General features: G+C 38.3%; 7 non-coding genes across 7 annotated transcripts; all 7 read right to left on the bottom strand.

Annotated features, from left to right (window-relative positions):
- Window positions 1–28,743: 28,743 nt before the first annotated feature.
- Trnaa-ugc (transfer RNA alanine (anticodon UGC)) lies at window positions 28,744–28,816 on the bottom strand. The gene has a single exon. It is a non-coding gene; the product is annotated as a tRNA-Ala (tRNA).
- Window positions 28,817–34,382: 5,566 nt separating this feature from the next.
- Trnaa-ugc (transfer RNA alanine (anticodon UGC)) lies at window positions 34,383–34,455 on the bottom strand. The gene has a single exon. It is a non-coding gene; the product is annotated as a tRNA-Ala (tRNA).
- A 5,220-nt stretch (window positions 34,456–39,675) lies between these two features.
- On the bottom strand, window positions 39,676–39,748 carry Trnaa-agc (transfer RNA alanine (anticodon AGC)). The gene has a single exon. It is a non-coding gene; the product is annotated as a tRNA-Ala (tRNA).
- An 11,728-nt stretch (window positions 39,749–51,476) lies between these two features.
- Window positions 51,477–51,549, bottom strand: Trnaa-agc (transfer RNA alanine (anticodon AGC)). Its single transcript has one exon. It is a non-coding gene; the product is annotated as a tRNA-Ala (tRNA).
- Window positions 51,550–56,113: 4,564 nt separating this feature from the next.
- Trnaa-agc (transfer RNA alanine (anticodon AGC)) lies at window positions 56,114–56,186 on the bottom strand. The gene has a single exon. It is a non-coding gene; the product is annotated as a tRNA-Ala (tRNA).
- A 1,672-nt stretch (window positions 56,187–57,858) lies between these two features.
- Window positions 57,859–57,931, bottom strand: Trnaa-ugc (transfer RNA alanine (anticodon UGC)). The gene has a single exon. It is a non-coding gene; the product is annotated as a tRNA-Ala (tRNA).
- A 5,472-nt stretch (window positions 57,932–63,403) lies between these two features.
- Trnaa-agc (transfer RNA alanine (anticodon AGC)) lies at window positions 63,404–63,476 on the bottom strand. The gene has a single exon. It is a non-coding gene; the product is annotated as a tRNA-Ala (tRNA).
- Window positions 63,477–72,089: the final 8,613 nt, after the last annotated feature.

Below are 72,089 nucleotides of genomic sequence, written 5' to 3'. Positions count from 1 at the left end.
CTAACAAAATTAGGTAAACATCAGTTTTTGTGCCTACCGAACTCAAGTCAGGTGTTCATAAAAAAAGTACTCGTCATGGATTAGCTTCGAACTCACGCACGCAGAGCATAATGATTAACAGTTCACCGCCTTCATCTCGCGGCCAGCCTGTATGATCAGAGGTCAATCATTGGTAAATTGAAGCGAACCAATAAAAAATTAAAGCAATTCAAGTCATTGCTCGATCAAAAACGGACTTGATGTCTGTGTATATAACAGTAATGACGAAGTAAGCACACTAGTCTTAGAAAGGACTGGTGGAAATATTTTTATAGACCGAATCGTTTTTCTAAAATTTCCAATTTTTCTAAGCAACCTGTTAGAGTTTTGAAACTATCAACCGATGCGAAACAAAAAATTAAGGAAAAACTAATTTTATATTGCTTCCGTTGTGGAACGATAGTTGTATGAGGAAGAACTAGGCCAAAAAAGTAACCTCAAGTTTTTCAAAAGTTCGTGCCTTGAATGGTTTTATTGGCAAATGTATTACATTGGCCATTCAATTTTTTTCATGAACAAACTTGTAATTTTTCTATTTTTGGTTGCTTGACTATTCTGCTTAGACGAACTTCAATGTTTTGCGTGCCGATTCTTTCTCCAATTTTTTGTGACCTGACAAATTTTTTGGTGAGTTATTAACAAAACTAGATAAACATCAGTTTTTGTGCCTACCGAATTCAGTTCAGGTGTTTGTAAAAAATTACGGGACAGGGATGGGTCACAAACGCACGCACGCAGAAAAAAATGAATAGCACTTCAAAGCCTTCACCTCGCGGCCAGCTTGTAAGACCAGAGAGCAATCATAAGTATCGAATAAATGTTTAGCTTAAAACAAAAAACGTATCAAATCAAGATATTGTTCGATCAAAAATAGACTTGACGTCTGAGTATATAAAATGTAATGACGAAATAAGCTCTCTAGTCTTAGTACAGGACTAGTGCAGATTTTTTTATAGACCAAATCAATTCGCTAACCTTTCCAGTTTTTCTAAGCAACCTGTTAGAGCTTTGAAACTATCAAACGATGCGAAGCAAAAATTTAGAGAAAGCCGATTTTTTTTTGCTTCCGTGTAAAAATGAGAGTTGTACGTTTAAAAATTTAGTTAAACAGGTAAATTGAATTTTTACAAAAATCCATGCCTTGAATGGTTTCAATAGAAAAATGTATACCATTGGTCATCTGAGTTTCTTAATGAACAAACTTGAAAACTTTCAACGTTTGGTTGCTTGACTAGTCTGCTTAGACGAACTTCAATGTTTTGCGTGCCGATTGTTTCTCCATTTTTTTGTGACCTGAAAAGTTTTTTGGTGAGATATTAACAAAATTAGATAAACATCAGTTTTTGTGCCTACCGAATTCAGTTCAGGTGTTTGTAAAAAATTACCGGACAGGGATGGGTTACAAACCCACGCACGCAGAACGAAATGACTAGCACTTCAAAGCCTTCACTCGCGGCCAGCTTGTAAGACCAGAGAGCAATCATAAGTATCGAATAAATGTTTAGCTTAAAACAAAAAATGTATCAAAACAAGATATTGTTCGATCAAAAACAGACTTGAAGTCTGTGTATATAATATGTAATGACAAAATAAGCTCTCAGTACTGGTCTTAGTACAGGACTAGTGCAGATATTTTTATAGACCAAATCGTTTCGCTAACATTTTCAGTTTTTCTAAGCAACCTGTTAGAGCTTTGAAACTATCAAACGATGCGAAGCGAAAAATTGAGGAAAACCATATTTTTCATTGCTTCCGTTGAGAAATGATTGTTGTTTGTGGAAAAGCTCAGCCAAAAGCATAACCTCGATTTTTTCAAAAATCCAAGCCTTGAATGTCTTCAATAGAAAAACGTATAACATTGGCCATCCGAGTCCTTAATGAACAAACTTCAACCGATGCGAAACAAAAAATTAAGGAAAACCTAACTTTATATCGCTTCCATTGTGAAACGATAGTTGTTTGTGGAAAAACTCGGCCAAAAAAGTAACCTCAAATTTTTCAAAAATCCTTGTCTTGGATGGTTTGAATAGCAAAACGTATTACATTTGCCATCCAATTTTTTTCATGAACAAACTTGAAATTTTTCAACGTTTGTTTGCTTGACTAGTCTGCTTAGACTAACTTCAATGTTTTGCGTGCCGATTCTTACTCCAATTTTTTGTGACCTGACGAGTTTTTTGGTGAGGTTTTATCAAATTAGGTAAACATCAGTTTTTGTGCCTACCGAATTCCGTTCAGGTGTTGTAAGAAATTACTCGACAGGGATGAGTTTCGAACCCACGCACGAAGAACAAATTGAATAACCCTTCACCGACTTCACTTCGCGGCCAGCCTGAAATACCAGAAATCAATCATTGGTAAATTGAATCGAACCAATAAAAAAATAAAGAAAACAAGCCATTGCTCGATCAAAAACGGACTTCATGTCTATGTATATAAAATGTAATGACGAAGTTAGCACACTAGACTTAGAATAGGACTGGTGCAAATCTTTTTATAGACCAAATCGTTTCGCTAAAATTTCAAGTTCTCCAAGCAATCTGTTACAGCTTTCAAATTATCAAACGAAGCGAAACAAAAAAAGAGGAAACTTAAAATTGAATTGCTTCCGTTGGAAAACGATTGTTTTTTTTTGGAAAGCCATAGCCCAAAAAGTAACCTGAATTTTTTCAAAAATCCATGCCTTGAAGGGTTTCAATAGAAAAACGTACAAAATTGGCCATCCGATTTTCTTCATGAACACATTTAAAATTTTTCAACGTTTGGTTGCTTGATTAGTTTGCTTAAACGAACTTCAATGGTTTGCGAGCCGATTCCTTCTCCCAACTTTTGTGAAATGACGAACTTTTTGTTGATTTATTTATCAGTTTTTGTGCCTACCGAATTCAGTTCGGGTGTTTTTACAAAATTACTGGACAGGGATGGGTTTCCAACCCACGCACGCAGAACATATTGAATAGCACTTCAATGCCTTAAACTCTCGGGCAGCTAGTAAGATCAGAGGTCAATCAATGGTAACATGAATTGAACCAATAAAAATTAAAGCAAAGTTGCTTCGCTTCAAATAGAATAGTTATTTTCAAAACATTAATGCAAAAAAAAACGCATCAAATCAAGCCAATGATCGAGCAAAAATAGACTTGACGTCTGGGTATACAAAATATAACGACAAAATAGGCACTCTAGCCGTAGAACAGGACTAGTGCAAATCTTTTTATAGAGCAAATCGTTCCGCTAAATTATCGCTGTTAGAGCTTTGAAACTATCAAACAAATCAAAACAAAAAAGGGAAACCTATTTTTCATTTGCTTCCAATGCACGCACGCAGAACAAATTGATTAACAATTCACCGCCTTCAACTCGCTGCCAGCCTGTAAGAGCAGAGGTCAATCATTGGTAAATTGAATCGAACCAATAAAAAATTTAAAGCAATTCAAGCCATTGCTCGATCAAAATCGGACTTGATGTCTGTGTATATAAAATGTAATGACAATGTTAGTACACTAGTCTTAGAACAGGACTGGTGGAAATCTTTTTATAGACCGAATCGTTTTGCTAAAATTTCCAATTTTTCTAAGCAACCTGTTAGAGTTTTGAAACTATCAAACGGTGCGAAACAAAAAATTAATGAAAACAAAAATTTATAATGGTTCCGCTGAAAAAAGATAGTTGTTTGTGAAAAAACTGGCCCAAAAAAGTAACCTGAAGTTTTTCAAAACTCCATGCTTTGAATGGTTTTAATAGAAAAACGTAAAAAATTGGCCATCCGGTTTTCTTCATGAACAAACTCCAACTTATTTCAACGTTTGTTTGCTTGACTAGTCACCTTAGACGAGCTCCAATGGTTTGCGAGCCAATTTTTTGTCCAAATTTTTGTATTCTGACAAAATTTTTGGTGAATTATTAATAAAATTAGGTAAACATCATTTTTGTGCCTACCAAATTCAGTTCAGGTGTGTATAAGAAATTAATGGACAGGGATGGGTTTCCAACCCATGCACGGAGAACATATTGAATATCACTTCAACTCCTTCACTTCTCGGGCAACCTGTATGACCAGAAGTCAATTTTTTGTAAAATGAATCAAACCAATAAAAAATTAAAGCAAATTTGCTTCGCTTCAAATAGAATAGTTTTTTTCTCAAATTAAAAAAACGTATGAAATCAAGCCATTGATCGATCAAAAAAGTTTTGACGTCTGTGTATAGAAAACATAATGACAAAATAAGCACTCTAGTTGTAGAAAAGGACAGTTGCAAATCTTTTTAAGAGCAAATCGTTTCGCTAACATTTCAAGTTTTTCTAAGCAACCTGTCAGAGCTTTGAAACTATCAAACAAATCAAAACAAAAAATCAGAGAAACCTATTTTGAATTGCTTCCAATGAAAATCGATAGTTATTTGTGGAAAAACGCGGCCAAAAAACTAACCTGATTTGTTTTCAAAACTCCATGCCTTGAATGGTTTCAAAAGAAAAACGTATAACATTGGCCATCCAATTTTCTTCATGAACAAACTTAGTAGTAGAAGAGTGAGGGAGAATGGGGGGTGGTTGCTGAACCCCATGTATTAACATAGGCTAAAGAGTATCCGGTCAGCAACCTATGTTTTAAGATAGGAAATAGAGTTCCCTATGTATTAAGATAGGGAATATGTTTCCCAATGTATTAAGATAGCAGGTTTCAGATGGTAAAGTTTCAGATGGTACGATGGTAAGTTTCAGAAAAAATTTTGGCGCCCGATTTTTTTGAATTCGGTTTTGCCGATACTTGCGTTTCTTAGCTAGCTTCTACAGTTTAGATGTTTTGATTTTGTTTTACAGGTTTGATTCAACGAGAAAACTATCTAAAACTACACTGAAACCTAACTAAACTTCGAGTAAAAAATAACATGTTTGGGGAATAAAGTTAAACTCAAAACATGAATTATATTAATCACTGCTTCGTATAATCAAATTACCACAAGTTTACAGTTAGTTAATCAATACTGAATTGAATGCTATTTCACTATCAGTTATATACAAGTTCAAAGGTTTTGTGTAAACTCCGTCGTCCTGAACTTGTCTTTTAGGGTAAAAGTAGCTCAATCCCTTCTTTGTTTGCTCGTATGTAGCAACCATATGATTAATGGTTCTAAACCCTCTGTTTGTTGAATTCAAGTTGATTGCTTCAACGAGTACTTTTCTGTAATTTTCCATAGGATCATCAACGGATTCCTTTAGATTTCTTTTATTCAATCTTTACTGCTAATTTTTATCTTGTCTGATTTGTTGTCATAGCAACAACAAGTCTTGCTGCATGAATATAGCATCTTCGTACACCTAAATTCTTCTTTGAACAGACCAGGCTCTCGTTTATCATGCTTCTTGTGAACGCTACAAAATGTTCGTGGAAAAATTCAATTTTGAATCTGCTCTAAATTAATCTCTGCAAATTTTTTCTCTCAGTTTTTCTCAGTCACCTTCTTTCTCCGGACGCGTACAACCATACAAATTTTCCTCAGCAAATCTGGGTCCAATTTTAATTCCTCAAACTTATTTACATCACAAAACTTGCCAAAAAAATTGTAGTAAAGCTCAAGCATTCTCAGCTTTGCATGCTGCAGAATGAAAAATCCGACTATTATGGGTTCTGTGTGCTCAATTGTTGACTTTAGGAACTCAATCTCGTACAAGTCTTTCTGAATAGTGTTCAACAGTTTGAAAAAGTGTTCATTAATTGCTTTGTGTGTTTTCTCATCATTCAAATACTTTGTGATCGTATGTCTCGATCTGTCCATTATCTGGTTACCGTAGGATGAATTACCTAAAAGCTTCATAGTCTCTGCAACAGCACCGGATAAAGGGTTCTCATCTCCTTTCCTTCTAGCACCAACAACTGATTGAACAAACTTGTTGAAGGATTTTTGACGAAGATACTGTACAAAATGATAAATTTTTGTACACTGTAAGCCAAGCTCCATATGAAAAATGAAAAGAAGGGTAAGGATGGAACCATTTTCTAGTTTGAAACTAGGTATTAGCATTCGCTGGGGATGCTTAAGAAGATCATTTTCAATGGCATAATTTTGCATAGATTCTCCAACGTAATTTCTTCCAACTTCAGTGTTTTTAAAAAAAGGAGGAAATTTAGAAAATTTTGCTTTCAGTTCAACTGGAACAACTAAGTCACACGGAATATAGCGATAAAGAGATCCATATCTTATTTTTCCCAATAAAGAATCAGTAGAGAGAGGTCTTTCATAGGGAAAGTTGGATCGGATAAGATTCTTAATTTTTTCGTTCGTTTTGAAGTTTTGCCACCACTCACATCTCTTTGATTTTGTAATCTTTGTTGCTAATATACTCACATCTCAAGTCATCCATCCCTCTCATTTTTTTCCTCTCTCAATATCTTTCTCATTAATTGAGGGACGAGTCTCCAGGCAAGGAAAAATGGTAATAGCATCCCATTGCTTCAAACACAGTTTTGAAGTGATCACAAAATCCATCTACATTGAAACTGTCAATTTTCTTTTGATTTCCAGATGTGTGGAAGCTCTCAATTCTGCATTCTGGTCTTGTTTCTTGGTAGTAAGACATCACCATGGTCTCAAAGCTTCGAGATCGGTTATGTCTAGCCTTGAATTTTTGCATATCGGAATCAAGCTCCCATCTAAGGTACAATCATGTTGGCATGTCTTGACACATTGAATAGGGATAGAACTGCCTGGCATCAATTCCAACGATTGATTTGCAGATATTTGATGAATCACTGATAAAAGTTTTGTCCACAACAGCTTTTCGCGTAAACACAATTGATGGTCCACCCGTCATATCCTCTCTAATTATCTGGCACAAATCCTTACCATTTTCGCAAAATGGGTAGAATTTTTCATTAATGTTTTGTGCAGACAAATATTTGCTAGATTTGGAAAAGTAAATCCAAGTTTTAACATATCAACTTTTTTCTGATGATAAAATTGAACTATTTTTTGCATTGCTTCAAGGGTTGGAACAACATCTTTGTTGTTGTATCACTGCAAAAAATCTTTAAATGTAGTCTTTCCATGTTTCTGCCAAATCTCCTGTAAATATTTGTAATTTTCCCATCCAGTTGCAGGTACTGACCTAATTTGAAGTTTCTTTAGTACTTTCTGCTTATCAAGTCCACTTGACCTCAACTTTTGATAATCCTGAAAGTCTTTATCAAGAGGGTTGTTGTTTCTCAGTTTACTGAAAAAGGCTTCGTATGGAGGTAATTCTTCATTCTCGAGCTCGTTCGCCTTGTCAAACCACTCATAAGGGAAAAACTTTTTTAACTCACTTGCTTTGTAGGCTTTAAGAAAGGAGCCTAGAGATGTTGCTCCACCCAAAAGTTTCATGATGTCGAGAAATTGTATGTCTCCAAACTGGAAAGATATGAAATCGTTAGCCTTTTTGATAACCCTAGGTTCAGCTTCTTTATCATTGATTAAGTAGGGAATCAGATAGCTCTTGATCATGTTCAGATCATATCTTCCACTGTTAAAACCAAATATAGGTAAGGTGTTAACAAACCTCTCCAGATTTTGTTTCAAATCAATCAGCTGATTCTTCTGCATCCTCAAAAACTGAGTTGATATATCAGTTTCCTCTGTATCTTCTCTAGAATTGTCTTCATATTCGAAACTTTCTTTTGAATGATTTCGAGATCTTTTATTCAACTTTGTGCTCAACTTTGTGCTCTTTGTGCTCAATTGTTGACTTTAGTAACTCAATCTCGTACAAAACTCTCTGAACAGTGTTTAATCGTTTGAAGGGGGGTTCAATAATTGCTTTGTGTGTTTTCTCATCATTCAAGTACTTTGTGATCGTATGTCTCAATCTGTCCATTATCTGCTAATCGTAGTATGAATTACCTAAAAGCTTCATAGTCTCTGCAACAACACCGGATAAAGGGTTCTCATCTCCTTCCCTTCTAGCATCAACAACTGATTGAACAAACTTGTTGAAGCTTTCTTGAGAGAGATACTGTACAAAGCGGTAAACTTTTGTACACTGTAAGCCAAGCTCCATATGAAAATTGAAAAGAAGGGTAATGATGGAACATTTTTCTAGTTTGAAACTAGATATCAGCATTCGCTGGGGATGCTTAAGAAAATCATTTTCAATGGCATAATTTTGCATATATTCTCCAATGTAATTTCTTCCAACTTCAGTGTTTTTTTGAAAAAAAGGAGGAAAATAAGAAATCTTTGCTTTCAGTTCAGGTGAAACAACTCAGTCACACGGAAAATAGACATAAAGACATCCATCTCTTATTTTTCCCAATAAAGAATCATTAGAGAGAGGTCTTTTGTATGGAAAGTTGGATCGGATATGATTCTTAAATTTTTCGTTCATTTTGAAGTTTTGCCACTACTCACATTCCCACATCTCTTTGATTTTGTAATCTTTTTCGCAAATTTACTCACGTCTCAAGTCATCCATCTCTCTCATTTTTTTTCCTCTCTCAATATCTTTCTCGCTAAGTGAGGGACGAGTCTCCTGGCAAGGACAAAATTGTAATAGCATCCCATTGCTTCAAACACAGTTTTGCAGTGATCACAATATCCATCTACATTGAAACATACAGTTTTTTTTATTTCCAGATGTGTGGAAGCTTTCAATTCTGCATTCTGTTCTTGGTTCTTGGTAGTAAGACATCGCCGTAATCTCAAAGCTTTGAGATCGGTTATGTCTAGCCTTGCATTTTTGCATATCGGAATCAAACTCCCATCTTGTGTACAGTCATGTTGGCATGTCTTGACTCCATGAATAAGGATAGAACTAGCTGGCGTCAATTCCAACAATTGATTTGCAGATATTTGATGAATCTCTGATAAAAGCTTTGTTTACAACAGCTTTCCGCGTAAACACAATTGATGGTCCACCTGTCATATCCTCTCTAATTTTCTGGCACAAATCTCTATCATTTTCGCAAAATGGGTAGAATTTTTCATTGGTTGATTTGTGCAGACAAATATTTGCTAGATTTGGAAGAATACATCCAAGTTTTCACAAATCATTTTCTTTCTGATGATAAAATTGAACCATTTTTTGCATTGCTTCAGGGGTTGGAACAACATCTTTGTTGTTGTATCACTGCAAAAAATCTTTAAATGTAGTCATTCCATGTTTCTGCCAACTCTCGTGTAAATAATTTTAATTTTCCCATCAAGATGCGTGTACAAATTTTTGTACACTGTAAGCCAAGCTCCATATGAAAATTGAAAAGAAGGGTAATGATGGAACCATTTTATAGTTTGGAAATAGATATTAGCATTCGCTGGGGATGCTTAAGAAGATCATTTTCATTGGCATAATTTTGCATATATTCACCAATGTAATTTCTTCCAACTTCAGTGTTTTTAAAAAATGGAGGAAAATTAGAAATCTTTGCTTTCAGTTCATCTGGAACAACTAAGTCACACGAAATATAGCCATAAAGAGATCCATCTCTTTTTTTCCCAATGAAAAATCAGTAGAGAGAGGTCTTTTGTAGGGAAAGTTGGATCGGATATGATTCTTACTTTTTTCGTTCGTTTTGAAGTTTTGCCACCACTCACATTCCCACATCTCTTTGATTTTGTAATCTTTTTCGCGATTGCACTCACGTCTCAAGTCATCCATCTCTCTCATTTTTCCTCTATCAAACTCTTTCTCGCTAAGTGAGGGACGAGTCTCCTGTGAAGATAAAAATGATAATAGCATCCCAGTGCTTCAAACACAGTTTTGCAGTAATCGCAATATCAATCTACATTGAAACAGTCAATTTTTTTTTGATTTCCAGATGTGTGGAAGCTCTCAATTCTGCATTCTAACTTTGTTTCTTGGTAGTAAGACAACACCATATTCTCAAAGCTTCGAGATGGGGTATATCTAGCATTGAATTTTTGCATATCGGAATGAAACTCCCATCTTGTGTACAATCATGTTGTCATGTCTTGACACATTGAATAAGGATAGAACTGGCTTTCATAAATTCAAACGATTGATTTGCAGATTTTTGATGAATCCCTGATAAAAATTTTGTCCACAACAGCTTTTCGCGAAAACACAATTGATGGTCCATCCGTCATATCCTCTCTTATTTTCTGGCGCAAATCTCTATCAATTTTGCAAAATGGGTAGAATTTTTCATTATTTGATTTGTGCAGACAAATATTTGCTAGATTTGGAAGAGTACATCCAAGTTTTAACATATCATTTTCTTTCTGATGATAAAATTGAACCTTTTTTGCATTGCTTCAAGGGTTGGAACAACATCTTTGTTGTTGTATCACTGCAAAAAATCTTTGAATGTAGTAATTCCATGTTTCTGCCATATCTCGTGTTAATATTTGTAATTTTCCCATCCAGATGCGGGTACTGACTTGATTTGAAATTTTTTAGTACTTTCTGCTCATCAAGTCCACTTGACCTCAACTTTTGATAATCCTTAAAGTCTCTATCAAGAGGGTTGTTGTTTCTCAATTTACTGAAAAAGGCTTCGTAGGAGGTAATCCTTCATTCTCGAGCTTGTTCGCACAGTCAAACAACTCATTAGGGAAGAACTTTTTTTATCTCACTTCCAACATCTCTCCAGAGATGTTGCTCCACCCAGAAATTTCATGATGTCGAGAACTTGTATGTCTCCAAACTTGAAAGATAAGAAATTCCTAGCCTTTTTGATAACCATATGTTCAGCTTCTTTATCATTGATTAAGAAGGGAATCAGTTAGCTCTTGATCAAGTTCAGATCTTATTTTCAACTGTTGAGTCCAAATCCAGGTAACGTGTTAACAAACCTCTCCAGATTTTGTTTCAAATCAATCAGCTGATTTTTCTGCATTCTTAAAAACTGAGTTGACATATCAGTTTCCTCTGTATCTTTTATACAATCGTCTTCATATTCAAAATTTACAGTTGAATGATATCGACATCTTTCATTCAATCCTTGGAAAGTTTTGGACATCAGCTCATAACTACTCTGTCAACTTCTTGAAATTTAGTTCTCATTTCGAGTTTACTTTTCTCAGCCAAAAGTCCGATGATTACAAAATCGATAATAAGCTTTTGCGGATCCTTGTTACGATGAAAAATTGAAAAATTGGTTCATCTATCAGGTTCGAGGATATTGATACAGAATTTGGAACGTGTTTTCCAATCCAGGTTGTTGTTTGGGTAACTTTCAGTTCATCTGATGAAACACATATCGACTCAAAATTGAAAATGGGTAGGTTGTTGAACAGTGTGTTATCTTTCGAAACTGGGATTTTGAAACCTTCCAATTTTTTAAATAGCGTTTCTCGGAGTGTATATACATTGTTTGGCTAAATGTGTCGCACTATATCTTTACAAGTCATAAGATGTCTGTTGAAGTTTTCTGATCTGTTGAAGAGACAGTCACAGCGAGGACATCGGAAACACTTGAAGAAAGAATCAATATCATTCGTATGAATGATATGATTGTTGAATCTTAGCAATTCCACTGTTTTTTCGAGTTTTCCATTACTTCGCCTGGCTATTTCTCCATTATATTTTCCTTTTGAATATCAAACTCATAGATGAATAGGTTACGTTCAACTATTCCCTCTACAAGAGGTAAATCATTAATGGCAACTCCGCGAAGGGTATTCGGATTGTATCCAGATTTTGATATAAACTATGTAAATAATTGAGATGTATGAGCATCGAGGTTACTTTGGCCAAGCAAATACATTGTTAACGCACGGAAAAGACAAAGATGATCTTTGTATGGTTGTTTATCTTGGTCCGATAAAAGACAGTTTACTTGCGTATGTCGTAGTAAAGGTTCAGGCAAGACAGAGTCTGGACATATGATTGTGATGTTTTTCAGTAGTGCAGCAAAAATAGTAACTTTTGTGATCAATTTGAACCTCCAGTTTGTGTTCTGACGTTCTTGAGTGCATTTCTCCACGATATCAAATTTTTCAACTTTCCCTGGATTCAAATCAAATCCGCTTTCGTACACAGTAAATGCGGTTTTTCGAACAAAGTATGGTTTTCGTGTGCTTAATAATACCGAAATTCTCCCGTTTCGACATTACGGAGAACAAATTCAAGAGCAATTTTGATTTTTGCAGCGGAATCCAGCTTGTTGAAGACTTCTTCAAGCTTCTCCTTGATAATCTTGGTATCTAACTTTGACATTTGAAAGTTAAATACCTTATGACTCCCATTCTCCATCTCAGTGTCCACCAGGAAATGCTGACAAGCACTCAACTCATCTTTGAGTTTCTCTCCATCTTCCGCTTCCTCCTGCACAATCTTGTTCAAGTCTGCCACCGTATCACTTGGCTTTCGTTGTTTCGCCCCATGTTCTTTTCTCCGTTGTTGTTGGAGCGAGTAGTAACTCGGAAACTCTTTTTCGCAAGACGAGCTAACCGTTGATTGCTTGAAAGTTGTTGGAGCATGTTTTTTGGCCACATGATAGTTCGTTTCTTGTTCGTTTCAGACCTACACTCGGAACAAGAAATAACTCCTCGCACGCAATTTTTACTATGTCGAGCCCCATCGAACCTCCTGTACTCTTTGTCACAGTCCTCACATGTCTTTTTATCATTCCTGCTGAGTGAAGGCATTTGAAAAAAAAGTGGGAGATTTAGCTTGTAGCAGAATTGAATAAAAGTACATGGCATCTACAAAAATGGGAGATTTAAAAAGTCCCAAAAAATTCGTTTGTTTATACTTACTTTGAATTGTTGAAAAAATTTGAAAATAGTTTCAAGTAGTTATACAAAGTATAGAGCGATTGCTTTTAACCTAAAAGAAAATCAGAATGAAGTGGGTTTTATTTATTTTTTCATAGAGAAAATCAACCAATCATAATTGAGTACTCTTTTTGTAACACTGTTGGTTGGAAATCAACCAATCAGAATCCAGCATTTTCTCAAAGACAACTGTTCATTATTTTAAAAAAATCTTAATCTTTTTTTGAAAAATGTCTATCAAAAACATTTGAGCCTCCTCGAGTTACTTTACAAGAAAAAGGAAAAATTTCCAACTGTTTTTCTTATTGATGAAATAGATGTTGACTCTTACTTTGTCATAGTTTTTTGGAAGTTTTGAATGTACAAAATATAGTTATCCGACTAAGTAAAGGTCTTTTCAGAGAAACTTACTCAATCAAAGAGTTTACTTTTGATCCACATAATGCGTATCAAAGTTTTAATCTTACGGATGAATAACACCTCACAAGGAAAGAAGTTTTGTTTATTCTCGAGAATATGAAATTAATCAAAAAGTCGTACGATAATATATCAAAAACTCTTTTTTCCCCCATCCAATACCCAAATTTGTAAAAAAAAAACCCAGCAAGGTTCTTTATTCCTTCATTTCTGTAAGGGTTTTTGAAGTTCAAAATCCTGCTTGATTCGGTTTGGAAATAGATTTCCAGAGGTTTGCTTTGAAAAATTCGTCAACTTTCAGTTATCCTCCCAAATTTACATATAAATTAAAGAACTTGACTATCTACTTAAAAATCAGCAGTTTCTCATTGATTAAATGCAAAAAAATCAATTAAATTTTGATGAAAAAAATTGCAGAGATGTTACTTTTATTAATTTTCTTTCTTTTGTTACTTATATCAGCAATATTTCCTATTTTTACTGCAAACAACTTTTGGCCATTTATTTTTGCAATTGCTTTTGTGTATAATATTATTTATTTGGAAGATTTAAGTCCTGAAAATGGTCTTCTGATTAATACGACAACCAGAACAAAAATGAACATTTTTGTGATTGGAAAAGACAATACCCAAAATGGAGCTTTGTTTCTGATTGGACACGACTTTTATCGAAGAATGCCATAAAAGGAAGCTGAAATATGATTGAACACGACTACTATCCAAAAAGGAAAATCAATTCTGATTGGTCAAAGTTGAAGGTGCCCCTAACTACTAAGTAAAAATCATTTTATTTTCAACTTAACAACTGTCAACTACCTCCTCTCTCAGCTCTAAACACCTTAACTTCAACTTATTTTCCCTCAGCTAGCCCTCTCTCAGCTCTTTCTTGTTTTTACTCTTTAACTCAGTTTTTGCTCAAAATTATCTTCTCAGTGCAAAACAGCAATCTCATGTACTCTGTAGAATTTTCGCCTGATCTAGTACAAATTCAAGCGCGAGACACAGTCTCTGGATTTTTTTGGCACGAATTGACATCCCAATCCAAGTCTGGTACATGGTGGAAGTGATGGGAAGGGATTTCAACGAAAATCATATGATGCAAGTTCCCATCAAAGAGAACCAACTTTTTAACAATGCAAATGATGGAAGAAGTTTCTGATCATGTGGGAATGAACTACCCCGAGATTCCTGACTCAAGATTTGTAGCTCAACCAGTCGACGACTTCCTCTTTCCGTGGGAAGAAGCAGGATCAGCCGAAAACCACATCACAATAGATGAAGATGAGGGTTTCTCAGAAACAATGACGCCTCAAAACACTCCTCCACAACAACCACCAGCAATGGAACCTCGTCCAGCTCTGCGTTCTATAGACAGCCCTTTGATTAAAAGTTTTTTTTGAAATAATTGTTGTTTGGTTTTGACTTCGTTTTCTTTATTTAATTAATTTTCGCAATATCATTTCAATTTAAGAATAGCCGAGAGATTCAGAGTAAATCACTGAAAAACAATTAGAACTTAAGTTAGTGCTCCGAACTCGCATAAATGTTACAAAACTGGAATAATTTTTGCACACATATTCGGAAAAACACTAGCAAAATTGTACACGAAAAAAAGTTTACCTAATGGTTTTTGCATCTTGTCAAAAAACTCACACACTTTTAGCACTTTGAAGAAAAAATTGAAACAATTTTCGTATTTTGTCGAAAAAAGTGAAACAGTTTTCGCATTTGTAGGAAAAAGTGAAACACTTTTCGCATCTTGTTAAAAAAAAGTGAAATACTTATCGCATCTTAACTAAAAAAGTTGAAACCTTTTTCAAATTTTATCGAAAAAAGTAGTACACTTTTCGCATTTTGTCGAAAAAAGTGAAACACTTTTCGCATTTGTAGGAAAAAAGTGAAACACTTTTTGCATCTTGTTTAAAAAAATTTGAAACACTTTTCGATTTTGTAGGAAAAAAATGAAACACTTTTCGCATCTTGTTAAAAAAAGTGAAACACTTTTTGCTTCTTGTCAAAAAAAGTTGAAACACTTTTCGCATTTTATCGAAAAAAGCAAAAGACTTTTCGCATTTTTTCGAAAAAAGTGAAACTTTTTTTGCATTTACAGGAAAAAAGTGAAACACTTTTCGCATCTTGTTAAAAAAAGTTAAACACTTTTCGCATCTTGTCGAAAAAGTTGAAACACTTGTTGCATTTTATCAAAAAAAGCAAAACACTTTTAGGCATCTTGTTCAAAAAAATGAAACAATTTTTGCGTCTTTTCAAAAAACATTTGAAACACTTTTCGCCTTCTGTCGAAAAAATTGATACACTTTTTGCATTTTCTCAAAACAAAATTGAATACCTTTTACAACTTGTTAAAAAAATTCAAAATTTTTTTGCAACTTTTTGAAAATCAAAAGAAATATTTCATCTTTCTTTCATTTTTTTCTTCTTCGAATTTTTTGGTACTTTCGTAAACGTATGAGAGAAAATAGATGGATTATCCAAAAGTTTTTTACTGAAAAGTTGACATGATCACTATTTACAAATCCATAACCATCAAAAAAACAGTCAATTTTTTCTAACAAATCATGTTCAAATTTTGAGTTTTGTACTTTACGAACTCTTTCTAGAAAAGCTGAACCAGTAGTTTGTGTGGAAGCTAATTTCTGGTTAGAACATATTTAGTGACTTTTGATTTTTTTTCGTAACAATCTTTTCTTTGCAACACTTAATTTTTTTCTGCTCCTTTTCATTTCATATTATGATGAACAGCGCGGTCAAGTTGATTGAAAACTTCGCCAGTTGATGAAAAAAAACATTCGAATAAAATTTGTATTTGTGCAGAGTGTGAAGAAAGCCGATAATTTGGCACATGAAACAAAAATTATCCAATCGTCGTGGGAAGAAGCAGGATCAGCCGAAAACCCCATCACAATAGATGAAGATGAATTATTCTCAGAAACAATGACGCCTCAAAACCCTCCTCCACAACAACCACCAGCAATGGAACCTCGTTCAGCTCTGCGTTCTAAAGAGAACCTCGAGATCTCTCGACAGCTCTTTGATTAAAAATTTCTGTAAATAAATGTTGTTTGGTATTGACTTCGTTTTCTGTAATTAATTAATTTTCTCAATTTCATTTTAATTTAAAAATAGTTGAGAGGTTCAGAGTAAACCATTGAAAAACAATTAGAACTTAATTTAAGGCTCCGAACTTGCACTTAATTTAGTGCTCCGAAACTCAAACACTTCTCGCCTCTTGTCAGAAAAATTGATATACTTTTCGCATTTTGTCAAAAAAAATGAATAATTTTTACAACTTTTTGAAAAAAAAATAATTTTTTTTTGCAATTTCTTGAAAATCAAAAGAAATATTTTATCTTTCTTTCATGTTTGAAAAACTGTTTGCAAATTTTTTGACAACGGTGAGTTTTTTCTTCTTCGAAATTTTTGGTTCTTTCGTGAACATATGAGAGAAAAGATTGATTTTCCAAAAGTTTTTTATTGAAAAATTGACATGATCACTATTTACAAATCCATACCATCAATAAAACAGTCAATTATTTTTACAAATCTCGTTCATATTTTGAGTTTTGTAATTTACGAATTCTTTCTAGAAAAGCTGAACCAATAGTTTGTGTGGAAGCTAATTTCTGGTTAGAACATAAATAGTGACGTTTTATTTTTTTTGCGTAACAGTCTTTTCTTTGCAACACTTGACATTTTTTCTGCTCCTTTTCATTTCATATTATGATGAACAGCTTGTTCAAGTTGATTGAAAACTTCGCCAGTTGATGAAAAAACATTCGAATAAAATCTGTATTTGTGCAGAGTGTAAAGACAATCGATAATTTGGCAAGTGAAATAAAAATTACCCAATCGTTGTAAAATTTGATCGAAAGATGAACCAATCAGAAGTATGTGGAACTTACAATTTTCCAAAGAACAGTAAGAATTGTGGGTAGAGATACAAAAATTATTGGTTACTATATATTTTTCGTAAAAAGCACTGGAAACGGAAATAAATAGCAATTTTTTAACGACAAAAATCTGAATAAAAGCTGGGAAGAGCTTGACACATAGCTGCAGCCATCTGAAACGATGATTTTTGCTGAGAGTTGTCGATTTACATAGGAACACTAACACCGACAAAATTCCATAATTCGAAATTTCACTCAAAATTCCATTTATAGTTCTATCCTTTTACGGAAAAGTGAATGACTCATACTGTTTACTTCCAGTTTCATTTCATCTCAAAATCATTTCTCTCATTTCTCTTCATCTGATCAGTCTGTTCTCCTTTTGAAAAATGTACTTAAGAAAAGATACTAGTCCCATTTATTTTGAATTCTCAAAAAATAAACCAAGAATTGGGAGTTTTGCTTGATCCCAAAAATCCTACGAGGAGAAAATTTATTTTGAACACTGTTTTTAACTATTCAAGAAAAATGAAGTGGAACAACTCGAAAAAAGACAGCAATTCTATTTCGGCAAAAAAGAAGGAGAAGCACTCCCGGCAATTATAAATATTGTTATTGACGATGCTGAAAACCTTGGACTTGTTCCTATGCTGGAACTCACTTCTGACAACTATGGATCAGGAGCTTGCCAACTGCAACAAAGTGTATGACATAGCAACTTACAGTAGAAGAATTACAATGTTAACAAACCTCCCTACATTCAAATTCGACTGCTCACCGCAAAAGAGATTGAAGCAACGAAACAAGTCGCCTATATCATCTATACTTTGAACGATTTCAAAGAACTGTCCCAAATTTTGGGAGACTTTATGTTTGTTGAGAATTGTAATGCACATTAAATTGTGTTATTTGTTTTAGTTTTGTAATTTAATTATTCATCCTCAAAATCTTTTTTCGGTTTGTATTGGTGTTGAACAGTTTGACTTTTTCATATTGTTCTAGAAGAAAAGTCCCAAAAAATTTCACTAACAATTATAGAATCTCAAAGATTACCAAACTTGCAGAAATCGGACGTAGACTCGCAGATATCTCATTTTGAGTAGACTCTGCATAATGGTAGAAGAAACAATCACATAGAATACCGATCTAATACCAAAAAAATAGCTTGTAGAATATCGTAGAAATGGAAATCAATGAAAAAATAATCAATCTTTACAACTACAAAGAGAAGAATATGATAAACTACTCGATATGCTTCCTTCATTACTAGGTTATGTAGAGACCTTAAAATAATCTTGTATCATGATTGACGAATGCACTGTAGAAAATGAACGTACAGAAATTGAATGAAATTATAAGAATTTTTGAGATTATTAAGCAAAATTTCTCATGAAATACAAAAATTAAAAATTTATTTCTTTGTACCTGTTTTGTTTGTTTTGGACCCGGACTCAAATTTTAAAAAAATGGACCAAAAATTTCCTTTTGGAGGACTAACTGGATACGGAAATTCCTGTATGGATTACTTTTTGCAAACTCCAAAATTTTTACACTACATGCATTTCTACATGACTCTGCTGGATCTGTGAAATCTACTACGATAAGAGGTCCTGGGTATTGTTATGTTGCACCTAGTGTCCCCAGTTCGTGCTTTCTTGGTCACGTGACTGTATTGTTTTTCTGTTTGTAAGTTAAAATATTCGCTTCATCAGTATTTGCATTGTTTGATAATCATTTTAACCTAAAAACTCCAGAGAAAACAGTTAACAGAATGAGTCTAGTTTGTTTTGGATATTAAATGTATTGAAAACAATATAGTGAAAGAGTTAGGAGTTTATAAGGATGGAAAAACTGTAGGATATTCCTTTCTTCCTCCCAAAAAATTCAAATCAACATACCAATCTTCTTGGTTTACAAAGCACCTTCATGGAATCAACTGGAGCAGTAGTTACGAAAAATACACTGAACTTGAAAAAAAATATTGAAAAATCTAGAAGCCACAGAAACGGAATTTTTTGCAAAAGCTTATAAAAAAGGCAATATTCTGTCAGATTTTTTGGAAACATAGATTATTAATTTGCATTACTAGGCTTGCCTTAAAGTTCAGTTTTTGATATCCAAAGATGAAGAATATGATTGGAGGTGTAGCCACTACCCATGTCGTCATGCCGAAACTCTTCACTGTGCAGAAAGAGAAGCATTTGCCCACGTAACATGGACTCGATGTTTTTTTAACAAGTTATAAATTATAATAATCTAAATGTACGACCCTTTTCAAACTTTAATTAATTTTTATTGTCAACTTTTTCTTTTTTGAGTTAAGATGGTCGATCGATGTGACAAGCTCGTAAGTTTGGGAAATTCTGTTTTTGATGAAGAAAATCATGAACGAAAATCATGGAAATTGTTTGGACGTACATGTAATAGATTTTTTTTAGTTTTTTTGTGCCAATTTTTTGTTATAGTTTTGATGCTAGTATGTGCACTCGTTCGAATTATGTTATCCACAATATGTGAAGAAACAACATTTTGTGCAGCTATCTTATCAAGTACAGTCGGTTATATTCTACCTTCTCCAAAGCTATCAATAAAATTTTATCTCTCAAAGAACGAATTTTTCCCCTAGTTGGACCAAGTGGATCTGGAAAATTTTATCTCATTTTTGATTGGTTGAAAATTGGTACTTTCCAACCAGCTTTCGAAATTTTTTAAAATTTTTATCAACATTCATAACATCTTTATAGTCAAGTGCAAAGAAAAAACCTTAAATTTACCCAAGGAGTAGATTTTGACTTGATTGAAAAACTTCCCAAAAACGGAACTAACTATTTGCTTATATTTGATGATTCTTGTGAAGAAATTTCAAACTCCAAACAATTTGTCAAAATTGCCACTGCTGGAGAGAATGAACTGAATACAATATACATCAAACACAATTTGTTTCATCGAAGCAAATTAGGAAGAGATGTAGAGTTACAAAATACACACACAGTCTTGTTCAAGTCGCTGAGGGAAGTTTCACAAATCAATACATTAAGTCAACAACTAATTCTAGGATCTGAATTGAAAGAGTGGTATCATGATGCAACATCCGTTCTTTATAGTCATTTACTTATTGATTTAACCCCAAAAACAGTTGATTCACTTATGTATTGGTCTAATAGTGGCTCAGTTGCAACAAAAATTTACTTACCAGCTGGAATAGAGACAAAAATTTAGGACGACGAGTACACAATACGTCTCTATTCTCCCAATATTTCAAAAGTTTTCCCTAAGGCTTCGAAAACATTTCATTCTCAATATTCCAAAAGATTTCATTCAGTTTCTGAGCGAGTGTTTAGTAAACCTATTAAGAGGAGAGCTCCGAGATCTTCGGAAAGAAGACGTAGGAAAATATCGAAAAGAAATTTCAGAACTAATACAAAAAAAAGAACTCCTCTACACAATAGAAGAATTGATTCAAGTTCAACTAAAGGGTTACAATTGATATCTATTATCACCACTTTTGTCATTAAATGATTGACATAGTATGGAACAGTTTGTTTTCATTCCGTACTCAGTTTATCAACCATAAAGTACACTTCCAAGAAAACAAAAACTGGAACAAAAGCAAGAAAAAGAGGAGGTTGTACCAAAAAATTTTAAATCTGTTCACAGTGCTGTAAATGCGATGTTGGAAACGAGCAACAATAAGCACATTATTGATTTAATTTTGAATTCTCTCAGAAATGATCTCAGCCAGTCAGACAATATTATAATAGATAATCGAGATACAAAAAAATCTATTGTAGACTTTGTGTTTGCACTAAAGCGAAAAAAGACCGATTTTCCAGGTATTTACTTTACTATTCTGGAATCAACTCAACTTCCTCCTAAACTTGTTATCAACAAGAATGCCAAAGCAAAAGAAAGAGGAACTTGGATCCCTCTCAAAATCTGAAAAGATAAGACTAAACAGATTGTCTTATAGGGGAAGTGCTGCATACGGTTCTTTTCAAAACTTGAGTAAAGCGAGTGGTTTATCAAAAAAAAGTAGAAAAGTTTTTAAATAGAGTCAAGTATCTCTTAGTTGCTGTAGATATTTTTTCGAAATTTGTCAGAGTTCAAACAACAAAAACAAAGTATGCCAAAGACACTTTAAATGCTTCAGAAAAATGATTTCTCGAAAAAACACTCCTGAAATATTTGGGTTGATAAAAGAACAGAGTATAGTGGAACTTTTAAAAAATTTTGCAAGGAGAAAGACATTGAAGTTTACTCAACAATGAGTGAAACAAAGGCTGCATTTGCAGAGAGAGCAATTCAGTCTTTGAAACATATAATATATCGTTACCTTGAAAATCATCGTGAAAAAATTGCCCTCAAAGTGCAGCAGTTTGCTTCTACATTGAACTGTCGCAAAAATCGATCAAGTGGAAAATCTCCCAGAGATGTGAAAAACAGTTCCTGATTTTTTGTTTCGCATCGGTTGATAGTTTCAAAGCTCTAACAGGTTGCTTAGAAAAATTGGAAGTTTTAGCAAAACGATTCGGTCTATAAAAAGATTTCCACCAATCTTGTTCTAAGTTTAGCGTGCTAACTTCGTCATTACATTTTATATACACAGACATCAAGTCACTTTTTGATCGAGCAATGGCTTGAATTGCTTTAATTTTTTATTGGTTCGATTCAATTTACCAATGATTGACCTCTCGTCTTACAGGCTGGCAGCGAGGTGAAGGCGGTGAAGTGGTAACCAATATGTTCTGCGTGCGTGGGTTCGAAACTCATCCCTTACGAGTAATTTTTTACGAACACGTGAACTGAATTCGGAAGGCACAAAAACTGATGTTTACCTAACTTTGTTAATAACTCACCAAAAAACTTGTCAGGTCACAAAAAATTGGAGAAAGAATCGACACGCCAAACATTGAAGTTCGCCTAAGCAGAATAGTCAAGCAACCAAACGTTGAAAAATTTCAAATTTGTTCATGAAAAAATTGGATAGCCAATTTAATACGTTTTGCTATTAAAACCATTCCAGGCACGAATTTTTGAAAAACTTGAGGTTAATTTTTTGGCCAAGTTTTTCCACAACCAACTATCGTTTAACAACGGAAGCAATATAAAGTTAGTTTTTCCTTAATTTTTTTATTTCGCATCGGTTGATAGTTTCAAAGCTCTTACAGGTTGCTTGTAAAAAGTGGAAATTTTAGCAAAATGATTCGGTCTATAAAAAGATTTCCACCAGTCCTGTTCTAAGACTAGTGTACTAAGTTCGTCATTACAATTTATATACACAGACATCAAGTCCGTTTTTTATCGAGCAATGGCTTGAATTGCTTTAATTTCTTATTGGTTCGATTCAATTTACAAATGATTGACCTCTGATCTTACAGGCTGGCCGCGAGGTGAAGGCGGTGGAGTGTTAATCAATTTGTTCTACGTGCATGGGTTTGAAATTCATCACTGTCGATTAGTTTTTAAAAAACACCTGAGCTGAGTTCGGTAAGCACAAAACTAATATTTAACTAATTTTCATAATAAATCACCAAAAAATTTTTCAGATCACAAAAATTTGGTGAAAGAATCGGCGCGCAACACATTGAAGTTCGTATAAGCAGAATAGTCAAACAACCAAACGTTAAAAAATTTCATTTTTGTTCATGAAAAAAATTGGATGGCAAATGTAATACGTTTTGCTATTAAAACCATTCAAGGCACGGATTTTTGAAAAAGTTGAGGTAACTTTTTTGGCCGAGTTTTTCCACAAACAACTACCGTTTCACAACAGAAGCAATATAAAGTTAGCTTTTCCTGAATTTTTGTTTCGCATCGTTTGATAGTTTCAAAGCTCTAACAGGTTGCTTAGAAAAATTGGAAGTTTTAGCAAAACGATTCGGTCTATAAAAAGATTTCCACCAGTCCTGTTCTAAGACTAGTGTACTGACTTCGTCATTACATTTTTTATACACAGACATCAAGTCCGTTTTTAATCGAGCAATGGCTTGAATTGCTTTAATTTTTTATTGGTTACAATCAATTTACCAATCATTGACCTCTGATTTTACAGGCTGGCCTCGAGGTGAAGGCGGTGAAGTGTTAATCAATATGTTCTGCGTGCATGGGTTTGAGACTCATCCCTAACGAGTAATTTTTTACGAACACCTGAACTGAATTCGGTAGATCAAAAAAAATGATGTTTACCTAACTTTGTTTTTAAATCACCAAAAAACTTGTCAGGTCACAAAAAATTGGAGAAAGAATCGTCACACAAAACATTGAATTTCGTCTAAGCAGAATAGTCAAGCAACTAAACGTTGAAAAATTTCAAGTTTGCTCATGAAAAAAATTGGATGGCCAATATAATACGTTTTGCTATTAAAACCATTCAAGGCACGGATTTTTGAAAAACTTGAGGTTACTTTTTTGCCCGAGTTTTTCCACATACAACAATCGTTTCACAACGGAAGCAATATAAAGTTAGTTTTTCCTTAATTTTTTGTTTCGCATCGGTGGATAGTTTCAAAGCTCTAACAGGTTGCTTAGAAAAATTGGAAATTCTAGCAAAACGATTCGGTCTATAAAAAAGATTTCCACCAGTCTTGTTCTAAGTTTAGCGTGCTAACTTCGTCATTAAATTTTATATACACAGACATCAAGTCCGTTTTTGATCGAGCAATGGCTTGGATTGCTTTAATTTTTTGTTGTTTCGATTCAATTTACCAATGATTGACCTCTGATCTTATAGGATGGCCGCGAGGTGAAGGCGGTGGAGTGTTAATCAATTTATTCTGCGTGCATGGGTTTGAAATTCATCACTGTCGATTAGTTTTTAAAAACACCTGAACTGAGTTCGGTAAGCACAAAATTAATATTTACCTAATTTTCATAATAAATCACCAAAAAATTTCTCAGATCACAAAAATTTGGTGAAAGAATCGGCACGCAAAACATTGAAGTTCGTATAAGCAGAAAAGTCAAGCAACCAAACGTTGAAAATTTCAAGTTTGTTCATGAAAAAAATTGGATGGCAAATGTAATACGTTTTGCTATTAAAACCATACAAGGCACGGATTTTTGAAAAACTTGAGGTAACTTTTTTTGCCGAGTTTTTCCACAAACAACTACCGTTTCACAACGGAAGCAATATAAAGTTAGGTTTTCCTTAATTTTTGTTTCGCATCGGTTGATAGTTTCAAAGCTCTAACAGGTTGCTTAGAAAAATTGGAAGTTTTAGCAAAACGATTCGGTATATAAAAAGATTTCCACCAGTCCTGTTCTAAGACTAGTGTACTAACTTCGTCATTACATTTTTTATACACAGACATCAAGTCCATTTTTATTCGAGCAATGGCTTGAATTGCTTTAATTTTTTATTGGTTAGATTCAATTAACCAATGATTGACCTCTGATCTTACAGGCTGGCCGTGAGGTGAAGGCGGTGAAGTGTTAATCAATATGTTCTGCGTGCGTGGATTCGAGACTCATCCCTAACGAGTAATTTTTTACGAACACCTGAACTGAATTCGGTAGATAAAAAAATGATGTTTACCTAACTTTGTAAATAAATCCCCAAAAAACTTGTCAGGTCACAAAAAATTGAAGAAATAATCGGCACGCAAAACATTGAATTTCGTCTAAGCAGAATAGTCAAGCAACCAAACGTTGAAAAATTTCAAGTTTGGTCATGAAAAAAATTGGATGGCCAATATAATACGTTTTGCTATTGAAACCATTCAAGGCACGGATTTTTGAAAAACTTGAGGTTACTTTTTTGCCCGAGTTTTTCCACATACAACAATCGTTTCACAACGGAAGCAATATAAAGTTAGGTTTTCCTTAATTTTTTGTTTCGCATCGGTGGATAGTTTCAAAGCTCTAACAGGTTGCTAAGAAAAATTGGAAATTCTAGCAAAACGTTTCGGTCTATAAAAAAGATTTCCACCAGTCTTGTTCTAAGTTTAGCGTACTAACTTCGTCATTACATTTTTTATACACAGACATCAAGTCCGTTTTTAATCGAGCAATGGCTTGAATTGCTTTAATTTTTTATTGGTTAGATTCAATTAACCAATGATTGACCTCTGATCTTACAGGCTGGCCGCGAGGTGAAGGCGGTGAAGTGTTAATCAATATGTTCTGCGTGCGTGGGTTCGAGACTCATCCCTAACGAGTAGTTTTTACGAACACCTGAACTGAATTCGGTAGATAAAAAAAATGATGTTTACCTAACTTTGTTAATAAATCACCAAAAAACTTGTCAGGTCACAAAAAATTGGAGAAAGAATCGGCACGCAAAACATTGAATTTCGTCTAAGCAGAATAGTCAAGCAACCAAACGTTGAAAAATTTCAAGTTTTCTCATGAAAAAAATTGGATGGTCAATATAATACGTTTTGCTATTAAAACCATTCAAGACACGGATTTTTGAAAAACTTGAGGTTACTTTTTTGCCCGAGTTTTTCCACATACAACAATCGTTTCACAACGGAAGCAATATAAAGTTAGGTTTTCCTTAATTTTTTGTTTCGCATCGGTGGATAGTTTCAAAGCTCTAACAGGTTGCTAAGAAAAATTGGAAATTCTAGCAAAACGTTTCGGTCTATAAAAAAGATTTCCACCAGTCTTGTTCTAAGTTTAGCGTACTAACTTCGTCATTACATTTTTTATACACAGACATCAAGTCCGTTTTTAATCGAGCAATGGCTTGAATTGCTTTAATTTTTTATTGGTTAGATTCAATTAACCAATGATTGACCTCTGATCTTACAGGCTGGCCGCGAGGTGAAGGCGGTGAAGTGTTAATCAATATGTTCTGCGTGCGTGGGTTCGAGACTCATCCCTAACGAGTAGTTTTTACGAACACCTGAACTGAATTCGGTAGATAAAAAAAATGATGTTTACCTAACTTTGTTAATAAATCACCAAAAAACTTGTCAGGTCACAAAAAATTGGAGAAAGAATCGGCACGCAAAACATTGAATTTCGTCTAAGCAGAATAGTCAAGCAACCAAACGTTGAAAAATTTCAAGTTTTCTCATGAAAAAAATTGGATGGTCAATATACGTTTTGCTATTAAAACCATTCAAGACACGGATTTTTGAAAAACTTGAGGTTACTTTTTTGCCCGAGTTTTTCCACATACAACAATCGTTTCACAACGGAAGCAATATAAAGTTAGGTTTTCCTTAATTTTTTGTTTCGCATCGGTGGATAGTTTCAAAGCTCTAACAGGTTGCTAAGAAAAATTGGAAATTCTAGCAAAACGTTTCGGTCTATAAAAAAGATTTCCACCAGTCTTGTTCTAAGTTTAGCGTACTAACTTCGTCATTACATTTTTTATACACAGACATCAAGTCCGTTTTTAATCGAGCAATGGCTTGAATTGCTTTAATTTTTTATTGGTTAGATTCAATTAACCAATGATTGACCTCTGATCTTACAGGCTGGCCGCGAGGTGAAGGCGGTGAAGTGTTAATCAATATGTTCTGCGTGCGTGGGTTCGAGACTCATCCCTAACGAGTAGTTTTTACGAACACCTGAACTGAATTCGGTAGATAAAAAAAATGATGTTTACCTAACTTTGTTAATAAATCACCAAAAAACTTGTCAGGTCACAAAAAATTGGAGAAAGAATCGGCACGCAAAACATTGAATTTCGTCTAAGCAGAATAGTCAAGCAACCAAACGTTGAAAAATTTCAAGTTTTCTCATGAAAAAAATTGGATGGTCAATATAATACGTTTTGCTATTAAAACCATTCAAGACACGGATTTTTGAAAAACTTGAGGTTACTTTTTTGCCCGAGTTTTTCCACATACAACAATCGTTTCACAACGGAAGCAATATAAAGTTAGGTTTTCCTTAATTTTTTGTTTCGCATCGGTGGATAGTTTCAAAGCTCTAACAGGTTGCTAAGAAAAATTGGAAATTCTAGCAGAACGATTCGGTCTATAAAAAAGATTTCCCCAGTCTTGTTCTAAGTTTAGCGTGCTAACTTCGTCATTACATTTTATATACACAGACATCAAGTCCGTTTTTGATCGAGCAATGGCTTGAATTGCTTTAATTTTTTATTGGTTCGATTCAATTTACCAATGATTGACCTCTGATCTTATAGGCTGGCAGCGAGGTGAAGGCGGTGAAGTGTTAATCAATTTGTTCTGCGTGCATGGGTTTGAAATTCATCCCTGTCGATTAGTTTTTAAAAACAGCTTAACTGAGTTCGGTAAGCACAAAACTAATAGTTACCTAATTTTCATAAAAACTCACCAAAAAATTTGTCAGATCACAAAAATTTGGTGAAAGAATTGGCTCGCAAACCCTTGAAGTTTGTCTAAGCAGACTAGTTAAGCAACCAAACATTGAAAAACTTTAAGTTTGTTCATGAAGAAAATCGGATGGCCAATTTTATACGTTTTCCTATTGAAACCATTCAAGGCACGGTTTTTTGAAAAACTTGAGGTTACCTTTTCGGCCGAGTTTTTCCACAAACAACTATCGTTTCTCAACGGAAGCAATATAAAATTAGATTTTTCTTAATTTTATGTTTCGCATCGTTTGATAGTTTCAAAGCTCTAACAGGTTGCTTAGAAAAACTGGAAATTTTAGCGAAATGATTTGGTCTATAAAAAGATTTGCACCAGTCCTGTTCTATGACTAGTGTGCTAACTTCGTCATTACATTTTATATACACAGACATCCAGTTCGTTTTTGATCGAGCAATGGCTTGATTTCCTAAAATTTTTTATTGGTTCGATTCAATTTACCAATGATTGACCTCTGGTCGTACAAGCTGGCCGCGAGGTGAAGGCGGTGATATGTTAATCAAATTGTTCTGCGTGCGTGGGTTCAAAATGCATCCCTGTCGATTAGTTTTTAAAAACACTGAACTGAGTTCGGTAAGCACAAAAACTGATTTTTACCCAATTTTCTTAATAACTCACCAAAAAAATTCAGATCACGAAAAATTGGTGAAAAAATTGGCTCGCAAACTATTAGAAATCATCTAAACAGATTATTCAAGCAATTAAACGTTGAAAAATTTCAGTTTGTTCAAAAAGAAAATCGGATGGCCAATGTTATACGTTTTTCTATTGAGAGCATTCAAGGCATGGAAATTTGAAAATTTTCAGGTTAATTTTTTGACCGTTTTTCCACAAAAAACTATCGTTTTTCATTGGAAGCAATTCAAAATCAGGCTTCTTTTATTTTTTTGTTCTGCTTTGTTTGATAGTTTCAAAGCAGCTCTGTTAGGTTGCTCAGAAAAACTTGAAATTTTAGCGAAACGACTTGGGCTATAAAAAGATTTGCACTAGTCCTGTTCTAAGACTAGAGTGCTTATTTTGTCATTATGTTTTCTATACACAGACGTCAAGTTTTTTTTTCGATAGAACAATGGCTTGATTTGATTCGTTTTTTTTTGTTTTGAGGATAGTTCAGAGCCTCGATGTCCTTAACTTTGGAGGTGCGGGGTATTGCTCCCGGTACTTCTGGCTCGCTAAGTGGGCGCTCTACCATTTGACCTTCATACCTATTACTATCAAATCTCGCGGAATTTTTTTTCGCTTAGTCAGCAACTATGAACTTTTTCTTTTCGTTCGCAAAAATCCACTTGTTAGGAATTTAAATATGCAATAGATTATCTGGAGATAGTGATTACCATTTGATGAGTGGCTCTAGCTTTGGAGATGCGGGGCATCGATCCCCGTACCTCTCGCATGCAAAGCGAGCGCTCTACCATTTGAGCTACATCCCCATAGTTTAGAACTGTCGAGGAAGCTTTTATTTCAGTCGGCAAACAAGAGGTTATAAATTTTCTGGGAAGGTATTTCTTGTATAAGATTTCAATATTCAGTAGTTTTCTGAAGAAAATTAATTAAAAACTTGATGTCCTTAACTTTGGAGATGCGGGGTATTGCTCCCCGTACTTCTGGCTTGATAAGTGGGCGCTCTACCATTTGACCTACATACCATGTATATCATATCTCGCTGAATTTTTTTCGCTTAGTCAGCAACTATGAAGTTTTTCTTTTCGTTCGCAGAAAATCTACTTGTTAGCAATTTCAATATGCAATAGATTATCTGGAGATAATGATTACCATTTGATGAGTGACTCTAAATTTGGAGATGCGGGGCATTGATCCCCGTACCTCTCGCATGCTAAGCGAGCGCTCTACCATTTGAGCTACATCCACATGATTTATAACTATCGAGGAAGCTTTTGTTTCAGTCGGCAAACAAGAGTTTAAAATTTTTCTTGGATGGTATTTCTTGTATAAGACTTCAATATTCAGTAGTTTTCTGAAGAAAGTTAATTAATTGCTCGATGTCCTTAACTTCGGAGATGCGGGGTATTGCTCCCCGTACTTCTGGCTTGCTAAGTAGGCGCTCTAACATTTGACCTACATCCCATGTTTATCAAATCTCGCGGAAATTTTTTTCGCTTAGTCAGCAACTATGAAGTTTTTTTTCCTTCGCAGAAAATTGGGACTATCTGCAGATAGTATCACCATTTGATGAGTGGCTCCAGTTTTGGAGATGCCGGGCATCGATCCTCGTACCTCTCGAATGCAAAGCGCGCGCTCTACAATTTGAGCTACATCACCATAGTTCAGATCTGTCGAGGAAGCTTTTGTTTCAGTCGCCAAACAGGAGTTTAAAAATTTTCTGGGAAGGTATTTTTTGTATAAGATTTCAATGTTCAGTAGTTTTCTGAAGAAAATTAATTAAAAACTCGATGTCCTTAACTTTGGAGATGCGGGGTATTGCTCCCCGTACTTCTGGCTTGATAAGTGGGCGCTCTACCATATGACCTACATCCCATGTTTATCAAATCTCGCGGAATTTTTTTTCGCTTAGTCAGCAACTATGTAGTTTTTCTCTTCGTTCGCAGAAAATCTACTTGTTAGGAATTTCAATATGCAATAGATTATCAGGAGATAGTGATTACCACTTAATGAGTCACTCTAGATTTGGAGATGCGGGGCATTGATCCCCGTACCTCTCGCATGCTAAGCGAGCGCTCTACCATTTGGGCTACATCCCCATGATTTATAACTGTCGAGGAAGCTTTTGTTTCAGTCGGCAAACAAGAGGTTAAAATTTTTCTTGGAAGGTATTTTTTGTATAAGACTTCAATATTCAATTGTTTTCTGAAGAAAGTTAAATAATTGCTCGATGTCCTTAACTTCGGAGATGCGGGGTATTGCTCCCCATACTTCTGGCTCGCTAAGTAGGCGCTCTACCATTTGACCTACATCCCATGTTTATCAAATCTCGCGGAATTTTTTTCTCTTAGTCAGCAACTATGAAGTTTTTTTTTCGTTCGCAGAAAATCTAATTGTTAGGAATTTCAATATGCAATAGATTATCTGCAGATGGTGATTACCATTTGATGAGTGGCTCTAGTTTTGGAGATGCGGGGCATCGATCCCCATACCTCTCGCATGCAAAGCGAGGTTTCTATCATTTGAGCTACATCCCCATAGTTTAGAACTGTCGAGGAAGGTTTTGTTTCAGTCAACAAACAAGAGGTTATAAATTTTCTGGGAAGGTATTTCTTGAATAATATTTCAATATTCAGTAGTTTTCTGAAGAAAATTAATTAAAAACTCGATGTCATTAACTTTGTAGATGCGGGGTATTGCTCCCCGTACTTCTGGCTTGATAAGTGGGCGCTCTACCATTTGACCTACATCCCATGTTTATCAAATCTCGCGGAATTTTTTTTCGCTTAGTCAGCAACTATGAATTTTTTCTTTTCGTTCGCAGAAAATCTACTTGTTAGGAACTTCAATATGCAATAGTTTATCTGGAGATAGAAATTACCATTTGATGAGTGACTCTAGTTTTGGAGATGCGGGGTATTGATCCCCGTACCTCTCGCATGCTAAGCGCGCGATCTACCATTTGAGCTACATCTCCATGATTTAAGGTTGTCGAGGAAGCTTTTGATTCAGTCGGCAAACAAGAGGTTATAAATTTTCTGGGAAGGTATTTCTTGTATAAGATTTCAATATTCATTAGTTATCTGAAGAAAATTAATTAAAAACTCGATGTCCTTAACTTCGGAGATGCGGGGTATTGCTCCCCGTACTTCTGGCTTGGTAAGTAGGCGCTCTACCATTTGACCTACATCCCATGTTCATCAAATCTCGCGGAATTTTTTTCACTTAGTCAGCAACTATGAAATTTTTTTTCGTTCGTAGAAAATCTACTTGTTAGGAATTTCAATATGCAATAGATTATCTGCAGATAGTGATTACCATTTGATGAGTGGCTCTAGTTTTGGAGATGCGGGGCATCGATCCCCGTACCTCTCGCATGCAAAGCGATCGCTCTACCATTTGAGCTACATCCCCATAGTTTAGAACTGTCGAGGAAGGTTTTGTTTCAGTCAACAAACAAGAGGATATAAATTTTCTGGGAAGGTATTTCTTGTATAAGATTTCAATATTCAGTAGTTTTCTGAAAAAAATTAATTAAAAACTCGATGTCCTTAACTTTGGAGATGCGGGGTATTGCTCCCCGTACTTCTGGCTTGATAAGTGGGCGCTCTACCATGTGACCTACATCGCAAGTTTATCAAACCTCGCGGAATTTTTTTTCGCTTAGTCAGCAACTATGAATTTTTTCTTTTCGTTCGCAGAAAATCTACTTGTTAAGAATTTCAATATGCAATAGTTTATCTGGAGATAGAAATTACCATTTGATGAGTGACTCTAGTTTTAGAGATGCGGGGTATTGATCCCCGTACCTCTCGCATGCTAAGCGCGCGCTCTACCATTTGAGCTACATCCCCATGATTTAAGGTTGTCGAGGAAGCTTTTGATTCAGTCGGTAAACAAGAGGTTATAAATTTTCTGGGAAGGTATTTCTTGTATGAGATTTCAATATTCATTAGTTATCTGAAGAAAATTAATTAAAAACGCGATGTCCTTAACTTCGGAGATGCGGGGTATTGCTCCCCGTACTTCTGGCTTGGTAAGTAGGCGCTCTACCATCTGACCTACATGCAATGTTTATCAAATCTCGCGGAACTTTTTTCGCTTAGTCAGCAAATATGAAGTTTTTTTTTCGTTCGTAGAAAATCTACTTGTTAGGAATTTCAATATGCAATAGATTATCTGCAGATAGTGATTACCATTTGATGAGTGACTCTAGAGTTGTAGATGCGGGGCATTGATCCCCGTACCTCTCGCATGCTAAGCGAGCGCTCTACTATTTGAGCTACATCCCCATGGTTTATAACAGTCGAGGAAGCTTTTGTTTCAGTCGGCAAACAAGAGGTTACAATTTTTCTTGGAAGATATTTCTTGTATAAAACTTCAATATTCAGTAGTTTTCTGAAGAAAGTTAATTAATTGCTCGATGACCTTAACTTAGGAGATATGGGGTATTGATCCCCGTACTTCTGGCTTGCTAAGTAGGCGCTCTACCATTTGATCTACATCCCATGTTTATCAAATCTCGCGGAATTTTTTTTCGCTTAGTCAGCAATTATGAAGTTTTTCTTTTCGTTTGCAGAAAATTGGGATTATCTGCAGATAGTGATTACATTTGATGAGTGGATCAAGTTTTGGAGATGCCGGGCATCGATCCCCGTACCTCTCGAATGCAAAGCGAGCACTCTACCATTTGAGCTACATCCCCATATTTTATAACTGTCGAGGAAGCTTTTGTTTCAGTCGCCAAACAAGAGGTTAAAAATTTTCTGGGAAGGTGTTTCTTGTATAAGATTTCATTATTCAGTAGTTTTCTGAAGAAAACTCGATGTCCTTAATTTTGGAGATGCGGGGTATTGCCCTCCGTTCTTCTGGCTTGATAAGTGGGCGCTCTACCATTTGACCTACATCCCATGTTTATCAAATCTCGCGAATCTTTTTTCGCTTAGTCAGCAACTATGAAGTTTTTCTTTTAGTTCGCAGAAAATCTACTTGTTAGGAATTTCAATATGCAATAGATTATCTGGAGATAGTGATTACCATTTAATGAGTGACTCTAGATTTGGAGATGCGGAGCATTGATCCCCGTACCTCTCGTATGCTAAGCGAGCGCTCAACCATTTGAGCTAAATCCCCATGATTTAAAACTGTCGAGGAAGCTTTTGTTTCAGTCGGCAAACAAGAGGTTAAAATTTTTCTTGGAAGGTTTTTTTTTGTATAAGACTTCAATATTCAGTAGTTTTCTGAAGAAAGTTTAAAAAATTGCTCGATATCCTTAACTTCGGAGATGCGGGGTATTGCTCCCCGTACTTCTGGCTTGGTAAGAAGGCGGTCTACCATTTGACCTACATTCCAAGTTTATCAAATCTCGCGGAATTTTTTCCGCTTAGTCAGCAACTATGAAGTTTTTTTCGTTCGCAGAAAATCTACTTGTTAGGAATTTCAATATGCAATAGATTATCTGCAGATAGTGATTACCATTTGGTGAGTGGCTCTAGTTTTGGAGATGCGGGGCATCGATCCCCGTACCTCTCGCATGCAAAGCGAGCGCTCTACTATTTGAGCTACATCCCCATAGTTTAGAACTGTCGAGAAAGCTTTTATTTCAGTCAGCAACAAGAGGTTATAAATTTTCTGGGAAGGTATTTCTTGCATAAGATTCCAATATTCAGTAGTTTTTTGAAGAAAATTAATTAAAAACTCGATTTCCTTAACTTTGGAGATGCGGGGTATTGCTCCCCGTACTTCTGGCTTGATAAGTAGGCGCTCTACCATTTGACCTACATCCCATGTTTATCAATTCTCGCGAAATTTTTTTTCGCTTAGTCAGCAACTAAGAAGTTTTTCTTTTTGTTCGCAGAAAATCTACTTGTTAGGAATTTCAATATGCAATAGATTATCTGGAGAGAGTCATTACCATTTGATGAGTGACTCTAGCTTTGGAGATGCGGGGCATCGATCCCCGTACCTCTCGCATGCAAAGCGATCGCTCTTCCACTTGAGCTACATCCCCATGATGTATAACTGTCGAGGAAGCTTTTGTTTCAGTCGGCAAACAAGAGGTTAAAATTTTTCTTGGAAGGTATTTTTTGTATAAGACTTCAATATTCAGTAGTTTTCTGAAGAAAGTTAAATAATTGTTCGATGTCCTTAACTTCGGAGATGCGGGGTATTGCTCCCCGTACTTCTGGCTTGCTAAGAACGCGCTCTACCATTTGACCTACATTCCATGTTTATCAAATCTCGCGGAATTTTTTTCGCTTAGTCAGCAACTATGAAGTTTTTTTTTCGTTCGCAGAAAATCTACTTGTTAGGAATTTCGATATGCAATAGATTATCTGCATATAGTGATTACCATTTGGTGAATGGCTCTAGTTTTGGAGATGCGGGGCATCGATCCCCGTACCTCTCGCATGCAAAGCGAGCGCTCTACCATATGAGCTACATCCCCATAGTTTAGAACTGTCGAGGAAGCTTTTATTTCAGTCGGCAAACAAGAGGTTATAAATTTTCTGGGAAGGTATTTCTTGTATAAGATTCCAATATTCACTAGTTTTCTGAAGAAAATTAATTAAAACCTCGATGTCCTTAACTTTGGAGATGCGGGGTATTGCTCCCCGTACTTCTGGCTTGATAAGTAGGCGCTCTACCATTTGACCTACATCCCATGTTTATCAATTCTCGCGAAATTTTTTTTCGCTTAGTCAGCAACTAAGAAGTTTTTCTTTTCGTTCGCAGAAAATCTACTTGTTAGGAATTTCAATATGCAATAGATTATCTGAAAATAGTCATTACCATTTGATGAGTGGCTCTAGCTTTGGAGATGCGGGGCATCGATCCCCGTACCTATCACATGCAAAGCGAGAGCTCTACTGTTTGAGCTACATCCCCATAATTTAGAACTGTCGAGGAAGCTTTTTTTCAGTCGGCAAACAAGAGGTTATACATTTTCTGGGAAGATATTTCTTGTATAAGATTTCAATATTCAGTAGTTTTCCGAAGAAACTTAATTAAAAACTCGATGTCCTTAACTTTGGAGATGCGGGGTATTGCTCCCGGTACTTCTGGCTTGATACGTGGGCGCTCTACCATTTGACCTACATCCCATGTTTATCAAATCTCGCGGAATTTTTTTCGCTCAGTTAGCAACTATGAAGTTTTTTTTTTCGTTCGCAGAAAATCTACTTGTAAGGAAAATCAATATGCAATAGATTATCTGGAGATAATGATTACCATTTGATGAGTGACTCTAGATTTGGAGATGCGGGGCATTGATCCCCGTACCTCTCGCATGCTAGGCGAGCGCTCAACTATTTGAGCTACATCCCCACGATTTATAACTGTCGGGGAAGCTTTTATTTCAGTCGGCAAAAAAGAGGTTAAAATTTTTCTTGGAAGGTACTTCTGGCTTGCTAAGTAGGCGCTCTACCATTTGACCTACATCCCGAGGTCCCGGAAGGAGAGAGCCTTTTTGCGGTGGGACCAACAACCAGAGGACCACAAGGACTCCGGTTGCAAACTCTCTGGATCGGGAGCGACGACTCGACCTCTGCTACCAGCAGACCAACGTCAAACTCCTCTCACCGGGCGCCCATGCGTGGGACCCTCGGCCGGGTTTTTGTTATCGGATCAGCCTAAGCCGGCGAGTCTGATCCGCACCCTCCTACTAAGAGCCGGCGTCGAGCCAAACCCTGGACCACCCAGACGCCCTCAGACACTGAAATCCCCCTGCACGGTGTGCACTGAAACGTGGGCAGGCGGCACCACCGTATGGTGCCACTGCTGCGGAACCTGGATCCACCAGCGATGCAGCGGCCTTCGGACTGTGGCCGAATGGCACAGAGACTACGTCTGCCCGAGGTGTCCACCAGTCGCGCCTTTCAGTGCACCCACACCCTCCCAAGCAACCACCCAGACTGTCGATCCTCCAACCCCCACTACACCACCCCACCCCACCAAACGAGATCCCATCACACCTCCAAATCCACGACCCCGACAACCGAAGGCAGAGCCACTGACGTTCCTGCAACTAAATTGCAATGGGATACGGAACAAAACAACAGAACTGAGCCGTTTTTTCCGTACCCGTAAGATCAAAGTGGCCGCCTTGCAGGAGACAAAACTCACTGCCAAAGGGAAAGACCCAGTCTTTGAAGACTACACTATAGTCCGAAAAGACCGAGGAAGTGGAGCCGCCGGAGGACTTATGTTTCTCGTGCACCACACAATCCCTTTCACCCCTGTGGACGAGAACACACCTCCTGGCGAGCCCCTCGAACACCAATCGATTCAAATCCCACTCCTAAACGAGGTGCTCACAATAAGAAACGTATTCACCCCCCCCCCCCCAGCAGTAGCTGCCCCTCGAACTTCACCCCCTCGTTGACCCCTTTCCTCGAGACTAGATGCTCCCTGATACTGGGCGACATCAACGCACACGAGCCCCTTTGGTGCTCGTCCATTCAGGACTCGCTCGGAGAGACCCTAGCCGACGAAATTGAGGCATCGAGCTTTGGAGCGCTGAACAAACCCACAGCGACCCGAATGCCAACTTCGGGCAAGGCAACCTCTCCTGACGTATCCCTTGCCTCAGAAGATCTCCTGCCGAAACTGAGCTGGGAGACGGAAACCACTATCATCCGACTATCAACCAGTCCCCTGACAATTCCAGCCCCGAACAAGACCTTCACAAACTTCCTCCGCGCGGACTGGGACGGCTTCAAGTCGGAAACAGAAGCTGCCGTCGCGTCTCTCGAGGAGCAGCCCAATCCCTACAAAGGAGAAAGGTTGTTCCGCGAGATCGTAAACAAGGCAGCCAAGCACCACATCCCGTCTGGCCGTCGCCCAACGAGCACTCCAGGCCTACCGCCAGAAGCGGCCAAGCTCACCGGCCAACGCGATGCCCTGAGGACAAACAACCCCATATCCCCAGACTTGCCACTCCTCAACAACAAAATCGAGATGATCCTCAGGAAGTCCCAAACTGCCCGATGGCACGAATACCTCCAGACATTTGATCACAAAACAAAACCAGAGAAACTCTGGAGGACCATTCGTACCATTGACGGCAAAAAACGCGACCCGCCAAACCCGTCCATCAGGTTTGAGGGACGCACATACATCCGACCTAAGGACCACGCCAGACTTTTCAACAAGCATTTGACGGCCCCAATCAAACATGAAAGCTCAAAAGAGAACCGAGTCATCAAACGCAAATTGAAGTCACTTTCCCTCGAAACCCCCATACAGACGACCCCGTCCCACGTCAACAAGACGATCCGCAAGTGCAAGAGTTCGAAGGCGTGCGGCCCCGATGGGCTAAACGCACTGCATTTGAAAAACCTCGGACAGCACGGCGTCACCTGGCTGACCAAAGTTTTCAATGGCTCCCTCGCAAAGTCCCAAATCCCCGCACTTGCGGAAAAAATCACTTGTCATACCACTACTCAAGCCCGGAAAACCCCCACAGGACTGGTCCTCCTACCGCCCCGTCTCGTTACTCTGCCCCGCTGTCAAAATTTTGGAAGGCTGCATCCTCCCATTACTTCAATACCACCTGACCCCAGAACCACACCAACACGGCTTCCGCCCCCTCCACTCAACCACAACTGCCCTGCTCGAAATCTCCAGCGCGGTCGCCGACGGTTTCAACCAAAAGAAACCGGCAGACCGCACGGTACTGGTGACATTAGACCTTTCCAAGGCCTTTGATATGGTATGTCACCGCACCCTGCTGGAGAAATTGAGCAGAACTTCACTACCCCTTTCGCTGACCCGCTGGCTCTCAGGGTACCTGACCGGCCGCCAAGCACGGACCCTGTTCCGCGGTGAGACATCTCCCGCCAGAATTGTTCGAACAGGTGTTCCGCAAGGCTCAATCATATCACCGACTCTGTTTAACTCCTACGTTGGCTCCCTCCCCTCCCCTCCCGAGGGTGTCAACGTGGTGAGCTACGCAGACGACGTGACGCCCTGGGACAGCGGGCCGAAGATCAATATCATCACCGCTAAGTTGCAGCCATACCTCGACTCCCTAACGTCCTACTTTCAATCCCTCAAACTCGCACTCTCCCCCGGAAAATGCGCTGTAACATTACTCACGCCTGACACCAAGGAATGCAACGTACAACCACACTTGACGGTGGCAGATATCCCGCTCAAGTTGGAAAAACACCCCAAAGTACTTGGTGTCAGGTTTGACCCGATGTTCAAGTTCTGGGAACATTGCAGGGTCGCTGCCTCCAACGCCTCCAGGGTGGTCAACGCCATGAAGGCCTTGGCAGGCACGGACTGGGGTCAGGACACGGAAACGCTACTCGTGACCTTTAAAGCCCTGGTCAGGCCTCGTCTCGAATACGCGGCCCCAGTTTGGTCTACAGTCGCATCCGAGACCAGTGTCAAGCGTCTGCAGACCATCCAAAACGCGGCTCTGCGGGTCGCCACCGGGAACCATCTAATGGCCCCCCCAAAGCCACCTACACGAAGAGACGCATGTTCTCCCGGTGAAAGCCCACACGGCAATGCTTGCAACACAACATCTCTTGGCTTGCCACCTCCCCGAACACCCTGGTCAGAGACTCCTCGAGAAACCTCCTCCCCCCCGCAAAATGAAACCCGCACTAGTCTCTGCCCATGCCCCCCGTCTGGAACACCTCCTCGAAGGCGTTGACCTGCCGCTACCAACGAAGGAGTACCGACGGCTCCTGAAAACTGTGCACACAGAGACGGTGGCGACGACAACGCAGTCGTATCCACCGTCTGGAGTCCTCGGTACAAGACCCCCTCCTGTCAACGTCCGAGAGGAGAAGACCCTACCCAGATGTACTCGGAGGACCCTCAGCCAACTTCGGTCCGGCTACAGTCAACACCTGTTGTCGTACCGGGCCAGGCTCCAACCAGACCAAGAGTCCTCCTGTCCCCTCTGCCATACAGCCCCCCACACGACTGCCCACCTGTTCCAAGGCCACACAAACCCCACTAACCTCCCCCTCACTGCCCTTTGGACAAACCCGGTGAAAGCCGCCCGTTTCATTGACCTGGCCGGGGTACACCCCACAATGTAGGGCCCCGGCGAGAGGCAACTACAACTACAACAACATACATCCCATGTTTATCAAATCTCGCGGAATTTTTTTTCGCTTAGTCAGCAATTATGAAGTTTTTCTTTTCGTTCGCATAAAATTGGGATTATCTGCAGATAGTGATTACCATTTGATGAGTGGCTCTAGTTTTAGAGATGCTGGGCATCGATCCCCGTACCTCTCGAATGCAAAGCGAGCACTCTACCATTTGAGCTACATCCCCACAGTTTAGAACTGTCCAGTAAGCTTTTGTTTCAGTCGCCAAACAAGAGGTTAAAAACTTTCTGGGAAGGTGTTTCTTGTATAAGATTTCAATATTCAGTAGTTTTTTGAAGAAAATTAATTAAAAACTCAGTTTCCTTAACTTTGGAGATGCGGGGTATTGCTCCCCGTTCTTCTGGCTTGATAAGTGGGCGCTCTACCATTTGACCTACATCCCATGTTTATCAAATCTCGCGGAATTTTTTTTCGCTTAGTCAGCAACTATGAAGTTTTTCTTTTCGTTCGCAGAAAATCTACTTGTTAGGAATTTCAATATGCTCTAGATTATCTGGAGATAGTGATTACCATTTAATGAGTGACTCTAGATTTGGAGATGTGGGGCATTGAACCCCGTACCTCTCGCATGCTAAGCGAGCGCTCTACCATTTGAGCTACATCCCCATGATTTATAACTGTCGTTGAAGCTTTTGTTTCAGTCGGCAAACAAGAGGTTAAAATTTTTCTTGGAAGGTATTTTCTGTATAAGACTTCAATATTCAGTAGTTTTCTGAAGAAAGTTAAATAATTGCGCGATGTCCTTAACTTCGGAGATGCGGGATATTGCTCCCCGTACTTCTGGCTTGCTAAGAAGGCGCTCTACCATTTGACCTACATTCCATGTTTATCAAATCTCGCGGAATTTTTTTTCGCTTAGTCAGCAACTAAGAAGTTTTTCTTTTCGTTCGCAGAAAATCTACTTGTTAGGAATTTCAATATGCTCTAGATTATCTGGATATAGTGATTACCATTTAATGAGTGACTCTAGATTTGGAGATGCGGGGCATTGAAACCCGTACCTCTCGCATGCTAAGCGAGCGCTGTACCATTTGAGCTACATCCCCATGATTTATAACTGTCGTTGAAGCTTTTGTTTCAGTCGGCAAACAAGAGGTTAAAATTTTTCTTGGAAGGTATTTTTTGTATAAGACTTCAATATTCAGTAGTTTTCTGAAGAAAGTTAAATAATTGCGCGATGTCCTTAACTTCGGAGATGCTGGATATTGCTCCCCATACTTCTGGCTTGCTAAGAAGGCGCTCTACCATTTGACCTACATTCCATGTTTATCAAATCTCGCGGAATTTTTTTTCGCTTAGTCAGCAACTAAGAAGTTTTTCTTTTCGTTCGCAGAAAATCTACTTGTTAGGAATTTCAATATGCTCTAGATTATCTGGAGATAGTGATTACCATTTAATGAGTGACTCTAGATTTGGAGATGCGGGGCATTGAAACCCGTACCTCTCGCATGCTAAGCGAGCGCTGTACCATTTGAGCTACATCCCCATGATTTATAACTGTCGTTGAAGCTTTTGTTTCAGTCGGCAAACAAGAGGTTAAAATTTTTCTTGGAAGGTATTTTTTGTATAAGACTTCAATATTCAGTAGTTTTCTGAAGAAAGTTAAATAATTGCGCAATGTCCTTAACTTCGGAGATGCTGGATATTGCTCCCCGTACTTCTGGCTTGCTAAGAAGGCGCTCTACCATTTGACCTACATTCCATGTTTATCAAATCTCGCGGAATTTTTTTTCGCTTAGTCAGCAACTAAGAAGTTTTTCTTTTCGTTCGCAGAAAATCTACTTGTTAGGAATTTCAATATCCTCTAGATTATCTGGAGATAGTGATTACCAGTTAATGAGTGACTCTAGATTTGGAGATGCGGGGCATTGAAACCCGTACCTCTCGCATGCTAAGCCAGCGCTGTACCATTTGAGCTACATCCCCATGATTTATAACTGTCGTTGAAGCTTTTGTTTCAGTCGGCAAACAAGAGGTTAAAATTTTTCTTGGAAGGTATTTTTTGTATAAGACTTCAATATTCAGTAGTTTTCTGAAGAAAGTTAAATAATTGCGCGATGTCCTTAACTTCGGAGATGCTGGATATTGCTCCCCGTACTTCTGGCTTGCTAAGAAGGCGCTCTACCATGCCATGTTTATCAAATCTCGCGGAATTTTTTTTCGCTTAGTCAGCAACTAAGAAGTTTTTCTTTTCGTTCGCAGAAAATCTACTTGTTAGGAATTTCAATATGCTCTAGATTATCTGGAGATAGTGATTACCATTTAATGAGTGACTCTAGATTTGGAGATGCGGGGCATTGAAACCCGTACCTCTCGCATGCTAAGCGAGCGCTGTACCATTTGAGCTACATCCCCATGATTTATAACTGTCGTTGAAGCTTTTGTTTCAGTCGGCAAACAAGAGGTTAAAATTTTTCTTGGAAGGTATTTTTTGTATAAGACTTCAATATTCAGTAGTTTTCTGAAGAAAGTTAAATAATTGCGCGATGTCCTTAACTTCGGAGATGCGGGGTAATGCTCCCCGTACTTCTGGCTTGCTAAGAAGGCGCTCTACCATTTGACCTACATTCCATGTTTATCAAATCTCGCGGAATTTTTTTCTCTTAGTCAGCAACTATGAAGTTTTTTTTTCGTTCGCAGAAAATCTACTTGTTAGGAATTTCGATATGCAATAGATTATCTGCAGATAGTGCTTACCATTTGGTGAGTGTCTCTTGTTTTGGAGATGCTGGGCATCGATCCCCGTACCTATCGCATACAAAGTGAGCGCTCTACCATTTGAGCTACATCCCCATAGTTTAGAACTGTCGAGGAAGCTTTTATTTCAGTCGGCAAACAAGAGGTTATAAATTTGCTGGGAAGGTATTTCTTGTATAAGATTTCAATATTCAGTAGTTTTCTGAAGAAAATTAATTTAATACTTGATGTCCTTAACTTTGGAGATGCGGGGTATTGCTCCCCGTACTTCTGGCTTGGTAAGTGGGCGCTCTACCATTTGACCTACATCCCATGGTTTTCAAATCTCGTGGAATTTTTTTTCTCTTAGTCAGCAATTATGAATCTTTTCTTTTCGTTCGCATAAAATTGGGATTATCTGCAGATAGTTATTACCATTTGAGGAGTGGCTCTAGTTTTGGAGATGCCGGGCATCGCTCCCCGTACCTCTCGAATGCAAAGCGAGCACTCTACCATTTGAGCTACATCCCCATAGTTGAGAACTGTCGAGGAAGCGTTTGTTTCAGTCGCCAAACAAGAGGTTAAAAATTTTCTGGGAAGGTGTTTCTTGTATAAGATTTCAATATTCAGTAGTTTTCTGAAGAAAATTAGTTAAAAACTCGATGTCCTTAACTTTGGAGATGCGGGGTATTGCTCCCCGTACTTCTGACTTGATAAGTGGGCGCTCTACCATTTGACCTACATCCCATGTTTATCAAATCTCGCGGAGTTTTTTTTCGCTTAGTCAGCAACTATGGAGTTTTTCTTTTCGTTCGCAGAAAATCTACTTGTTAGGAATTTCAATATGCAATAGATTATCTGGAGATAGTGATTAATATTTAATGAGTGACTCTAGATTTGGAGATGCGGGGCGTTGATCCCCGTACCTCTCGCATGCTAAGCGAGCGCTCTACCATTTGAGCTACATCCCCATGATTTATAACTGTCGAGGAAGCTTTTGTTTCAGTCGGCAACCAAGAGGTTAAAAATTTTCTTGGAAGGTATTTTTTGTATAAGACTTCAATATTCAGTAGTTTTCTGAAGAAAGTTAAATAATTGCGCGATGTCCTTAACTTCGGAGATGCGGGGTATTATTCCCCGTACTTCAGGCTTCCTAAGAAGGCGCTCTACCATTTGACCTACATTCCATGGTTATCAAATCTTGCGGAATTTTTTCGCTTAGTCAGCAATTATGAAGTTTTTTTTCGTTCGCAGAAAATCTACTTGTTAGGAATTTCAATATGCAATAGCTTATCTGCAGATAGTGATTACCATTTGGTGAGTGGCTCTAGTTTTGGAGATGCGGGGCATCGATCCCCGTACCTCTCGCATGCAAAGCGAGCACTCTACCCTTTGAGCTACATCCTCATAGTTTAGAACTGTCGAGGAAGCTTTTATTTCAGTCGGCAAACAAGAGGTTATAAATTTTCTGGGAAGGTATTTCTTGTATAAGATTTCAATATTCAGTAGTTTTCTGAAGAAAATTAAGTAAAAACTCGATGTCCTTAACTTTGGAGATGCGGGGTATTGCTCCCCGTACTTCTGATTTGATAAGTGGGCGCTCTACCATTTGACCTACATCCCATGTCTATCAAATCTCGCGGAATTTTTTTTCGCTTAGTCAGCAACTATGAATTTTTTTTTTTCGTTCGGAGAAAATCTACTTGTTAGGAATTTCAATATGCAATAGATTATCAGGAGATAGTTATTAATAATTAATAAGTGACTCTAGATTTGGAGATGCGGGGCATTGATCCACGTACCTCTCGCATGTTAAGCGAGCGCTCTACCATTTGAGCTACATCCGCATGATTTATAACTGTCGAGGAAGCTTTTGTTTCAGTCGGCAACCAAGAGGTTAAAAGTTTTCTTGGAAGGTATTTTTTGTATAAGACTTCAATATTCAGTAGTTTTCTGAAGAAAGTTAAATAATTGCGCGATGTCCTTAACTTCGGAGATGCAGGCTATTGCTCCCCGTATTTCTGGCTTCCTAAGAAGGCGCTCTACCATTTGACCTACATTCCATGTGTATCAAATCTCGCAGAATTTTTTTCGCTTAGTCAGCAACTATGAAGTTTTTTTTTCGTTCGCAGAAAATCTACTCGTTAGGAATTTCAATATGCAATAGATTATCTGCAGATAGTGATTACCATTTGGTGAGCGGCTCTAGTTTTGGAGATGCGGGGCATCGATCCACGTAACTCTCGCATGGAAAGCGAGCTCTCTACCATTTGAGCTACATCCCCATAGTTTAAAACTGTCGAGGAAGCTTTTATTTCAGTCGGCAAACAAGAGTTTTAAATTTTCTGTGAAGGTATTTCTAGTATAAGATTTCAATATTCAGTAGTTTTCTGAAGAAAATTAATTAAAAACTCGATGTCCTTAACTTTGGAGATGCGGGGTATTGCTCCCCGTACTTCTGGCTTGATAAGTGGGCGCTCTACCTTTTCATCTACATCCCATGGTTTTCAAATCTCGCGGAATTTTTTTTCGCTTAGTCAGCAACTAAAAAGTTTTTCTTTTCGTTCGCAGAAAATCTACTTGTTAGGAATTTCAATATGCAATAGATTATCTGGAGATAGTGATTAACATTTACTGAGTGACTCTAGATTTGAAGATGCGGGGCTTTGCTCCCCGTACCTCTCGCATGCTAAGCGAGCGCTCTACCATTTGAGCTACATCCCCATGATTAATAACTGTCGAGGAAGCTTTTGTTTCAGTCGGCAAACAAGAGGTAAAAATTTTTCATGGAAGGTATTTCTAGTATAAGACTTCAATATTCAGTAGTTTTCTGAAGAAGGTTAATCAATTGCTCGATGTCCTTAACTTCGTAGATGCGGGGTATTGCTCCCCGTACTTCTGGCTTGCTAAGTAGGCGCTCTACCATTTGACCTACATCCCATGTTTATCAATTCTCGCGAAATTTTTTTTCGCTTAGTCAGCAACTAAGAAGTTTTTCTTTTCGTTCGCAGAAAATCTACTTGTTAGGAATTTCAATATGCAATAGATTATCTGGAGATAGTGATTACCTATTGATGAGTGGCTCTAGCTTTGGAGATGCGGGGCATCGATCCCCGTACCTCTCGCACGCAAAGCGAGAGCTCTACTAATTGAGCTACATCCCCTTAATTTAGAACTGTCGAGGAAGCTTTTGTTTCAGTCGGCAAACAAGAGGTTATAAATTTTCTGGGAAGTTATTTCTTGTATAAGATTTCAAAATTCAGTAGTTTTCTGAAGAAAATTAATTAAAAACTCAATGTCCTTAAATTTGGAGATGCGGGTTATAGCTCCCCGTACTTCTGGCTTGATAAGTGGGCGCTCTACCATTTGACCTACATCCCATGTTTATCAAATCTCGCAGAATTTTTTTCGCTTAGTCAGCAACTATGAAGTTTTTTTTTCGTTCGCAGAAAATCTACTGGTTAGGAATTTCAATATGCAATAGATTATCTGCAGATAATGATTACCATTTGATGAGTGGCTCTTGTTTTGGAGATGCGGGTCATCGATCCCCGTACCTCTCGCATGCAAAGCGAGAGCTCTACTATTTGAGCTACATCCCCATAATTTAGAACTGTCGAGGAAGCTTTTGTTTCAGTCGCAAAGAAGATGTTATAAATTTTCTGCGAAGGTATTTCTTGTATAATATTTCAATATTCAGTAGTTTTCTGAAGAAAATTAAATAAAAACTCGATGTCCTTAACTTTGTAGATGCGGGGTATTGCTCCCCGTACTTCTGGCTTGATAAGTGGGCGCTCTACCATTTGACCTACATCCCATGTTTATCAAATCTCGCGGAATTTTTTTCGCTTAGTCAGCAACTATTAAGTTTTTTTTTCGTTCGCAGAAAATCTACTTGTTAGGAATTTCAATATGCAATAGATTATCTGCAGATAGTGATTACCATTTGATGAGTGGCTCTAGTTTTAGAGATGCGGGGCATCAATCCCCGTACCTCTCGCATGCAAAGCGAGCGCTCTACCATTTGAGCTACATCCCCATAGTTTAGAACTGTCGAGGAAGCTTTTATTTCAGTCGGCAAACAAGAGGTTATAAATTTTCTGGGAAGGTATTTCTTGTATAAGATTTCAATATTCAGTAGTTTTCTGAAGAAAATTAATCAAAAACTCGATGTCCTTAACTTTGGAGATGCGGGGTATTGCTCCCCGTACTTCTGGCTTGATAAGTGAGCGCTCTACCATTTGACCTACATCCCATGTTTTTCAAATCTCGCGGAATTTTTTTTCGCTTAGTCAGCAACTATGAAGTTTTTCTTTTCGTTCGCAGAAAATCTACTTGTTAGGAATATCAATATGCAATGGCTTATCTGGAGATAGTGATTACCAGTTCATGAGTGACTCTAGATTTGGAGATGCGGGGCATTGATCCGCGTACCTCTCGCATGCTAAGCGAGCGCTCTACCATTTGAGCTACATCCCCATATGATTTAAAACTGTCGAGGAAGCTTTTGTTTCAGTCGGCAAACAAGAGGTTAAAATTTTTTATCTTGGAAGGTATTTCTTGTATAAGACTATATTCAGTAGTTTTCAGAACAAGGTTAATTAATTGCTCGATGTCCTTAATTTCGGAAATGCGGGGTATTGCTCCCCGTACTTCTGACTTGATAAGTGGGCGCTCTACCATTTGACCTACATCCCATGTTTATCAATTCTCGCGAATTTTTTTTCGCTAAGTCAGCAACTATGAAGTTTTTCTTTTCGTTCGCAGAAAATCTACTTGTTAGGAATTTCAATATGCAATAGATTATCTGGAGATAGTGATTACCATTTGAAGAGTGGCTCTAGTTTTGGAGATGCGGGGCATTAATCCCCGTACCTCTCGCATGCAAAGCGAGCGCTTTACCATTTGAGCTACATCCCCATAGTTTAGAACTGACGAGGAAGCTTTTATTTCAGTCGGCAAACAAGAGGTTATAAATTTTCTGGGAAGGTATTTCTTGTATAAGATTTCAATATTCAGTAGTTTTCTGAAGAAAATTAATTAAAAACTCGATGTCCTTAACTTGGGAGATGCGGGGTATTGCTCCCCGTACTTCTGGCTTGATAAGTGAGCGCTCTACCATTTGACCTACATCCCATGTTTTTCAAATCTTGCGGAATTTTTTTCCCTTAGTCAGCAACTATGAAGTTTTTCTTTTCGTTCGCAGAAAATCTACTTGTTAGGAATATCAATATGCAATGGATTATCTGGAGATAGTGATTACCAGTTCATGAGTGACTCTAGATTTGGAGATGCGGGGCATTGATCCCCGTACCTCTCGCATGCTAAGCGAGCGCTCTACCTTTTGAGCTACATCCCCATGATTTAAAACTGTCGAGGAAGCTTTTGTTTCAGTCGGCAAACAAGAGGTTAAAACTTTTATCTTGGAAGGTATTTCTTGTATAAGACTATATTCAGTAGTTTTCAGAACAAGGTTAATTAATTGCTTGATGTCCTTAATTTCGGAAATGCGGGGTATTGCTCCCCGTACTTCTGACTTGATAAGTGGGCGCTCTACCATTTGACCTACATCCCATGTTTATCAATTCTCGCGAAATTTTTTTCGCTTAGTCAGCAACTATGTTTTTTTTTCTTCTCGTTCGCAGAAAATCTACTTGTTAGGAAATTCAATATGCAATAGATTATCTGGAGATAGTGATTGCCATTTGATGAGTGGCTCTAGTTTTGGAGATGCGGGGCATCAACCCCCGTACCTCTCGCATGCAAAGCCAGCGCATTACCATTTGAGCTACATCCACATAGTTTAGAACTATCGAGGAAGCTTTTATTTCAGTCGGCAAACAAGAGGTTAAAAATTTTCTGGCAAGGTATTTCTTGTATAAGATTTCAATATTCAGTAGTTTTCTGAAGAAAAATAATTAAAAAATCGATGTCCTTAACCTTGGAGATGCGGGGTATTGCTCCCCATACTTCTGGCTTGATAAGTGGGCGCTCTACCATTTGACCTACATCCCATGTTTTTCAAATCTCGCGGAATTTTTTTTCGCTTAGTCAGCAACTATGAAATTTTTCTTTTCGTTCGCAGAAAATCTACTTGTTAGGAATATCAATATGCAATGGATTATCTGGAGATAGTGATTACCATTTATGAGTGACTCTAGATTTGGAGATGCGGGGCATTGATCCCCGTACCTCTCGCATGCTACGTGAGCGCTCTACCATTTGAGCTACATCCCCATGATTTAAAACTGTCGAGGAAGCTTTTGTTTCAGTCAGCAAACAAGAGGTTAAAATTTTTCTTGGAAGGTATTTCTTGTGTAAGACTTCAATATTCAGTAGTTTTCAGAACAAGGTTAATTAATTGCTCGATGTCCTTAATTTCGGAGATGCGGGGTATTGTTCCCCGTACTTCTGACTTGATAAGTGGGCGCTCTACCATTTGACCTACATCCCATGTTTATCAATTCTCGCGAAATTTTTTTCGCTTAGTCAGCAACTATGTTTTTTTTCTTCTCGTTCGCAGAAAATCTACTTGTTAGGAATTTCAATATGCAATAGATTATCTGGAGATAGTGATTGCCATTTGATGAGTGGCTCTAGCTTTGGAGATGCGGGGCATCGATCCCCGCACCTCTCGCATGCAAAGCGAGAGCTCTACTATTTGAGCTACATCCCCAGAATTAAGAACTGTCGAGGAAGCTTTTGTTTCAGTCGGCAAACAAGAGGTTATAAAATTTCTGGGAAGGTATTTCTTGTATAAGATTTCAATATTCAGTAGTTTTCTGAAGAAAGTTAATTAAAAACTCGATGTCCTAACTTTGGAGATGCGGGGTATTGCTCCCCGTACTTCTGGCTTGATAAGTGGGCGCTCTTCCATTTGACCTACATCCCATGTTTATCAAATCTCGGGGAATTTTTTTTTCGCTTAGTCAGCAATTATGCAGTTTTTCTTTTCGTTCGCAGAAAATCTTCTTGTTAGGAATTTCAAAATGCAATAGATTATCTGGAGATAGTCATTACCATTTGATGAGTGACTCAAGTTTTTGGAGATGCGGGGCATTGATCACCGTACCTCTCGCATGCTAAGCGAGCGCTCTACCATTTGAGCTACACCCCCATGATTTATAACTGTCGAGGAAGCTTTTGTTTCAGTCGGCAAACAAGAGGTTATAAATTTTCTGGGAAGGTATTTCTTGTATAAGATTTCAATATTCAGTAGCTTTCTGAAGAAAGTTAATTAAAAACTCGATGTCCTAACTTTGGAGATGCGGGTATTGCTCCCCGTACTTCTGGCTTGATAAGTGAGCGCTCTTCCATTTGACCTACATCCCATGTTTATCAAATCTCGGGGAATTTTTTTTTCGCTTAGTCAGCAACTATGCAGTTTTTCTTTTCGTTCGCAGAAAATCTTCTTGTTAGGAATTTCAAAATGCAATAGATTATCTGGAGATAGTCATTACCATTTGATGAGTGACTCAAGTTTTTGGAGATGCGGGGCATTGATCACCGTACCTCTCGCATGCTAAGCGAGCGCTCTACCATTTGAGCTACATCCCCATGATTTATAACTGTCGAGGAAGCTTTTGTTTCAGTCGGCAAACAAGAGGTTATAAATTTTCTGGGAAGGTATTTCTTGTATAGGATTTCAATATTCAGTAGCTTTCTGAAGTAAGTTAATTAAAAACTCGATGACCTTAACTTTGGAGATGCGGGGTATTACTCCCCGTACTTCTGGCTTGATAAGTGGGCGCTCTTCCATTTGACCTACATCCCATGTTTATCAAATCTCGCGGAATTTTTTATCGCTTAGTCAGCAACTATGAAGTTTTTCTTTTCGTTCGCAGAAACTCTACTTGTTAGGAATTTCAATATGCAATAGATTATCTGGAGATAGTGATTACCATTTGATGAGTGACTCAAGTTTTGGAGATGCCGGGCATTGCTCCCCGTACCTCTCGCATGCTAAGCGAGCGCTCTACCATTTGAGCTACATCCCCGTGATTTATAACTGTCGAGGAAGCTTTTGTTTCAGTCGGCAAACAAGAGGTTATAAATTTTCTGGGAAGGTATTTCTTGTATAAGATTTCAATATTCAGTAGTTTTTTGAAGAAAGTTAATTAAAAACTCGATGTCCTTAACTTTGGAGATGCGGGGTATTGCTCCCCGTACTTCTGGCTTGATAAGTGGGCGCTCTTCCTTTTGACCTACATCCCATGTTTATCATTTCTCGCGGAATTTTTTTTCGCTTAGTCAGCAACTATGAAGTTTTTCTTTTCGTTCGCAGAAAATCTACTTGTTAGGAATTTCAATATGCAATAGATTATCTGGAGATAGTGATTACCATTTGATGAGTGACTCTAGATTTGGAGATCCGGTGCATTGATCCCCGTACCTCTCGCATGCTAAGCGAGCGCTCTACTATTTGAGCTACATCCCCATGATTTATAACAGTCGAGGATGCTTTTGTTTCAGTCGGCAAACAGGAGGTTAAAGTTTTTCTTGGAAGGTATTTCTTGTATAAAACTTCAATATTCAGTAGTTTTCTGAAGAAAGTTAATTAATTTCTCGATGACCTTAACTTCGGAGATGCGGGGTCTTGCTCCCCGTACTTCTGGCTTGCTAAGTAGGCGCTCTACCATTTGAGATACATCCCATGTTTATCAAACCTTGCGGAACTTTTTTTCGCTTAGTCAGCAATTACGAAGTTTTTCTTTTCGTTCGCAGAAAATTGGGATTATCTGCAGGTAGTGATTACCATTTGATTAGTGGCTCAAGTTTTGGAGATTCCGGGCATCGATCCCCGTACCTCTCAAATGCAAAGCGAGCACTCTACCATTTGAGCTACATCCCCATAGTTTAGAAATGTCGAGGAAGCTTTTGTTTCAGTCGCCAAACAAGAGGTTAAAATTTTTCTGGGAAGGTGTTTTTTGTATAAGATTTCAATATTCAGTAATTTTTCTGAAAAAAATTAATTACAAACTCGATTTCCTTAACTTTGGAGATGCGGGGTATTGCTACCTGTACTTCTGGCTTGAGAAGTAGGCGCTCTGCCATTTGACCTACATCCCATGTTTATCAAATCTCGCGGAATTTTTTTCGCTTAGTCAGCAACTATGAAGTTTTTCTTTTCGTTCGCAGAAAATCTACTTGTTAGGAATTTCAATATGCAATAGATTATCTGCAGATAGTGATTACCATTTGGTGAGTGGCTCTAGTTTTCAAGATGCGGGGCATCGATCCCCGTACCTCTCGCATGCCAAGCGAGCGCTCTACCATTTGAGCTACATCCCCGTAGTTTAGAACTGTCGAGGAAGCTTTAATTTCAGTCGGCAAACAAGAGGTTATAAATTTTCTGGGAAGGTATTTCTTGTATAAGATTTCAATATTCAGTAGTTTTCTGAAGAAAATTAATTAAAAACTCGATGTCCTTAACTTTGGAGATGCGGGGTATTGCTCCCCGTATTTCTGGCTTGATAAGTGGGCGCTCTACCATTTGACCTTCATCCCATGGTTTTCAAATCTCACGGAATTATTTTTCGCTTAGTCAGCAACTATGAAGTTTTTCTTTTCGTTCGCAGAAAATCTACTTTTTAGGAATTTCAATATGCAATAGATTATCTGGAGATAGTGATTACAATTTGATGAGTGACTCTAGATGTGAAGATGCGGGGCATTGATCCCCGTACCTCTCGCATGCTAAGCGAGCGCTCTACCAATTGAGCTACATCCCCATGATTTATACCTGTCGAGGAAGCTTTTGTTTCAGTCGGCAAACAAGAGGTTAAAATTTTTCTTGGAAGGTATTTCTAGTATAAGACTTCAATATTCAGTAGTTTTCTGAAGAAGGTTAATTAATTGCTCGATAACCTTAACTTCGGAGATGCGGAGTATTGCTCCCCGTACTTCTGGCTTGCTAAGTAGGCGCTCTACCATTTGACCTACATCGCATGTTTATCAATTCTCGCGAAATTTTTTTTGGATTAGTCAGCAACTAAGAAGTTTTTTTTTTCGTTCGCAGAAAATCTACTTGTTAGGAAGTTCAATATGCAATAGATTATCTGGAGATAGTGATTACCATTTGATGAGTGGCTCTAGCTTTGGAGATTCGGGGCATCGATCCCCGTACCTCTCGCATGCAAAGCGAGAGCTCTACTATTTGAGCTACATCCCCATACTTTAGAACTGTCGAGGAAGCTTTTGTTTCAGTCGGCAAACAAGAGGTTATAAATTTTCTGGGAAGGTATTTCTTGTATAAGATTTCACTATTCAGTAGTGCTCTGAAGAAAGTTAATTAAAAACTCGATGTCCTTAACTTTGGAGATGCGGGGTATTGCTCCCCGTACTTCTGGCTTGATAAGTGGGCGCTCTACCATTTGACCTACATCCCATGTTTATCAAATCTCGCGGAATTTTTTTCGCTTAGTCAGCGGCTATGAAGTTTTTTTTTCGTTCGCAGAAAATCTACTTGTTAGGAATTTCAATATGCAATAGATTATCTGGAGATAATGATTCCCATTTGATGAGTGACTCTAGATTTGGAGATGCGGGGCATTGATCCCCGTACCTCTCGCATGCTCAGCGAGCGCTCTACTATTTGAGCTACATCCCCATAATTTATAACTGTCGAGGAAGCTTTTGTTTCAGTCGGCAAACAAGAGGTTAAAATTTTTCTTGGAAGGTATTTCTTGTATAAAACTTCAATATTCAGTAGTTTTCTGAAGAAAGTTAATTAATTGCTCGATGACCTTAACTTCGGAGATGCGGGGTATTGCTCCCCGTACTTCTGGCTTGCTAAGCAGGCGCTCTACCATTTGACCTACATCCCATGTTTATCAAATCTCGCGGAATTTTTTTTCGCTTAGTCAGCAATTATGAAGTTTTTCTTTTCGTTCGCAGAAAATTGGGATTATCTGCAGATAGTGATAACCATTTGATGAGTGGCTCTAGTTTTGGAGATGCCGGGCGTCGATCCCCGTACCTCTCGAATACATAGCGAGCACTCTACCATTTGACCTACATCCCATGTTTATCAAATCTCGCGGAATTTTTTTTTTCGATTAGTCAACAATTATGAAGTTTTTCTTTTCGTTCGCAGAAACTTGGGATTATCTGCAGATAGTGATTACCATTTGATGACTGGCTCTAGTTTTGGAGATGCCGGGCATCGATCCCCGTACCTCTCGAATACATAGCGAGCACTCTACCATTTGAGCTACATCCCCAAAGTTTAGAACTGTCGAGGAAGCTTTTGACCTCTTGTTTGGCGACTGAAATGTTTTGGCGACTGAAAAATTTTTAACCTCTTGTTTGGCGACTGAAATGTTTCAGTCGCCAAACAAGAGGTTAATATTTTTCTGGGAAGGTATTTCTTGTATATGATTTCAATATTCAGTAGTTTTCTGAAGAAAATTAATTAAAAACTCGATGTCCTTAACTTTGGAGATGCGGGTTATTGCTACCCCTACTTCTGGCTTGATAAGTGGGCGCTCTACCATTTGACCTACATCCCATGTTTAGCAAATCTCGCGGAATTTTTTTTTCGCTTAGTCAGCAACTATGAAGTTTTTCTTTTCGTTCGCAGAAAATCTACTCGTTAGGAATTTCAATATGCAAAAGATTATCTGGAGATAGTGTTTACCAGTTAATGAGTGACTCTAGATTTGGAGATGCGGGGCATTAATCCCCGTACCTCTCGCATGCTAAGCGAGCGCTCTACCATTTGAGCTACATCCCCATGATTTATAACTGTCGATGAAGCTTTTGTTTCAGTCGGCAAACAAGAGGTTAAAATTTTTCTTGGAAGGTATTTTTTGTATAAGACCTCAATATTCAGTAGTTTTCTGAAGAAAGATAAATAATTGCTCGATGTCCTTAACTTCGGAGATGCGGGGTATTGCTCCCCGTACTTCTGGCTTGCTAAGAAGGCGCTCTACCATTTGACCTACATTCCATGTTTATCAAATCTCGCGGAATTTTTTTTCGCTTAGTCAGCAACTATGAAGTTTTTTTTTCGTTCGCAGAAAATCTACTTGTTAGGAATTTCAACATGCAATAGATTATCTGCAGATAGTGATTACCATTTGGTGAGTGGCTCTAGTTTTGGAGATGCGGGGCATCGATCACCGTACTTCTCGCATGCAAAGCGAGCGCTCTACCATTTGAGCTACGTCCCCATAGTTTAGAACTGTCGAGGAAGCTTTTATTTCAGTCGGCAAACAAGAGGTTATAAATTTTCTGGGAAGGTATTTCTTGTATAAGATTTCAATATTCAGTAGTTTTCTGAAGAAAATTAATTAAAAACTCGATGTCCTTAACTTTGGAGATGCGGGGTATTGCTCCTCGTACTTCTGGCTTGATAAGTGGGCGCTCTACCATTTGACCTACATCCCATGGTTTTCAAATCTCGCGGAATTTTTTTTTCGCTTAGTCAGCAACTATGAAGTTTTTTTTTCGTTCGCAGAAAATCTACTTGTTAGGAATTTCAATATGCAATAGATTATCTACGATAGTGATTACCATTTGATGAGTGGCTCTAGTTTTGGAGATGCGGGGCATCGATCCCCGTACCTCTCGCATGCAAAGCGAGAGCTCTACTATTTGAGATACATCCCCATAATTTGGAACTGTCGAGGAAGCTTTTGTTTCAGTCGGCAAACAAGAGGTTATAAATTTTCTGGGAAGGTATTTCTTGTATAAGATTTCAATATTCAGTAGTTTTCTGAAGAAAATTAATTAAAAACTCGATGCCCTTAACTTTGGAGATGCGGGTTATTGCTCCCCGTACTTCTGGCTTGATAAGTGGGCGCTCTACCATTTGACCTACATCCCATGGTTTTCAAATCTCGCGGAATTTTTTTTCGCTTAGTCAGCAACTATGAAGTTTTTTTCGTTCGCAGAAAATCTACTTGTTAGGAATTTCAATATGCCATAGATTATCTGCAGATAGTGATTACCATTTGATGAATGGCTCTAGTTTTGGAGATGCGGGGCATCGATCCCCGTACCTCTCGCATGCAAAGCGAGCGCTCTACCATTTGCGCTACATCCCCATAGTTTAGAACTGTCGAGGAAGCTTTTGTTTCAGTCGGCAAACAAGAGGTTATAAATTTTCTGGGAAGGTATTTCTTGTATAAGATTTCAATTTTCAAAAGTTTTCTGAAGAAAATTTATTAAAAACTTGATGTCCTTAACTTTGGAGATGCGGGGTATTGCTCCCCGTACTTCTGGCTTGATAAGTGGGCGCTCTACCATTTGAACTACATCCCAAGTTTTTCAAATCTCGCGAAATTTTTTTTCGCTTAGTCAGCAACTATGAAGTTTTTCATTTCGATCGCAGAAAACCTACTTGTTAGGAATTTCAATATGCAATACATTATCTGGAGATAGTGATTACCATTTGATGAGTGACTATAGATTTGGAGACGGGGGCATTGATCCCCGTACCCCTCGCATGCTAAGCGAGCGCTCTACTATTTGAGCTACATCTCCATGATTTATAACTGTCGAGGAAGCTTTTGTTTCAGTCGGCAAACAAGAGGTTAAAATTTTTCATGGAAGGTATTTCTTGTATAAGGCTTCAATATTCAGTAGTTTTCTGAAAAAGGTTAATTAATTGCTCGATGTCCTTAATTTCGGAGATATGGGGTATTGCTCCCCGTACTTCTGGCTTGATAAGTGGGCGCTCTTCCATTTGACCTACATCCCATTTTTATCAAATCTCGCGGAATTTTTTTTCGCTTAGTCAGCAACTATGAAGTTTTCTTTTCGTTCGCAGAAAATCTACTTGTTAGGAATTTCAATATGCAATAGATTATCTGGAGATAGAGATTACCATTTGATGAGTGACTCAAGTTTTGGAGATGCGGGGCATTGATCCCCGTACCTCTAGAATGCTAAGCGAGCTCTCTACCATTTGAGCTACATCCCAATGATTTATAACTGTCGAGGAAGCTTTTGTTTCAGTCGGCAAATAAGAGGCTAAAATTTTTCTTGAAAGGTATTTCTTGTATAAGACTTCAATATTCAGTAGTTTTCTGAAGAAAGTTAATTAATTGTTCGATGTCTTTAACTTCGGAGATGCGGGGTATTGCTCCCCCGTACTTCTGGCTTGCTAAGCAGGCGCTCTACCATTTGACATACATCCCATGTTTATCAAATCTCGCGGAACTTTTTTTCGCTTAATCAGCTACTATGAAGTTTTTCTTTTCGTTCGCAGAAAATCTTCTTGTTAGGAATTTCAATATGCAATAGATTATCTGGAGATAGTGATTACCATTTGATGAGTGACTCAAGTTTTGGAGATGCGGGGCATTGATCCCCGTACCTCTCGCATGCTAAGCGAGCGCTCTACCATTTGAGCTACATCCCCATGATTTATAACTGTCGAGGAAGCTTTTGTTTCAGTCGGCAAACAATAGGCTAAAATTTTCCTTGAAAGGTATTTCTTGTATAGGACTTCAATATTCAGTAGTTTTCTGAAGAAAGTTAATTAAAAACTCGATGACCTTAACTTTGGAGATGCGGGGTATTGCTCCAAGTACTTCTGGCTTGATAAGTGGGCGCTCTTCCATTTGACCTACATCACATTTTTATCAAATCTCGCGGAATTTTTTTTCGCTTAGTCAGCAACTATGAAGTTTTTCTTTTCGTTCGCAGAAAATCTATCAATATGCAATAGATTATCTGGAGATAGAGATTACCATTTGATGAGTGACTCAAGTTTTGGAGATGCGGGGCATTGATCCCCGTACCTCTGGCATGCTGAGCGAGCGCTCTACCATTTGAGCTACATCCCAGTGATTTATAACTGTCGAGGAAGCTTTTGTTTCAGTCGGCAAACAATAGGCTAAAATATTTCTTGAAAGGTATTTCTTGTATAGGACTTCAATATTCAGTAGTTTTCTGAAGAAAGTTAATTAATTGTTCGATGTCTTTAACTTCGGATATGCGGGGTATTGCTCCCCGTACTTCTGACTTGCTAAGTAGGCGCTCTACCATTTGACCTACATCCCATGTTTATCAAATCTCGCGGAATTTTTTTTCGCTTAGCCAGCAACTATGAACTTTTTCTTTTCGTTCGCAGAAAATTTACTTCTTAGGAATTTCAATATGCAATAGATTATCTGGAGGTAGTGATTACAAGTTGATGAGTGACTCTAGTTTTGGAGATGCGGGGCATCGATCCCCGTACTTCTCGCATGCAAAGCGAGCGCTCTACCATTTGAGCTACATCCCCATAATTTACAACTGTCGAGGAAGCTTTTGTTTCAGTCGGCAAACAAGAGGTTATAAATTTTCTGGGAAGGTATTTCTTGTATAAGATTTCAATATTCAGTAGTTTTCTGAAGAAAATTAATTAAAAACTCGATGTCCTTAAATTTGGAGATGCGGGGTATTGCTCCCCGTACTTCCGGCTTGATAAGTGGGCGCTCTACCATTTGACCTACATCCCATGTTTATCAAATCTCGCAGAATTTTTTTCGCTTAGTCAGCAACTATGAAGTTTTTTATTCGTTCGCAGAAAATCTACTTGTAAGGAAAATCAATATGCAATAGATTATCTGGAGATAGAGATTACCATTTGATGAGTGACTCAAGTTTTGGAGATGCGGGGCATTGATCCCCGTACCTCTAGAATGCTAAGCGAGCTCTCTACCATTTGAGCTACATCCCAATGATTTATAACTGTCGAGGAAGCTTTTGTTTCAGTCGGCAAACAAGAGGCTAAAATTTTTCTTGAAAGTTATTTCTTGTATAAGACTTCAATATTCAGTAGTTTTCTGAAGAAAGTTAATTAATTGTTCGATGTCTTTAACTTCGGAGATGCGGGGTATTGCTCCCCGTTTTTCTGGCTTGATAAAAGGGCGCTCTTCCATTTGACCTACATCCCATGTTTATCAAATCTCGCGGAATTTTTTTTCGCTTAGTCAGCAACTATGTAGTTTTTCTTTTCGTTCGCAGAAAATCTACTTGTTAGGAATTTCAATATGCAATAGATTATCTGGAGATAGTGATTACCATTTGATGAGTGACTCAAGTTTTGGAGATGCGGGGTATTGATCCCCGAACCTCTCGCATGCAAAGCGAGCGCTCTACCATTTGAGCTACATCCCCATGATTTATAACTGTCGAGGAAGCTTTTGTTTCAGTCGGCAAACAAGAGGTTAAAATTTTTCTTGGAAAGTATTTCTTGTAGAAGACTTCAATATTCAGTAGTTTTCTGAAGAAATTTAATTAATTTTTCGATGTCCTTAACTTTGGAGATGCGGGGTTTTACTCCTCGTACTTCTGGCTTGCTAAGTGGGCGCTCTTCCATTTGACCTACATCCCATGTTTATCAAATCTCGCGGAATTTTTTTTCGCTTAGTCAGCAACTATGAAGCTTTTCTTTTCGTTCGCAGAAAATCTACTTGTTAGGAATTTCAATATGCAATAGATTATCTGGAGATAGTGATTACCATTTAATGAGTGACTCAAGTTTTGGAGAGGCGGGTCATCGATCCCCGTACCTCTCGCATGCAAAGCCAGCGCATTACCATTTGAGCTACATCCCCATGATTTATAACTGTCGAGGAAGCTTTTGTTTCAGTCGGCAAACAAGAGGTTAAAATTTTTCTTGGAAAGTAATTCTTGTATAAGACTTCAATATTCAGTAGTTTTCTGAAGAAATTTAATTAATTTCTCGATGTCCTTAACTTTGGAGATGCGGGGTTTTGCTCCCCGTACTTCTGGCTTGCTAAGTGGGCGCTTTACTATTTGACCTACATCCCATGTTTATCAAATCTCGCGGAATTTTTTTTCGCTTAGTCAGCAACTATGAACTTTTTCTTTTCGTTCGCAGAAAATCTATTTGTTAGGAATTTCGATATGCAAGAGATTATCTGGAGATAGTGATTACCATTCGATGAGTGGCTCTAGTTTTGGAGATGCGGGTCATCGATCCCCGTACCTCTCGCATGCAAAGCCAGCGCATTACCATTTGAGCTACATCCCCATAATTTTGAACTGTCGAGGAAGCTTTTGTTTCAGTCGGCAAACAAGAGATTATAAATTTTCTGGGAAGGTATTTCTTGTATAAGATTTCAATATTCAGTAGTTTTCTGAAGAAAGTTATTTAAAAACTCGATGTCCTTAACTTTGGAGATGCGGGGTATTGCTCCCCGTACTTCTGGATTGATGAGTGGGCGCTCTACCATTTGACCTACATCCCATGTTTATCAAATCTCGCGGATTTTTTTTTTCGCTCAGTCAGCAACCATGAAGTCGGCATTGATCCCCGAACGTCTCGCATGCTAAGCGAGCGCTCTACCATTTGAGCTACATCCCCATGATTTATAACTGTCGAGGAAGCTTTTGTTTCAGTCGGCAAACAAGAGGTTAAAATTTTTCTTGGAAAGTAATTCTTGTATAAGACTTCAATATTCAGTAGTTTTCTGAAGAAATTTAATTAATTTCTCGATGTCCTTAACTTTGGAGATGCGGGGTTTTGCTCCCCGTACTTCTGGCTTGCTAAGTGGGCGCTTTACCATTTGACCTACATCCCATGTTTATCAAATCTCGCGGAATTTTTTTTCGCTTAGTCAGCAACTATGAACTTTTTCTTTTCGTTCGCAGAAAATCTATTTGTTAGGAATTTCGATATGCAAGAGATTATCTGGAGATAGTGATTACCATTCGATGAGTGGCTCTAGTTTTGGAGATGCGGGTCATCGATCCCCGTACCTCTCGCATGCAAAGCCAGCGCATTACCATTTGAGCTACATCCCCATAATTTTGAACTGTCGAGGAAGCTTTTGTTTCAGTCGGCAAACAAGAGATTATAAATTTTCTGGGAAGGTATTTCTTGTATAAGATTTCAATATTCAGTAGTTTTCTGAAGAAAGTTATTTAAAAACTCGATGTCCTTAACTTTGGAGATGCGGGGTATTGCTCCCCGTACTTCTGGATTGATGAGTGGGCGCTCTACCATTTGACCTACATCCCATGTTTATCAAATCTCGCGGATTTTTTTTTTCGCTCAGTCAGCAACCATGAAGTCGGCATTGATCCCCGAACGTCCGCATGCTAATCGAGCGCTCTACCATTTGAGCTACATCCCCATGATTTATAACTGTCGAGGAAGCTTTTGTTCCAGTCGGCAAACAAGAGGTTAAAATTTTTCTTGGAGAGTAATTCTTGTATAAGACTTCAATATTCAGTAGTTTTCTGAAGAAATTTAATTAATTTCTCGATGTCCTTAACTTTGGAGATGCGGGGTTTTGCTCCCCGTACTTCTGGCTTGCTAAGTGGGCGCTTTACCATTTGACCTACATCCCATGTTTATCAAATCTCGCGGAATTTTTTTTCGCTTAGTCAGCAACTATGAAGTTTTTTTTTCGTTCGCAGAAAATCTACTTGATAGGAATTTCAATATGCAATAGATAATCTGGAGATAGTGATTACCTTTTTGATGAGTGGCTCTAGTTTTGAAGATCCGGGGCATCGCTCCCCGTACCTCTCGCAAGCATAGCAAGCGCTCTACCATTTGAGCTACATCCCCATAGTTTAGAACTGTCGTGGAAGCTTTTATTTCAGTCGGCAAACAAGAGGTTACGAATTTTCTGGGAAGGTATTTCTTGTATGGGATTTCAATATTCAGTAGTTTTCTGAAGAAAGTTAATTAAATACTCGATGTGCTTAACTTTGGAGATGCGGGGTAGTGCTCTCGTATTTCTGGCTTGATAAGTGGGCGCTTTACCATTTGACCTACATCCCATATTTATCAAATGTCGCGGAATTTTTTTTCGCTTAGTCAGCAACTATGAAGTTTTTCTTTTCGTTCGCAGAAAATCTACTTATTAGGAATTTCAAAATACAATAGATTATGTGGAGATAGTGATTACCATTTGATGAGTGGCTCTAAATTTGAAGATGCGGGGCATTGATCCCCGTACCTCTCGCATGCTAAGCGAGCGCACTAACATTTGCGCTACAAATCTCGCGAAATTTTTTAAATCAAATCTCACCGAATTTGATAAGAATCTCGCGGAATTTTTTTTCGCATAGTCAGCAACTATGAAGTTTTTCTTTTTGTTCACAGAAAATCTATTTGTTAGGAATTTCAATATGCAATAGATTATCTGGAGATCGTGATTACCATTTGATGAGTGGCTCAAGTGTTGGAGATGCGAGGCATTGATCCCCGTACCTCTCGCATGCTAAGCGAGCTCTCTACAATTTGAGCTACATCCCAATGATTTAAAACTGTCGAAGAATCTTTTGTTTCAGTCGGCGAACAAGAGGCGAAATTTTTTTTGGAAGGTGTTTCTTGTATAAGACTTCAATATTCAGTAGTTTTCTGAAGAAAGTTAATTAATTGCTCGATGTCCTTAACTTCGGAGATGCGGGGTATTGCTCCCCGTACTTCTGGCTTGCTAAGTAGGCGCTCTACCATTCGACCTACATCCCATGTTTATCAAATCTCTCGGAATTTTTTTTTTCGCTTAGTCAGCAACTCTGAAGTTTTTCTTTTCGTTCGCAGAAAATCTACTTGTTAGGAATTTCAATATGCAAAAGATTATATGGAGATAGTGATTACCATTTGCTGAGTGGCTCTAAATTTGGAGATGCGGGGCATTGATCACCGTAACTCTCGCATGCTAAGCGAGCGCTCTACTATTTGAGCTACATCCCCATGATTTAAAATTGTCGAGGAAGCTTTTGTTTCAGTCGGCAAACAAGAGGTTAAAATTTTTCTGGGAAGGTATTTCTTGTATAAGACTTCAATATTCAGTAGTTTTCTGAAGAAATTTAATCAATTGCTCGATGTCCTTACTTTCGGAGATGCTGGGTATTGCTCCCCGTTTTTCTGGCTTGCTAAGTGTGCGCTCTATCATTTGACCTACATCCCATGTTTATCAAATCTCGCGGACTTTTTTTTCGCTTAGTCAGCAACTATGAACTTTTTCTTTTCGTTCGCAAAAAGTTCACTTGTTAGGAATTTAAATATGCAATAGATTATCTGGAGATAGTGATTACCATTTGATGAGTTGCTCAATTTTTGGAGATACGGGGCATTGATCCCCGTACCTATCGTATGCTAAGCGAGCGCTCTACCAATTGAGCTACATCCCCATAGTTTAAAACTGTCGAGGAAGCTTTTGTTTCAGTCGGCAAATAAGAGTTTAAAATTTTCCTTGGAAGGTGTTTCTTGTAAAAGACTTCAATATTCAGTAGTTTTCTGAAGAAAGTTAATTAATTGCTCCATGTCCTAAACTTCGGAGATGCGGGGTATTGATCCCCGTACCTCTAGCATGCTAAGCGAGCTCTCTACCATTTGAGCTACATCCCAATGATTTAAAACTGTCGAAGAATCTTTTGTTTCAGTCGGCGACTAAGAGGCGAAATTTTTTTGGAACGTGTTTCTTGTATAAGACTTCAATATTCAGTAGTTTTCTGAAGAAAGTTAATTAATTGCTCGATGTCCTTAACTTCGGAGATTCGGGGTATTGCTCCCCGTACTTCTGGGTTGCTAAGTAGGCGCTCTACCATTCGACCTACATACCATGTTTATCAAATCTCTCGGAATTTTTTTTTCGCTTAGTCAGCAACTCTGAAGTTTTTCTTTTCGTTCGCAGAAAAGAAAATCCGAACGCACTTGTTAGGAATTTCAGTATGCGAAAGATTATATGGAGATAGTGATTACCATTTGCTGAGTGGCTCTAAATTTGGAGATGCGGGGACATTGATCACCGTAACTCTCGCATGCTAAGCGAGCGCTCTACTATTTGAGCTACATCCCCATGATTTCAAATTGTCGAGGAAGCTTTTGTTTCAGTCGGCAAACAAGAGGTTAAAACTTTTCTGGGAAGGTATTTCTTGTATAAGACTTCAATATTCAGTAGTTTTCTGAAGAAATTTAATTAATTGCTCGATGTCCTTACTTTCGGAGATGCTGGGTATTGCTCCCCGTTTTTCTGGCTTGCTAAGTGTGCGCTCTACCATTTGACCTACATCCCATGTTTATCAAATCTCGCGGAATTTTTTTTTCGCTTAGTCAGCAACTATGAAGCTTTTCTTTTCGTTCGCAGAAAATCTTCTTGTTAGGATTTTCAATATGCAATAGAATATCTGGAGATTGTGATTACCATTTGATGAGTGGCTGAAGTTTTGGAGATGCGTAGCATTGATCCCCGTACCTCTCGTCTGCTACGCGAGCGCTCTACCATTTGAGCTACATCCCCATGATTACAAACTGTCGAGGAAGCTTTTGTTTCAGTCGGCAAACAAGAGGTTAAAATTCTTCCTGGAAGGCGTTTCTTGTATAAGACTTCAATAAAGGTAGTTTTCTGAAGAAAGTTAATTAATTGCTCTATGTCCTTAACTTCGGAGATGCGGGGTATTGCTCCCCAGTACTTCTGGCTTGCTAAGTAGGCTCTCTACCATTCGACCTATATCCCATGTCTATCAAATCTCGCGGAATTTTTTTGGCGGAGTCAGCAACTATGAAGTTTTTTTTCGTTCGCAGAAAATCTACTTGTTAGGAATTTCAATATGCAATAGATTATCTGGAGATAATGATTACCATTTGATGAGTGACTCTAGATTTGGAGATGCGGGGGATTGATCCCCGTACCTCTCGTATGCTAAACGAGCGCTCTACCAAATGAGCTACATCCCCATAGTTTAAAACTGTCGAGGAAGCTTTTGTTTCAGTCGGCAAATAAGAGTTTAAAATTTTCCTTGGAAGGTGTTTCTTGAAAAGACTTCAATATTCAGTAGTTTTCTGGAGAAAGTTAATTAATTGCTCTATGTCCTAAACTTCGGAGATAGGGGTATTGCTCTACGTACTTCTGGCTTGCTAAGTAGGCGCTCTACCATTCGACCTATATCCCATGTCTATCAAATCTCGCGGATTTTTTTTCGCTTAGTCAGCAACTATGAAGCTTTTCTTTTCGTTCGCAGAAAATCTACTTGTTAGGAATTCCAATATGCCATAAGTTATCTGGAGATAGTGATTACCATTTGATGAGTGGCTCTAGTTTTCGAGATCCAGGGCATCGCTCCCCGTACCTCTCGCATGCAAAGCGAGCGCTCTACCATTTGAGCTACATCCCCATAGATTAGTACTGTCGAGGAAGCTTTTGTTTCAGTCGGCAAACAAGAGGTTATAAATTTTCTGGGAAGGTATTTCTTGTATAAGAGTTCAATATTCAGTCGGCAAACAAGAGGTTATAAAATTTTTCTGGGAAGCTATTTCTTGAATAATACTTCAATAATCAGTAGTTTTCTGAAGAATTTTAATTAATTGCTCGAGGTCCTTAACTTTGGAGATGCGGGGTATTGCCCCCCGTACTTCTGGCTTGCTAAGTAGGCGCTCTACCATTCGATCTATATCCCATGTCTATCAAATCTCGCGGAATTTTTTTTCGCTTAGTCAGCAACTATGAATCTTTTCTTTTCGTTCGCAGAAAATCAACTTGTTAGGAATTTCAATATCTAATAGAATATCTGGAGATCGTGATTACCATTTGATGAGTGGCTGAAGTTTTGGAGATGCGTAGCATTGAACCCCGTACCTCTCGACTGCTACGCGAGCGCTCTACCATTTGAGCTACATCCCCATGAAACTGTCGAGGAAGCTTTTGTTTCAGTCGGCAAACAAGAGGTTAAAATTCCTCTTGGAAGGTGTTTCTTGTATAAGACTTCAATAAAGGTAGTTTCTGAAGAAAGTTAATTAATTGCTCTATGTCCTTAACTTCGGAGATGCGGGGTATTGCTCCCCGTACTTCTGGCTTGCTAAGTAGGCGCTCTACCATTCGACCTATATCCCATGTCTATCAAATCTCGCGGAATTTTTTTTCGCTTAGTCAGCAACTATTAAGCTTTTCTTTTCGTTCGCAGAAAATCTACTTGTTAGGAATTTCAATATGCAATAGAATATCTGGAGATCGTGATTACCATTTGATGAGTGGCTGAAGTTTTGGAGATGCGTAGCACTGATCCCCGTACCTCTCGTCTGCTACGCGAGCGCTCTACCATTTGAGCTACATCCCCATGATTACAAACTGTCGAGGAAATTTTGTTTCAGTCGACAAACAGGAGGTTAAAATTCCTCATGGAAGGTGTTTCTTGTATAAGACTTCAATAAAGGCAGTTTTCTGAAGAAAGTTAATTAATTGCTCTATGTCCTTAACTTCGGAGATGCGGGGTATTGCTCCCCGTACTTCTGGCTTGCTAAGTAGGCGCTCTACCATTCGACCTATATCCCATGTCTATCAAATCTCGCGGAATTTTTTTTCGCTTAGTCAGCAACTATGAAGCTTTTCTTTTCGTTCGCAGAAAATCTACTTGTTAGGAATTTCAATATGCAATAGATTATCTGGAGATCGTGATTACCATTTGATGAGTGGCTCTAGTTTTGGATATTCCGGGCATCGATCCCCGCACCTCTCGCATGCAAAGCGAGCGCTCTACCATTTGAGCTACATCCCCATAGTTTAGAACTGTCGAGGAAGCTTTTGTTTCAGTCGGCAAACAAGAGGTTATTAATTTCGCTTAGCCAGCAACTGTGAAGTTTTTCTTTTCGTTCGCAGAAAATCTACTTGTTAGGAGTTTCAATATACAATAGATTATCTGCAGATAGTGATTACCTTTATCACTATCTGCAGAAGTTTTGCAGATATCTTTGCACCTTTATCACTATCTGCAGAATTTCTGTGAAGTTTTTCTTTTCGTTCGCAGAAAATCTACTTGTTAGGAGTTTCAATATGCAATAGATTATCTGCAGATAGTGATTACCTTTTGGAGATCCGGGGCATCAATCCCCGTATCCGGGGCATCAATCTACTTGTTAGGAGTTTCAATATGCAATAGATTATCTGCAGATAGTGATTACCTTTTGGAGATCCGGGGCATCAATCCCCGTACCTCTCGCATGCAAAGCCAGCGCTCTACCATTTGAGCTACATCCCCATGATTACAAACCGTCGATGAAGCTTTTGTTTCAGTCGGCAAACAAGAGGTTAAAATTCCTCATGGAAGGTGTTTCTTGTATAAGACTTCAATAAAGGTAGTTTTCTGAAGAAAGTTAATTAATTGCTCTATGTCCTTAACTTCGGAGATGCGGGGTATTGCTCCCCGTACTTCTGGCTTGCTAAGTAGGCGCTCTACCATTCGACCTATATCCCATGTCTATCAAATCTCGCGGAATTTTTTTTCGCTTAGTAAGCAACTATGAAGCTTTTCTTTTCGTTCGCAGAAAATCTACTTGTTAGGAATTTCAATATGCAATAGATTATCTGGAGATCGTGATTACCATTTGATGAGTGGCTCTAGTTTTGGATATTCCGGGCATCGATCCCCGCACCTCTCGCATGCACAGCGAGCGCTCTACCATTTGAGCTACATCCCCATAGTTTAGAAATGTCGAGGAAGCTTTTGTTTCAGTCGGCAAACAAGAGGTTATTAATTTCGCTTAGCCAGCAACTGTGAAGTTTTTATTTTCGTTCGCAGAAAATCTACTTGTTAGGAGTTTCAATATGCAATAGATTATCTGCAGATAGTGATTACCTTTATCACTATCTGCAGAAGTTTTGCAGATAGTTTTGCACCTTTATCACTATCTGCAGAATTTCTGTGAAGTTTTTCTTTTCGTTCGCAGAAAATCTACTTGTTAGGAGTTTTAATATGCAATAGATTATCTGCAGATAGTGATTACCTTTTGGAGATCCAGGGCATCAATCCCCGTATCCGGGGCATCAATCTACTTGTTAGGAGTTTCAACATGCAATAGATTATCTGCAGATAGTGATTACATTTTGGAGATCCGGGGCATCAATCCCCGTACCTCTCGCATGCAAAGTCAGCGCTCTACCATTTGAGCTACATCCCCATAGTTAAGAACTGTCGAGGAAGCTTTTGCTTCAGTCGGCAAACAAGAGGTTATTTTTTTCGCTTAGCCAGCAACTGTGAAGTTTTTCTTTTCGTTCGCAGAAAATCTACTTGTTAGGAGTTTCAATATGCAATAGATTATCTGCAGATAGTGATTACCTTTGGAGATCCGGGGCATCAATCCCCGTACCTCTCGCATGCAAAGGGAGCGCTCTACCATTTGAGCTACATCCCCATAGTTCAGAACTGACGAGGAAGCTTTTGTTTCAGTCGGCAAACAAGAGGTTATTAATTTCGCTTAGCCAGCAACTGTGAAGTTTTTCTTTTCGTTCGCAGAAAATCTACTTGTTAGAAGTTTCAATATGCAATAGATTATCTGCAGATAGTGATTACCTTTATCACTATCTGCAGAAGTTTTGCAGATAGTTTTGCACCTTTATCACTATCTGCAGATTTTCTGTGAAGTTTTTTTTCGGGGCATCAATCAACTTGTTAGGAGTTTCAATATGCAATAGATTATCTGCAGATAGTGATTACCTTTTGGAGATCCGGGGCATCAATCCCCGTACCTCTCGCATGCAAAGCGAGCGCTCTACCATTTAAGCTACATCCCCATAGTTTAGAACTGTCGAGGAAGCTTTTGTTTCAGTCGGCAAACAAGAGGTTATTTTTTTCGCTTAGCCAGCAACTGTGAAGTTTTTCTTTTCGTTCGCAGAAAATCTACTTGTTAGGAGTTTCAATATGCAATAGATTATCTGCATTATGGAGATCCGGGGCATCAATCCCCGTACCTCTCGCATGCAGAGCGAGCGCTCTACCATTTGAGCTACATCCCCATAGTTTAGAACTGTCGAGGAAGCTTTTGTTTCAGTCGGCAAACAAGAGGTTATTAATTTTTCGTTCGCAGAAAATCTACTTGTTAGGAGTTTCAATATGCAATAGATAATTGCATTTTGGAGATCCGGGGCATCAATCCCCGTACCTCTCGCATGCAAAGCGAGCGCTCTACCATTTGAGCTACATCCCCATAGTTTAGAACTGTCGAGGAAGCTTTTGTTTCAGTCGGCAAACAAGAGGTTATTAATTTCGCTTAGCCAGCAACTGTGAAGTTTTTCTTTTCGTTCGCTGAAATTCTACTTGTTAGGAGTTTCAATATGCAATAGATTATCTGCAGATAGTGATTACCTTTATCACTATCTGCAGAAGTTTTGCAGATAGTTTTGCACCTTTATCACTATCTGCAGATTATCTGTGAAGTTTTTCTTCGGGGCATCAATCTACTTGTTAGGAGTTTCAATATGCAATAGATTATCTGCAGATAGTGAATACCTTTTGGAGATCCGGGGCATCAACCCCGTACCTCTCGCATGCAAAGCGAGCGCTCTACCATTTGAGCTACATCCCCAAAGTTTAGAACTGTCGAGGAAGCTTTTGTTTCAGTCGGCAAACAAGAGGTTATTTTTTTTCGCTTAGCCAGCAACTGTGAAGTTTTTCTTTTCGTTCGCAGAAAATCTACTTGTTAGGAGTTTCAATATGCAATAGATTATCTGCAGATAGTGATTACCTTTGGAGATCCGGGCATCAATCCCCGTACCTCTCGCATACAAAGCGAGCGCTCTACCATTTGAGCTACATCCCCTAGTTTAGAACTGTCGAGGAAGCTTTTGTTTCAGTCGGCAAACAAGAGGTTATTAATTTCGCTTAGCCAGCAACTGTGAAGTTTTTCTTTTCGTTCGCAGAAAATCTACTTGTTAGGAGTTTCAATATGCAATAGATTATCTGCAGATAGTGATTACCTTTATCACTATCTGCAGAAGTTTTGCAGATATCTTTGCACCTTTATCACTATCTGCAGAATTTCTGTGAAGTTTTTCTTTTCGTTCGCAGAAAATCTACTTGTTAGGAGTTTCAATATGTAATAGATTATCTGCAGATAGTGATTACCTTTTGGAGATCCGGGGCATCAATCCCCGTATCCGGGGCATCAATCTACTTGTTGGGAGTTTCAATATGCAATAGATTATCTGCGGATAGTGATTACCTTTTGGAGATCCGGGGCATCAATCCCCGTACCTCTCGCATGCAAAGCCAGCGCTCTACCATTTGAGCTACATCCCCATGAATACAAACCGTCGAGGAAGCTTTTGTTTCAGTCGGCAAACAAGAGGTTAAAATTCCTCATGGAAGGTGTTTCTTGTATAAGACTTCAATAAAGGTAGTTTTCTGAAGAAAGTTAATTAATTGCTCTATGTCCTTAACTTCGGAGATGCGGGGTATTGCTCCCCGTACTTCTGGCTTGCTAAGAAGGCGCTCTACCATTCGACCTATATCGCATGTCTATCAAATCTCGCGGAATTTTTTTTCGCTTAGTAAGCAACTATGAAGCTTTTCTTTTCGTTCGCAGAAAATCTACTTGTTAGGAATTTCAATATGCAATAGATTATCTGGAGATCGTGATTACCATTTGATCAGTGGCTCTAGTTTTGGATATTCCGGGCATCGATCCCCGCACCTCTCGCATGCACAGCGAGCGCTCTACCATTTGAGCTACATCCCCATAGTTTAGAAATGTCGAGGAAGCTTTTGTTTCAGTCGGCAAACAAGAGGTTATTAATTTCGCTTAGCCAGCAACTGTGAAGTTTTTCTTTTCGTTCGCAGAAAATCTACTTGTTAGGAGTTTCAATATGCAATAGATTATCTGCAGATAGTGATTAACTTTATCACTATCTGCAGAAGTTTTGCAGATAGTTTTGCACCTTTATCACTATCTGCAGAATTTCTGTGAAGTTTTTCTTTTCGTTCGCAGAAAATCTACTTGTTAGGAGTTTCAATATGCAATAGATTATCTGCAGATAGTGATTACCTTTTGGAGATCCAGGGCATCAATCCCCGTATCCGGGGCATCAATCTACTTGTTAGGAGTTTCAACATGCAATAGATTATTTGCAGATAGTGATTACATTTTGGAGATCCGGGGCATCAATCCCCGTACCTCTCGCATGCAAAGTCAGCGCTCTACCATTTGAGCTACATCCCCATAGTTTCGAACTGTCGAGGAAGCTTTTGTTTCAGTCGGCAAACAAGAGGTTATTAATTTCGCTTAGCCAGCAACTGTGAAGTTTTTCTTTTCGTTCGCAGAAAATCTACTTGTTAGGAGTTTCAATATGCAATAGATTATCTGCAGATAGTGATTACCTTTATCACTATCTGCAGAAGTTTTGCAGATAGTTTTGCACCTTTATCACTATCTGCAGATTTTCTGTGAAGTTTTTTTTCGGGGCATCAATCAACTTGTTAGGAGTTTCAATATGCAATAGATTATCTGCAGATAGTGATTACCTTTTGGAGATCCGGGGCATCAATCCCCGTACCTCTCGCATGCAAAGCGAGCGCTCTACCATTTAAGCTACATCCCCATAGTTTAGAACTGTCGAGGAAGCTTTTGTTTCAGTCGGCAAACAAGAGGTTATTTTTTTCGCTTAGCCAGCAACTGTGAAGTTTTTCTTTTCGTTCGCAGAAAATCTACTTGTTAGGAGTTTCAATATGCAATAGATTATCTGCATTATGGAGATCCGGGGCATCAATCCCCGTACCTCTCGCATGCAAAGCGAGCGCTCTACCATTTGAGCTACATCCCCATAGTTTAGAACTGTCGAGGAAGCTTTTGTTTCAGTCGGCAAACAAGAGGTTATTAATTTTTCGTTCGCAGAAAATCTACTTGTTAGGAGTTTCAATATGCAATAGATAATTGCATTTTGGAGATCCGGGGCATCAATCCCCGTACCTCTCGCATGCAAAGCGAGCGCTCTACCATTTGAGCTACATCCCCATAGTTTAGAACTGTCGAGGAAGCTTTTGTTTCAGTCGGCAAACAAGAGGTTATTAATTTCGCTTAGCCAGCATCTGTGAAGTTTTTCTTTTCGTTCGCCGAAATTCTACTTGTTAGGAGTTTCAATATGCAATAGATTATCTGCAGATAGTGATTACCTTTATCACTATCTGCAGAAGTTTTGCACCTTTATCACTATCTGCAGATTTTCTGTGAAGTTTTTCTTCGGGGCATCAATCTACTTGTTAGGAGTTTCAATATGCAATAGATTATCTGCAGATAGTGAATACCTTTTGGAGATCCGGGGCATCAACCCCGTACCTCTCGCATGCAAAGCGAGCGCTCTACCATTTGAGCTACATCCCCATAGTTTAGAACTGTCGAGGAAGCTTTTGTTTCAGTCGGCAAACAAGAGGTTATTTTTTTTCGCTTAGCCAGCAACTGTGAAGTTTTTCTTTTCGTTCGCAGAAAATCTACTTGTTAGGAGTTTCAATATGCAATAGATTATCTGCAGATAGTGATTACCTTTGGAGATCCGGGCATCAATCCCCGTACCTCTCGCATGCAAAGCGAGCGCTCTACCATTTGAGGTACATCCCATAGTTTAGAACTGTCGAGGAAGCTTCTGTTTCAGTCGGCAAACAAGAGGTTATTAATTTCGCTTAGCCAGCAACTGTGAAGTTTTTCTTTTCGTTCGCAGAAAATCTACTTGTTAGGAGTTTCAATATGCAATAGATTATCTGCAGATAGTGATTACCTTTATCACTATCTGCAAAGTTTTGCAGATAGTTTTGCGCCTTTATCACTATCTGCAGATTTTCTGTGAAGTTTTTCTTTTCGTTCGCAGAAAATCTACTTGTTAGGACTTTCAATATGCAATAGATTATCTGCAGATAGTGATTACCTTTTGGAGATCCGGGACATCAATCCCCGTATCCGGGGCATCAATCTACTTGTTAGGAGTTTCAATATGCAATAGATTATCTGCAGATAGTGATTACATTTTGGAGATCCGGGGCATCAATCCCCGTACCTCTCGCATGCAAAGCGAGCTCTCTACCATTTGAGCTACATCCCCATAGTTTAGATCTGTCGAGGAAGCTTTTGTTTCAGTCGGCAAACAAGAGGTTTTTTTTTCGCTTAGCCAGCAACTGTGAAGTTTTCTTTTCGTTCGCAGAAAATCTACTTGTTAGGAGTTTCAATATGCAATAGATTATCTGCAGATAGTGATTACCTTTTGAGCTACATCCCCATAGTTTAGAACTGTCGAGGAAGTTTTTGTTTCAGTCGGCAAACAAGAGGTTATTAATTTCCCGGGAAGGTAATTCTGGTATAAGATTTCAATATTCAGTAGTTTTCTGAAGAAAGTTAATTAAATACTCGATGTCCTTAACTTTGGAGATGCGGGGTATTGCTCCCCGTACTTCTGGCTTGATAAGTGGGCGCTCTACCAATTGACTTACATCCAATGTTCACCAAATCTCGCGGAATTTTTTTTCGCTTAGTCAGCAACTATGAAGTTTTTCTTTTCGTTCGCAGAAAATCTACTTGTTAGGAATTTCAATATGCAAT

The sequence above is a fragment of the Symsagittifera roscoffensis genome, chromosome 1 (genome assembly GCF_963678635.1).
Source record: "Symsagittifera roscoffensis chromosome 1, txSymRosc1.1, whole genome shotgun sequence".
In the NCBI taxonomy this organism is placed as follows: Eukaryota; Metazoa; Xenacoelomorpha; order Acoela; family Convolutidae; genus Symsagittifera; species Symsagittifera roscoffensis.
The sequence above is the reverse complement of the archived record's forward strand: the minus strand, read 5'-3'. Positions and strand labels throughout refer to the sequence as shown.